Source organism: Protopterus annectens, chromosome 4.part0 (genome assembly GCF_019279795.1).
Source record: "Protopterus annectens isolate FY-2018-M chromosome 4.part0, PAN1.0, whole genome shotgun sequence".
NCBI classification, from domain to species: Eukaryota; Metazoa; Chordata; order Ceratodontiformes; family Protopteridae; genus Protopterus; species Protopterus annectens.
Window position 1 is genome coordinate 1,943,475,329 of NC_056733.1, and position 72,089 is coordinate 1,943,547,417.

Sequence of the window (72,089 nt, forward strand, 5' to 3'; positions counted from 1 at the left end):
TCAGCTTTAGTTTTCCTTCCGTCTTTTCAATATACTTTATTGGCCAAGACAGCACAGTAATAACCATTTAGGAAATAACTCAATTAAGCCAGTGCCCCCAGAAGCTAGAGCATTTCCTAACCTTTTATTTCAAAAGTGGCTTAAAAAAATCGTGAGTAAGAAAAAAGAATTCCAGTCTTATTTTTTTCTTTCAATGAAGACAAGTTGTATCCAAGGGATAAAATTCAAAGCTGACAAAATAGTAGCTCAAAATAAATTAACAAGTCAATTGTTGTGAGGATACACAGAACATGTATGGGAATACTGCCTGTCTCCCTAATCCTCCCAAAAAAACAGTCACTGCCTATGCAACCCTCTGGTGTTAGACTGGGATGAAAGCAGAGATTCAAATGGCCAGTCATATATTTCAAGTGACTTCTGAAATATGTATACATAGCATGCCTACTTACTCTTCGATCCTAACCCCAAAGGCAACCAGCTGTATATGTGCCTGATGTTTGATCATGAGGAAAGTGAAAATAAATAATGATTGCAATAATGTATTCTACTTTGCTGCTACCAGGCAGTACACTGCCCCTACAGGAGCTAAAGTAACTTTCGTTGTATACCTCTGAGGTCTGTTAGAAAAGTTAACTACACAATTCCCAGCACCCTCATAACCTACGGTAAATTTCTGTACACAAGCATCTGAGCAGGGATGTTTTTGAATGTTTGTGGTTGAGGACAAAGGCTATTATCAGTTTTATCCTAACAGGGTCATATCACAACTCCATTCAGGCTAAAGAGTGCAATCAGAAAATGAAAGCATTTTTTTCTTGTCATTTTTCTTCAACCAAAAACAGCTTTTTTGGGGTCCCCACAGTCAAGGATGATTAAGGGAACCTCCTGTATCCATTTATACAGTTTAGGGAGTGGGGGCCACCAGATTCCTAGAAGATCTAAGTGTCTGAATGATGTGATATATTTTCTGCTTTACTTTTGAAATAAAATCACTTGTTAGTTACATTTTTATTGATACCCTGAAGAATAATGTGTGCGTTCTGGCATTATTGGATATGTGCATTGATAAAAATCTGTGATGTTTTTACACACACACACACACACACACACACACACACACACACACACACACACACACACACACACACACACACACACACACACACACACACACACACACACCACAGCAATGCTAATTTTGTACTTATTTCAGCAAGTACATTGTACAACACTAGTACTACTACACAAGATCAGTGACTGCATTTAGCAGTCATCAAACAGCAACAGGGATAAGTCACGTTTATTTACCTCAGTGAGGAGTAAATTAATACATATCACTATCTCTGATTTCACAGATATTCCTGATTTTGTCTCATAATTTTGCTCTGTCACAATAAATCCAGTCATCAGATTTTTATACTTATTGTCTAAAAATTCATGTTGATGCAAAATGTGTTATTATAGTAACTTTTTAAATTAATTAGAGTAATATATAAAATGTGTTTCTCATTTTGAGACTTTATTATGCTATTATTTTTATCACTGAACAGAATTCTTCAGCAAAGATTTTGAGAGTTACAGTATCAGTTGTTCTGCCAGTATGTATAAAAACCTTGAAGTAGAAACCATTTCTGAAGATTAGAAGCATCAGCTCTTCTTTAACTCCACAGTTTGCACTGAGATCGGTCACCCTGGGCTGCTGATCTCTGCAGTGCTTACTTTGCTTATGTTCATTACAGCTTTGTCCTAAAGGGTCATACCACAGTCCTGTTCAGGTTAAAGAGTATAATTGAAACTTAATAAATTTTTTTCTCCTCATTTTCCCCAACCAACAGCAGTTTTTGTGGGGCCCCACACAGTCATTGATGATTAAGGGGCCCCCCTCCGGCCACAGTTATTGCAGGTACCTAAAACTGGCTATGTTGTTAATTTTAGTGAAGAGGATGTCCATCATCAGGTCTTAACTTAGGCCGGGGCATTATGTCATTGGTAAAATATTTAATGAAATTGTAAAGCTTGTTACTTGACAAAATGCTGTTACTATAACTAAAGATGTTTGAATTTTGAAGGAGATAAATATGAGTTATTATTACTTACCTGCTTTATTAAGTATACAAGATTGCTGTACTAGCTTTTGTTGGTTTGACAGACGTTACAAAATATCAAGATAAGATAACTTGCTGTGGTTGGGGGCCCCCCCCAGGACCAGGGGGCCCCCAGCAACCGCAGGGTTCGCTGCTGCCTAAAACCGGCTATGGGCACAGTTATCCTTATTTGTCTGTGACTGTGTGCTTAGAGAAGCCACTAAGGCAAAGGGGTGATGGAAGGCCACCCCAAAGGAACAGGAAGCTTGTCTGGTCTCTCCCACCCTATTTTTGCTGGGAGAATGGAGGCATGATAAGGATTTATAGACTAGAATAAATGAGATGTAGTGCTTTAATCACACTTAGGAATACCCAACTCACATTCCATAGGAACAAATAGGTTAAATGGGTGAAGGTAAAGGCACCATTGTGTAAGATGGGTGTGTGTGTGTGTGTGTGTGTGTGTGTGTGTGTGTGTGTGTGTGTGTGTGAGTGTGTGAGGGGGAGGGGTGCAAAAAACCTGGATGTGATCAAAAATAGCTGATTGAATGCAGAATTCAGTGGTGTGTCTGACACAGGATGCAAACTCCTCTATACTCCCACCCTAGGATAGTCTCATTCTGTACCCACTTTACTTGCATAATTAAATCCAGGTTTGTTGCTTCTTGAGAAAAGGGTTGAAAAAAGAGTAATTGTGCAGATAGTTACAACTGTACAGCTGAAACTAACTTTGCCTTATTTCTAACACAAGTAGTAAATTGCTTTCTGCCACCCCCCCCCCCCCATGTATTACCTGCCTGCCATAACACCTGCTCTCATTTCAGAGTACTTCACAAGATGATTTGACAGACTATTTTTAATATCAACCAAGGCTATTTTGCATTTTCAAAGTTGTTTTCTTTCTTGAAATGTTTATTATTTCCTTTAGTACTGCATCTGTTTGTTAAAAAAGAAAACAACAACAACATCAGCAGGCGAAAGCCCTGGGCTTAATTCCCAGGGACAATATCCCTCATTCTTCCAAATGCAGTTCAGCTAAACTATAAGTCTAACTCATGAAGAATTTCTAATTGTACAGCTGTCAAACTTATATCACAGATCTCATTTATGTCATAGTACTTACCAAGAAACCAGTAATTTCTCTCTCAGATAAACAATTACTTAATCAATCAAGTCTTTATAGATGGTTTGCTAATATTTGCTATTTCTGGTAACTAGCTTTGAGGACTGAACTCCAGCGCTATGTTCTGCTTGATCTTCATTACAAAACATTTAGGACAAAGACTCAAAGAACTATAGAGAAGTAAATTAAATGGCAATGCTTTTTTATCTGTTAATATGTCCAACAATTTAATCTGATTGATTATTGTTGATTTATACATGGTTTTAAGATTCTTTATCAGATAAAACATATAGCAAAAGAAATAAAGTACATTCCAAGAAAGCAAAATAATGTGCTTTTCTGCATGCATTTTTATTCTTATAGAGGCGTTAGTACAAGAGAGTGAACATTAATTTTCTTTAAGTGAATCTAGTTCAGGTGTCTTTCACAGAGGATACTGAAGGTTTCATGTTATTTTTGAAGTGTGTCATTGCTATCAGACATCAGGAACACTTTTGAAGCTTCTGAGACAACTGCACTTCCGCTTTCCATGCTGATTATGTCACATTCAATTCTAGAATAGACTTAGATGCTTAGCTTGGTGAGTACATTGCTGACAACCTTAATTTCTTTAGGGCTCTACTGATGAAGATGAAACTGCCTTAACTTTGAATTGCTTATTTTCTCCAGAGATCACATGATTTGCTTGACACGGTTAGCTATAATATTGTATGTGTCATCAAATTCTGTACTACCCTGTGCATTTAAAATATATATATATATATATATATATATATATATATATATATATATATATATATATATTCAGCTACTTTGTATCAAGTAAGCATTTTTGAGATACTAGATTTAATTCAGAAGGCTTTGCTAAAGGGAAAGGCAATGTAAATTAGCTACATCCTAGTTAAGATGACATTTTCACACCTTAAAAGGTTGAACATGTTCTGCTATGCAAAATGTTGATGTGAAGTTAATAAAGAGCCATAACAGATGCAGATTAATAATTGTATAGTATTTTCATACAATAATCCGCTCGTTATTTTCTTTCTTTCTCTGAAACAGAGTACTACAGAGTTATACTTAATATCTAACCTATTTAGCAATTCATATTCTCTCTCTTCTAATATTTATCCCATAAAATCTATTAATTATGTTTTAATGTCTTTTGCCACACTTTTACAAAAACGAACAATATAGCATAATGAACGTTTACAGTGGTGAACAACCCTGAGAAATAATTAGAACTGGAACAGAATGAAAGATCTGCAATACTGTTGCATGCTATTCTTGAACTTTTTTTATTTATTTATTTCCTTTTTTACTCTTTCTGATCAAATTAGCCCCATGATTTGTTTTCATGTGAGACTTGTGGTATAATTTATACTGATAAGGGGGGACATTTGGCCATGAAACAGGGAAAATTCTAATACATTTATTAAACATCCCCGTCTCCTTCTTATGTATTTTATAAATAATTGCTTTCTAAGGATATTTCTGTTTTTCTCTGAACATATTTACTTAATTTATTTAATAAACCTTCCCTATCATTTTGATAACTATACTGTGGTCTTTTACATTTACTTGAGTTACCAAAATCTGAGGCAGATGAGCCATTCAAAGGTCAGCCCCTCTGAAGTGTCAGAACCTCACTCACTTTATGCCTTCTGACCTTCCAAAATAAAAGCTATGTGTGCTTTCTGCCAAGTCATTGACAGTAAAATGTGTAAAAGATATGCTAGAAACTGAGCAATATCCAAGTAATTCAGAGGTGTGTTCATTAAAAAGTAAACTGATCTTTTCTTTATGACTAGATGTGGTTAGATGAAAACTTCCGTGCTTAAGATACATTATTACTTGTATTAATATACCAATAAGAGTATAAACAGAATCAATGCTAATTGTAATTGAACTAGAATTAACAGCAAATTCAGAAACCTTGTCATACTTTTAAAGAATATTTACTGCTTCTTCCCTCATACCTGTGTAAAGCTACAAGCCATTCCCCAATAAAAATTCAGGCACTGCAGCACCTCTGAGAAGGAAACACTGAGGTGCCCCAAAGTTGGGGTTGGTACATATGTTGTATTTGCATTTCTTAACCAGGATAGGGCACGGATAAACTTGGAACTTATCATGAACCTTTTTCAGACACAGCCCAGGTGCACTGTTTGCTTAGCTGACTTGCTTACTCAAGCACTAGAAAAATGGAGGCTGGTGGAATCAAACCTTGGATCATATAAAATAGCGCATTAATTCCTCATAGCCTTAATTCCTGGCACTATCTGCCAGGCTAACTGGCAGACATATTATCCTATCTGCACTTTTTTTCCCCATTTCTGAGAATTGTAATTACTGCCCATAACATTATACAGGCTCTGGAATTTGTCTTTGAATCATAGCAGACATAAAAAGAACAAACATTTTTGAGCTTTAAACTGTTTCACTGCTAACATTTTGTACAGAAAATTCATAGCCAATGTAATTCTATGCATACTACAGAGAAGTAAAGAGAAAGATGTCTGGGTTTAGATATCACATCAAATGAATGTATTCCAACATTTTATATTATCTATATTAATGCTACATTTTTTGACAAATGATCCTGCTTAACCAGATTTAAAGGAAAGGTAAATGCTGAGAAAGTCATAGGTGAAGGAGGTTGTACATGAGAACAACAAATAGTCACTTCTTAGGCATGAATAGAGTATTTCATAGGGATCCTTTTCACTAAGAAAGGAAGAAGTCTAGGCTACTATTTTGAAATCAAATATGTGTTAATGAAAATTATATTACAGAAATCATCAGACATGGCAAATCAAGTGATCATTAAGGCATGAGACTGTACTGGTTGCTGTGTGACAACCACACATCAAGGTGCTTAGGAAAGCATATGTCCAATTTGAAAGTGTTTTTCTGCACTTAGGTAATCAGTTTTTTCTATCTATAGTATCTGAATGCACGTTTATAATGGATATATTCTGTCTTATCTGTTTGTAAAATGGTTTGTAAACAATATTATATGAGCTAAACCATATTAGCATTTTGTTACAATTTTGTTATGGAGATCTGTAGTCTAATGTAATATTAGCTTTTTTAATTGTTGAAAGGTAACTAACTTGTAAACAATTTTAAAATAAATAATATACCATTATAGAAAAGTAAATTGATGAGATATTTTCAGATAAATGACAACAAAAATATAAGGCAGTAGAAGATTCATTGTGATTTGTCGATATCACAGTTGTGCTTAACAAAATGCTTTACATGCTTCTTCAGTAGTGTGGAGATATAATTTCAATTATATTTGCTTAACTCTGTCCTTGGGATTCAAAAGCATGCCTTTCACTACTGTACAAATGCAAATGCAGGCATGCTTAGGTACAAGATGTGTCTTGAAGTTAATTGTCAATTAACTAGTAGGAATCTTACTTGCCAAACAGCCAGTATTTCAGAAACCTGCTCACAGAAATGTCAGTTTCCTGCGAGAGAATGTTCTTGCAATGACAATATGGAATGTTATGAAGACAATTAGTGAGCAAGTAGTATGTGCACTCCTAGTCGTGTGCACACATGCTAAATTACAATGCCATGGGAATAGCTGGAAGCCACGGCATGTGGTCCAAACCAATGTTTATGTATGGTTTATTACTTTTAATAGGAGGATATGGCCATGTAGCAGAGTAAGAATATTGGTAGCATAAGCAGAACACAAAAAAGGACACAGGGAAAGTAAGAGCATGAGAGGGAAGCAAGGGTATACCTTTTATAAGGGACAGGCACTCATATATAAGGGGAAGTTAGGGGGATGGAAAGAGGGTAGATGTATTGAAGCATAAGCACACAAACAAAAAAACAGGCAATGATGAATGGGAAGGGGCTGACAAAAATGGTGCGGGTGGGGTTGCCAGTGAAATTAGTGACATACACAGAAAGAGAGAGAGAGAGAGGGAACAGTTGCTGATGGAGAGGATTACATGACAAACAGGGAAGGGAGGTGACATGCAAGGAAAGAGATGGGTATCTTGTTCCTGTTATCATACTGCCTGGGATATTGCTCAGTAGAGGTCAGTCACCAGCCTGACTGACTGCTCCACTGAGCCATTCCAGCAGTTATATTGATGGCAAAGTCAGGCAGGCAGCAGTGTGACTCTTGAAGCTGCACAAAGATAGCCTCCACCTGCCCAATTCAGGCATTTAGCTACTAGCCTGCCAGCTCCCCTAGCACTTCTGCCAAACTTTTACAGATGATGAATTTTTAACCCCTAGCAGTTCCACTGGAAGGAACAACAGCACTTCCCTCCAGTGAGTTGGTTAGTGACAGCAATAGGCCTCCAGTGATGCCATTAGGCCACCCCCCATCACACCTGATATGGAGTCAAGTCTAGTGCCAGACAGAGTGCTGCCAAGAGAAAGCTAGAGTTGATGGTGGAGTGGGGACATGCACCACACCCACATGTATAGCGACATCAGATGCTCTAGAAAGTGGTAACATAAATGCAAATAAATAAAACAAAAAACATCAAAAATGGAAAGAGAAAAGATGAGACAAAAAATAGATGAACAGATAGATTAGACAAATAGATAGATAGATAGATAGATAGATAGATAGATAGATAGATAGATAGATAGATAGATAGATAGATAGATAGATAGATAGATAGATAGATAGATAGATAGATAGATAGATAGATTAACAGATAGATAGATAGATAGATAGATAGATAGATAGATAGATAGATAGGTAGATTTATAATACATAGCTTACATTAGTATTAGTGATACCTCAGATGACCACTCTAACTGCTATGTAATGCTATAGTACACAGGTGCTGTATATGATACTAATCCAGATCAGACAGTTCTGCCTGTATACAAATTCAAAAATCCCTTTTATAGTATGTGTGAGCATGTGTGGAGTATCACTGCCTCTATAGACAGGATTAGCTGAGGAGATGGGTAAACTACAGAAGTAAGATAGGGACATTAGATGTAACATGCCATAAGGGGTGTGTGGGGAATTGGGCCTGTGGACATGCTGGAAGGGGCATGTTCAATTGTATACCTTATTTACTTGCACAGTGGCAACACCTTTACAACCCCACATCACTGTGAGGGGAATGTGCTGTGCCACATACATAGGGCCCCCCTCCCATATCCATTGGTATGTAATAACTACCCTGTGTATCATGCATGTGGGGGCAGTATGTGCCCAGTGCTGAAAGACAGAGTTGGTAATCTGTTTACAAATAAGTATTGCATGTATACCATGAATGTTTGGAGTTTAAATCTGGGTGTGCAAAGCAGAATGTATTTAGATGGACTATTCTACAAGGCACGCAACTGTGACAGAGCTGTTTCACTGATGCCTATAATGACTATGGCAGTGGTCATAGCTAACCTGAAGTGCCATAACAAAATGCTACATAACAGGACATATAATCATGTTCATCCCTATGCTTGGAGACATTCTCCATTCTCATTTGGTATAAGACAGTATTCTCTACTATTTCCTCCTAATCTGAAAAACAAGAACAACAAATACACCAGAGATCAATTAAGTGTCCATTGTGGGTCTAATTAACTATACAGGAAAAAACAGGGAAGTAGTTAGTCCTGTATACATAAAATATATCTCAGGGACTATTCTCTGACCTTTTCTTCCAACTGGCACAGAAGCTGAGAATGGTGCTTACTCAGGTCCTTCGAGTGGTGCCGAGTGGTGCCCCCTCTGCATAACATAGATGGGTATGCCAGATCAATCAGCTACCACGCTGGCAAGATTGGAACAGGCATCTCCTTTGTACTCAAGATCCTCATAAGTGCAGCTCTCAGAACATTATACAGGTCATGCTCTGTGTGCAGTATAGCTCTCCAAATCACAGATATTGGGTTACTAGTCACTGGTCGTTGTGCTATTTTTCTGATCCTCATAAGAGTCACCATAAGAGATGTAGTAATGTCTGTATAGCTGGTTAAGCAATATCTTGCTTTCTTTTGAGTATTACCTGGGAGCTCTGCCACCATCAGTGCTCTTTGAAGCCATGGCCAACCTACAGATCACAATCCAGGGAACTATAGTAGTCTCCCAATGGACATGCTGGTTGATGTTGTCAACGTGCGATGTGCATATTTGGGCAGCAAGTTAGCAAGACCATTTACAGTGCTATCATTACATAACATGACACATGGCATGGCATCATGGTGTTAGAATGAGAGCAATGACATCAAAATGTTGTACAGCAATTTCAGTGCCTATATTGGTTAGTGTTTTTTTTAAACAAAAATCGCTAAACGACTCCAGTTAACAAAGTAAAAATGAAAAAGCAGCAAACCAAAGACCAGGAAGGAACCAGACCACGAAACTTATAATCTTTCATTCATTTAATAAAACACCACAAACTTCATCAGAATAAATACAAAAACTTGAAACCACCCTTTAAATACTTGTCATGTGCAAAAAATCATCCAATGACAAAATGGTTTTAATACATTATTTAAATAGCCACTGTGATATGAAAATTTAAAAATACACTACACATTTTTTAACATTGCATATGTATAAATACATGAAACTGTATGTATATAATAGTCAACAATAACAAACCACTACGCAGTGTTTCATCAAATAAAACCAATTTTGTGAACAGCTTGGCTCACTACATCAAAGCCTTTGTAACTGCAGAAAACACTCGTTGTTAATAGTTTCATTTAGTCCTGGAGGGTAGTCTGCCATTTAGTTTCCCTGCATTCTAATAAGGCTTTAAAGTCACCCACCAAAGGACCACAAACTACTTTGTCTAAAACAAAGAATGTAAATTTCTTAAAATTGTTACATAATAAAATGTGTCATGCCAGTGCATTATTCCTGTCTTTGTTTCTCACTGTCAACATATGTTCATAAATCCTTTTACTTAGTGACCTGATTGTCTTGTCAACATAAAAGCTGGTACAAGAATTACATACTGTGAGATAAACAATACCCACAGAATCACATGTAAACCTGTCCTTTGCCCAAATAACTTTCTTGAAATGTTTCAACTCAACAGACCCTGAAATGGCTATGCATCTACACTGCCTGCAAAGGAGAGGTTTACATGTGATTCTGTGGGCATTGTTTATCTCGCAGTACGTAATTCTTTTACCAGTTTTTATGTTGGCAAGAACATCTTATACCATGGATGATTTTTTTATGAAACTATTAACATCGAGTGTTTTCTTCAGTAGCAAATGCTTTGATGTAGTGAGCCAAGCTGTTCACAAAATGAGCTTTATTTGATGAAACACTGTGCAGTAGTTTGTTGACTATTATATACATAGAGTTTCATGTTTTTATACATATGCAATGTTAAAAAATTGTAGTCTATTTTTAAATTTTCATGACATCACAGTGGCTATTTAAATAATTTGTTAGAAGCATTTTGTCATTGGATGATTTTTTGCACATGAAAAGTATTTAAACGGTGGTTTCAAGTTTTTGTATTCATTCTGATGAGGTTCGTGATGTTTTATTAAACGAACGAAGGCTTATAAGTTTTGTGGTCTGGTTCCTTCCTGGTCTTTGGCTTGCTGCGTTTTCATTTTCGTTTTTTTAAACACTGAAAAAGTAAATTCTGTCATACAGAAAATGATATCCTGCTACATGCCCTCTGTCAACATGGTTAGTGATGCTCTGTCATTATGTATTTAATCAGGCCTTCCATTATCATGTCCGATTAGATGTTTTAGAATACATCAATACTTTCAGAAGTTAAAATCAGAGTTGCAAACTGCCCTTCAGGCACCATAGCAGTGAGCTAAGGGAGGGTTTCCACTGGCAGAACCACCTGTGACAAGATGGAGGAAATCCCAGCATATCTATATGATAATCCAGACAGTCCTGATATCCACAGTGTAATGGTAGTTATCTGTACCAAGGTGATGCAGTGGGTATTTATGTGTGAATATGGGCTACTATCTAAACTTTTAGTGCAATGGAAGGCAATAGAATATGCAATCATGATTTTTTTCTTTAAAGGAACATTGGGTGTGCAGTTCCAAAAGCCATATGCTCAGGTTGTAGTGACCATTACTTTTCTTTCCCATTCTATTAAGTAGGAGGAGTGGCTCTAGGAGTTGGTGAAGGTTTCATTCCTATTTTCAGTAATGTATCATTGTTTTCAGAGGTGTTGTGTTAACAGAGTACTCCAGTGGAAATATGTAGGCCTGCTTGATGTCAGAGATCTGTCTGGTTCTGACAATGACCACAGCCAGATCCTGGCATAGTCAAGGGTCACTGTGTCAGTTATAGACTGGGTAATGGGATGGTCACATCCTCACATCATTCCATGAATGCAGCTGCTTTGGGCTTGTGTCATCCTACCCATCCCCACAAGCCTAGGATGACACCCATAGACAGAAATATGCTGAAACATCTGCCCAGGGAGTGGCCTCATTACATACACCCCTCTTGATTTCCACCAGCTTCACTGAGTGACATGATGATCTCAGGGGTTATGTGGCTTTGAATGAACATACCACAAGTACAATCTACCTCATAAGCTGATCATTTGTGCAAGACCATAAGACAAAGACAGGCAGACAACAATACTGCCATAGCTGTGCAGATCAGGGTAATAAGTGGCTGTGCACAGGAGAGATGTGTAACATTCTGGACATATAACAACTGGAGTCTGCATAGACCAGGTGCTTCTGTGCAGCCACACTTTATAGACAATGACTTTCCATTGGCTGGTCCATCTCGGTCTCTGACTGGGAGACCCACTATGGTTGTGGGACGGCACTGGTCTGGGATCCAGACTGTCACCACAACTGCATCATCTTTTAATGTTAAGAGCACAATGGTGTGATATAGACACCTGTGGACAGGCATGTACATTTTCGGGACAACTATCTGCAGTGGGAATACTGGACATGTCCACCAAACCTCTGCTTAGTGCTGCATCATCTTCTGGAACTGTGCCCTAGCCTGCATGTACATACAGAGACACATGCACGCACACTTGCACACATGCACACACATGTAAAAGTGCACATACAAGTTGCATTAATCTTCAGTCCCCCCTCCACACATTGCCCAGTTTTGACACTTATCACTGTGGCCTTCCACATTTTTGCATATAATGACAACTGTGCTCTGCCAACTGTACTCTGTTACCTGTGTAGCCTATGTCTGGTGAACAGTTTGGTCAGTCCATGCAAGTTATAGTACAGCATGGGATTAGGTTTGCATTCATCATTTTTTATTGTATATATACATTATTCAGGCCCATAGTTTGCCTCTTACTCAGTGCCACAGTGCACTTCACTTACATTCATCTGACATTGAAATTCCCTGCAGTTGGATCCTCCACAGACTCCTCATCAAGCACTTCACCTTCATAGGTTCATAGGTTCATAGGTAGGTACTAGGCTATCGGCCCTAGGGCCTATATAAGCCTAGCCAAAAAGGTACCCTGGCTTTTGCCACCCAGAAAAAATATTTTCCTGTGCCCCTGTCGAGCAGAGCTACAGAGGTGATCCGCGGGGTGAATTTCCTATTTCCCATCCAATCATCAAGATTTTTCTTGAAGAGTGCTAATGAACAGCTCTGTTTGATATAGATAGGTAGTTTATTCCAGAGTATGGTTAGTCTCTGGGAAAGGAATCTAACAATCCAGCATGTTCTGTTTATTGTGACGACAAGGTTTAGGTCCCTAGTGCATGTAGCTCAGAGGGATTGGGATTTCTTTAAGTGGAGCATGTCCAACAGCTCTAGGTTTGACATAGCTTTGTATGTTAGGCAGAGATCGCCTCTGAGTAGGTGATATGTGACAGAGTAAAGCTGGAGTTTTTTTAGATAGTCTGCATAGGGCATCTGTTTGAGGCTGGTAATCCTCTTTGTGAGGTATTTCTGCGGCCTTTCCAGTTGTTGTAGATGTCTTGCAAAGCACATACCAAAAGGGGCATTGTACTCTATGATGGGTCTAATGAGTGATGAGTAGAGGGGAACAATGACCTCTTTTTTCCTGGAAGAGGAACCTTTTGTGATGAGGTGTGCCCTGGAGAAAGATTTCCTGACAACTGTGGTGATGTGATTATCAAAGGAGAGACTACTGTCCACCTGTGTCTCAAGGTCTCTTATCACACTTTCAGTGTTAAGTAGACTACCACCTATGTGGTAGCTCATGGGTACAGAGTTTTATCAAAGGGGGTGATAATGCACTTTATAGCATTAAGCTTGAGGCCATGGCTTTGACACCAGGCATTTGTCTCAGTGAAGCCCTTTTGTAGGATCTCCACATCATTAGGAGTTTCAATTATGGCTCCTAGTTTGCAGGCATCTGCAAACTTCATTAGCCAAAGACCTTCTGTGTTAGCCTGTATTTCAGAAAAGTAGATACCAAACAGGAGAGGAACCAGGACTGAACCCTATGGTACTCCACGTGTCACTGGTCTGAAGTCAGATTTGGAGTCTGCTACTTTCACAGTGTGGGTTCTGTCTGTGACCCACTTGGCAACCCATCTTGTGACATAGGGATTTATACCTCATTTAGTGAGTTTATCAGGTTTAGGAGACATGATCTGGCTTTTACAAACCCGAACCGGGTAGAGTCCAGAGTTTGGAGATTACCAATATCTTTGTTTATAAGTTCCATGATGATACATTCCATGGCCTTGCAGAGCAGGCTTGTTAGGCTAATGGGGTGGTAGTTCCCGGGGTCTGTGGTGGCTCTCCTTTGTGTAGTGGGATAACTGTGGCTGTGTGCCATTCAGTGGACACAAAGCCTGAGGCGATGCTATGATTAAACATGATGCTTAAATGGGGTGCCAGTCCATTCTGTAGTTCATGTAGAATGCAGCCTGGGATGTTGTCAGGTCATACTGTGACATGGATGTTGTGTTCTTGGCTTTGGAGAATGTGTTTTTTACCTGTGCAGCTGTGATTACAGGAACTTTGCATTCTTCCAGTATAGAGATGGGCCCTTTAGGGGGTGAGAGGGGGGTAAAATTAGAAGTGAACCTATCTCCCAGGATGTTGGCAATATCAGTTGGTTCTGTATATTTAGTGCCATTGTGCTGTAACTCAGAGCAGATCTGAGAGTTGCCATGGAGATTCTTGACATAGCTATAGAATGCTTTGTGGTTGTCTTTAGAATCAGTGGAGATTTTGTTTTCGAAACTAGCTTTGGAGGATTTTATGAGGGATTTCAGCTTCTTACTGAGGCTGACCAGGGAGTTCCTCCAATCATGGTATTTTACTATTTCTTGCAACAGTTTCTTTCTTCTGTTGTAGAGTTTGTTTATGGCAGGGGACCACCAGATTGGCTTTATTTTTTTTGGAGGATAGCATCGTGGTTCTGTTAGGGATAGTACGATCCATGCACTCGTGTAAGTGCTTATAAACTGCATTTGTGTAGGATTCATCAGTTGTACCTCTATTGTCTGCATGGGTGTCGTAAAGTTTGCCACTTCTGTGTTGAGAAGTGTGAAGTTGGCTTTGGAGACATTTTTTATGGTGGTTTCCCTAATGGGGGATTGGGGTGGGATGTGGATGTCTAGGGTGATTAGCTTGTCATCATGTCTGACCAATGAGGAATTGACCTCTAGTATAGAACATCAGTTGCCCATGTTGGTAATGACCAAGTCTAAGATATTGCTGCCCCTGGTGGGGTGTGGATAAGTTGATCCAAGGCATTGGAATTTATGAATTCCAGAAAACGCTGAGCAAAAGAGTTGGTACATGAGTAGTTTTCCCAGTTAATGGTAGGGTAGTTGAAATTGCCCATTATTAGGGTGTTGGGTTGTACCCTAATATTTTCCAGTGTATCAAGAAATGAGGAGTGGGAATCCTGGGGCATGGTGGGGGATCTGTAGCAAGTTACAGTTTGGATTGTGGTCTTGCCCAGAGTTAGTTGCACTTGGATAATCTTGGATGCATTATGCTGAGCAACTAGCCTGGAGGTGTGGATATCCATAATGAATATGGACATGCCTCTGCCTTTAGTGTTTTGGTCCAGGTTAGGTGGCCAAAAGGTGTGTTATGAATTATATCCTGGTAATGCAGGGGTGCTCCCTGGAGCCTTGAACCAGGTCTCTGTCACTGCACAGATGTTGATACTGCTGCTAATTTTGAAAATTCATCTCCTGAATGTCTCTGCCCTACTTGTTTATTAACGTGTTGTATAATACCGCATGTACTGCAAAGATTTTACTACATGCTGCAGATTTATTTTGCAGTACACTGTCAGTTACATTAAGATAGCAGAAGTAGACCTTTACCAGGCCAAATTTTCTATTTCGTCTCATACATTACAGACCACCTGGCAGTTGATGGAGTGGATTCCTTTACAGTTGATACTGCATTGTCTCTGCTCCTTAGGTGTGGCCTTTACTGTAGTGAAAGGGCAGTCTATCATTTCAAGTACACCAAGAAACAAGGCTATATTATAAAATACCTGCAGAGTATTGCTTCTCTTCTCTGTGGTATGTGGAAAACAAATATTCTTTCACTGATTGACTCCAGGAAATCTTTTACTTACCTGCTCCAACCCGCTCCATTCGCCCTTCGGGCTCACTCCGCTCACCTACCCTACCCCCATTTCCCACCCACCCTCACTGGTCCTAACTATATACTTCTATTACCACACCCCCTCCATATTCTTCCCCCTATCACAATCTCCTGCCACTTTACAACCACACCCTCACCTCTACTACTTCCTACTTTAATTTATCTCAGGTTTAGCTCCACCCCCTTCCCCTTCCACACTCTACCTTGTACCACTACATAGCATAGCTGTATCTCTACAACCTCCTTTTACTTATTTTATTAACTCAAATCTCCCTCCAACCTACCACACTTAACATTTACTCCCTCCTCCTCCTTCCCTTATACTTCCATATTACTTTACACCTTCTTCCCTCATACCTCCATATTCAGTCTTTCCCTCCACTGACTTATACTGCTTCCATTTACAACCTAATGGACCCAACACACAAATCAATTTATGCATACTTTCTTCTCCTAACTACATCTCTTGCAGCTCTTGCTATACCTTATACACTAACCTCCTTTGAACATTTCTCTTTTCTAGAACACTTTCCCAACCAACAAACTCTCCCTACATTCCTTAGACATACACTCCAACATAGTAATATAACCTGTACTTCTACATACCTACTTCCAAAGTACCATAGATCAATCCATATAACCTACTTCTTTGTCAAACGATCCACTCTCAATATCTACAAAATTCTAAAGTGTATTCAATATCCTCAAAAACACCCTCTATCAGCCGGCGATATTCATCTTAACCTTTGTCCCTATACTCATACACTCAACCTCCCAAATAACTCAACAACACCCATCAGCACTACCCCAAATAGGCCATCAAACTCCCTGCTGATAGCACACCTTAACATCCGTAGCATTAACAGTAAAATTACCTGCCTTCACGCACTCTTACAAGTGCATTCCTTTGACATTCTCTGCATCACAGAGACATGGTTAAAATCCACTACCCTTGACCAGGAAATCATCCCTCCAGGGTTCAATATCCTAAGAAATGACAGGAAAACCAAAAAAGGTGGTGGAGTAACCATTTTGTACAAATCAGGACTCCAAGTTAGCACCTTCGACTTGCCCCTACCAACAGCTAATAATGCTGAAACACTTACTGCCAAGCTTCAAATTAACAACTCCAAATCTATCTATGTTATTTGCATATATCTCCCCCCAGGAAATAATATTAATATACTTGAAAACAAACTTAATCACCTCTCTACACACCTCCCTCAGGAAACCATTGTCCTAGGAGACTTTAATATAGATGGGATAACCTGTTCTTTGCCCAATCCCACCAATCACATAAATCTTCATGGTTTCTCTCAAATAATTACCACTCCTACCAGAATTCCTAAACCAAGTAATAACGCAACCACCTTAGACTGGATCCTTCTCAATAGCCATTATAATACTTATAAACCAGGAACCCTTCCAGACGATATTAGTGACCACATGATTACCTATATTATTAAGCAAAAAATTCATTGTCCTAATTATAATAATGTTACAACCTTCCGCTCCAAAAGATTCTTCAATCCTCAGTCCTTCCAAAATGAACTCAAAGCATGTGTTGGTCTCCCATGTTACACCTTAAACTAGATGAAGCAGTAACCTACTTCAATACAAAATTCCTTCATATCCTCAACTCCCATGCCCCACTTCGTTCCTCCCGCATAAGGACCAAAATTGCCCCCTGGCTTACCAAACAAACTAGGCAAAAGATCCTCCTCAGAAACAAATTTGGAACAAATGGAGAGCCTCTAAAAGTCCATCAGATAATCTTTACTTCAAACAGTTAAGAAATGCCACTAAGAAAGACATTCTCAGGGACAAAAAAGACTATTACTTTCAACTCCTACAAACCCATAAAGAACAACCTCAGAAATTCTGGTCAGGCATTAACAAACTTCTTCAACCAGGTCACTCTAAAACTCCTTCACCTTCCGGATTCAACCAAAATAACTCTGACCAGATTTCAGATGCTTTCAATAAATATTTTACTGAAGCCATTCTAACCCTTGCCAATGCTATACCACCAAGCACATCTTCACCTCTAAACACCCCTAATACTACAACTCCTACCTTTCACATACAACCTGTCCCTACATCCCAAATTTCCAAACTCCTCCAAAAACTTAAACCCTGCACCCATTCTGCTGACTGCCTTCCAGCAGAATACCTGCAAATAGCAGCTAAAGCCATTCCCTACCCCATCTCCATCCTTATAAACAGAACAATCTCAGAAAGTAAAATCCCCTCCATATGGAAAGTATCCCACATCACCCTCCTACACAAAGGTGGTACATCTACTGAGCTCTCAAATTTTAGGCCCATAGCCTTACTCTTACCAATTGCCAAAATAATGGAAAAATGCATACACAGACAACTAGTTGACCACCTTATCCATAATAACATACTTGCCAACTGCCAGCATGGCTATAGACCATTCCATAGCACAACTACCGCTCTACTATCCTTTACTGACTCTATAAACAAAAATCGTAACAACAATACTTTCTCTTCTGCTCTATTTATTGACCTTTCAAAGGCCTTCAACATGGTGAAAAACAACTTACTCATTGAAATCCTAAAAGCCCAATCACTTGACTCACAATCTCTACTATGGTTTAAATCCTATCTTGAAAACAGATATCGGGCAGTCCTTCAGAATAATACCCTTTCTTCTTCCCTCCCTGTGATCATCGGAGTACCTCAAGGCTCCATTTTAGGTCCTCTTCTCTTTTCATTATTTATTAACAATCTACATACCAAAATTCCTCAAGCCACTTGCATTCAATATGCTGATGACTCAACATTAATTTGCTCTGCCAAATCCATAAACTCTCTCCAATTCCAGACCCAAACAGTATTAAACAGTGTTGAAAATTGGTTCATGCCACACTGCCTCCTTCTGAACCCTAAAAAAACAAAACTGCTACTCTTTGCTCCTACTCTTAAGTCACCTCTACCAAATTTCATAATAACCTCTAACAATGGCACAAATATAGTCCCTGACACCACAACCCATTTACTGGGTGTTACAATTGACAACACCCTTAGCTTTGATGACCATATTAACTCAACAATAAAAACTGTCAACAAAAAAATAGGCTCCCTCTACAGATTCAAACCCTTTCTTACCCCCCCCAGCGAGAATTACTATTGCTCAGACCCACCTATCCTCTACCCTGTTCTATGCTTCTGCAATTTATACTAATCTGTCTAGAAAAAACATTACTAAACGTTCCACCTGTTATAATAATATAGCTAGATTTGCTACCAGTTCCCCTATAGAACACACCATTGTCACAACCTCAAACAACTGGGATGGCTACAACTGGATAACAAATTACTCTATCAGCAACTTGTTATCACCCAAAAAATACTCTATCGCCCTAATAATACCCCAATCCTTACTAATCTAATCACCCCCTACAAAAATCTCCCTACACTTCGCTCAGCTAACAAATTTCTAGTTTCTTCTGTCAACTCTAACAAAGCAGGGGACTCACTCTTCACCAACACAGTGGGAAAAAGTTGGAATCAACTCCCTAATGAAATTTCCTCTCTTGCTTCCACTCAACTATATAAAAAGCATCTTAAAGAATATCTAAAGAATCATTGGCTTTGTCCCTGCTCCAACCCTGATTGATTAGACCCAATATACAAGAATTACACCAGAACCAGGTTCCTATTGTTCTTTCCTTTCTTGCATCTACTCCCACCCGATAAGATTTAACTTTAACCATCATCTGATAACTCACTGCTCTCTCCCTTATATAACCCTCTCTGACCTCTAAACCTCTTTTCTACTCTCTCAACTCTTCTCTTCTCCACTGCTTTATAAAAAAAAAAAAAAAAAAAAACACCATGTTATATTTTTTGGAATTCTTTTTTTTATAAGTATCTCATCCTCAAATTAAACAATGTGTTTTTAAATAGATATAATTTTTTACTGTATATTATAAACTTGTCTCTGCTACTGGTTGGAGCTTTTCTCCCTGGGCCTCTACTGAAAATGAACATATATCCAGTTAGACTAGCCCAGTCAACAAATGTACATAAATAAATAAATAAATATTGTAGTAAGGCATTCAGAAATTTGTGGGGGGGGGGCCCCTTGATGATGTTTGTGACGCACCTATCTTATCCTCTGTGGAATCACTGAAAAATTTTTCTAGCCAGTATTCACAAAGATGTACATGGCTTGGTGTCCATAGGAATAGATGCTCTCTACATTTAGTGGGGCTGTGTTTGAGTGTGACACATCTGGACCAAATCCTTCATGGTGCTTCCATCCACACACTTGTGGTCCACTATATCTGTGTTGTTGAGGCATATCTTTCAATTGATCCAGAATGTTCATAAGTTCATAGGTGAAATCAACCATGTGGAGTTATACTTAGAGTAAACAAACTAATTGGCAGTTATTACTAATTGACCAGAAGTCACTTTTGGTTCTGAGAAAGAAAAATCGAAAAAAAATACTTGATAATAGCAGGATTGGATCTGATTGTCAGGTTGACTCTGAACAGAGCACCAAACAAAGGACTGATTGATCTCACTTTTGTAACTTTTCTTTGGGAAATAAATCTTCGTGCAGAATTTCGAAATGTCAAAGGAGGACAAAAATATGGAAACTACAACTTCCAAAACCAAGCTGTCAGCTTTGCAATCACCGGAGAAAGAATCTTTAATCAAGAGACAGAAAACTATCAAACAGCAAGAGACTGCAAAAACAGGGCCATCAACAAAATCTGATCAACAGGTCACAATGGAAGAAATCAAATCAGCATTGCTACCTATACAGGATGCCTTAAAAGAGCTAACATCTCAAACACTTTCATTTAGTGACACATGTAATCGGATTCTCGAAAGAATGGAGAAAGCAGAGACTAGAATTGCTACCAATGAAGACAATATATTAATGCTCACTAAAAGAACAGAGACACATGGAACTGACATTCAAATGATGCAAAATAAAATTCTGGACTTGGAAGCAAGATCCAGGCGTAACAATATAATCATTAGAGGGATCCCAGAATCTATTCAATATAATGACCTGATCACTTCTATTACACAAATATTCGAAATACTGCTCAAGGACTATGAGGTTGTTAAGCAGATGGTCATAGAAAGGGCGCATAGAGCATACAGAGAATCTCAAGCTTCAAATATACCCAGACCTGTTTATGTTAAAATATTGAACTACCAAGATGTGAGCAAAGTACTGTTAACTATTAAAAAATCTGGTGGATCTATAATGTGGCAAAATAATAAAATTTCTATAGCACAGGATTTACCAACACAAATAAGGCAATCTAGACAAATGCTGGCTCCATATTGTAAGTTTCTGATTGACAAAAATATCAGATTTCAAATGAAATATCCTAATAACCTAATTTTTACTGTGGATGGCATTAAATACTCTGTAAGCACAAGGAAAGAAGCAAGACCTACTTTTTTGAAGATTTTTAAGGCTCTCCCATCTTCAGAAATGTGAACAGTCCATTTTGGCTTTCTGCAGCACCAGGGAGAATGGGATGTGTCATTTATGACAATCTGAGGCTTTAAAATCCTTTGTCTGTTCTGTTTCTTGTAGCAGGCCTGGAATTTTATTTTCTTATCTTCTTATCTCGTAGTTCCAGTTGATTGAAATGCCTTTACAGTTTAAATAGATGAGAAGAAAGAGGAACTGCTGGTGGAGTAAAAAGAAACCTTTGCAGGAAAAGGACTGTAAGATAGTGTGTGAAGTCAAAGTGATGCAGGTAAACACTGTGGAAATGCATTGTGTATTAAAAAAGGAGATGGTTATGTGTAGTGGCAGAATAAGGTACTGTAGTTTTTTTTTTATATTTGTTTTCTCTTTTTTTTCCTATATCTCTCTTCTCTTTACTCCTTTCCTTTATTCCTGTAGATAGGTGGTATTATTTCTAACTGATAAATGATGTAAAAATGGTTAGTTGATCAGATTTAAACAATGTGCATATAATAATAAAAGAACATAAAAGAAGTTATTTTTTATGTGTAATTTAAGGCATTTTTTCTTATTTCTTCTCCTTTTGCTGTGCTCCCTTCATGCTTTTTTTTTTCTCTTTTTTTATTTTAACCCCTTGGTTCCTCTCTTATTCACATATGGTTATTATAAATGAAAGTGCCAGTATAGTTTTATTTTGAACTGCATTGGTTTTCAATATTAATATGTTAGTAGGTAAGCTGTAGGGGAAGAACAAAGCAGATTAAAGTAGTTAGATCATTTTATTCAGTAGATACAGGATGTTGGGAAATGTTAAATAACTGTCTGCTTTCTATGTCAACTAATATTTAATACTGTATAGAACAACAAATTAGAATGTTATTTGCTATTGCTGAATATAAAGCTGAAGTGAATTGAAGTACATTAGAATCTCAGGGTACAATTAGTTTATTTGTATATCCATAAATATGTACAGAGCTGTAGTTACCTATAAGTAGTGTTTAGTAGGGAATGTCAGAATTAGGCTTTGTAGACGTAGAAGTAGTTGTTGTAGGTTTTTGCATGGGGTTTCATTGTTAAATAATAGAATTAGTAGATTAGTTACTCAGATGGTTTCCAGTAATGTAAAACCTATGTTCATCCTGGTCCAGAGGAATAGTGGGTAGGCACTGGGTAGGGATAGGATGGCAGTTTTGCTTCCATACAATTGATGATACGCCAACTTATGTTATTCTAAGGTTGCTCAAAGAGATTAGATATCGAGTTATATTTCTAATGAACGTTAAATGTGGATAATAGAATCTTGGAATGTCAAGGACTCCAGAACATGAAAAAAGAAAGCTGTTTTTTCATTTGTTTCTGAAATCATCAGCATGTTTTATTTTATTACAAGAAACGCATATGACTAATGATCAGTGGGAGTCAGTGAAGGATAAGAAATGGGTTAGGAAGATTGTGACGGCGGAAGGAACAACAAATAGTGCAGGGGTGGCAATTTTAGTTAAGAATCACTTTCAGGGAGATATTAGGGATGTGAAAATGGATCAGGAGGGTAGATGGTGTTTGGTCCTTCTCACATCCAAATGTTATGATAAACCTATAGTACTAATATGTGTATATGCCCCTAATGTTAATCAGCATCATTTCATAGCTTCAATCTATTCCATTTTACAGTCATACAATAATTGCTATATAGTGTTGGGAGGTGACTGGAACTCTTATCAAGATCCTAAATTAGACAAGTTGGGTGCTTCTTCAGCATTCAATAAACAGGCAATGGTAGCATTGAAAGAATTGAAAATGGATTTCAAACTCTATGACCCTTTTAAACACATACACTCACAAGGGAAAGCAGAGAATTTTACTTATTATTCAACCTGCCATAAAATGTGGTCGAGAACTGACTTTTTCTTAATTTCAGAGGTATTGATCTCAGCTGACCCTAGTGTTTCTAATCAAGTCAGACAACTCTCAGACCATTCAAAGATAACTTTAACCTTAAACAGTAGTAATATGGATACTAAGAGGCTTCGAGGGTATAATTGGTCCTTGAACCCATATTTACTAACCAAGGAAGATATATTAATGGAAGTCAAGGAGATACTTAAACAGTCATTAAATAATATTTCCCAAAATAGACACCCAATAGATATAGAATGGGCTACAACAAAAACGCAGCTAAGAGGACTATTTATACAAAAAGCTACATATTATAAAAAATTACAAAAGAAGACTCAATTGGATTTAGAAACTAAAATTCAATTACTGGACCAAGATTTGATGAGGAACTATAATGAACAGACAGAAACTGGTGAGAAGCAGACACTCTTGCAAGATAAAGACAGAAAAGATTTTTTACAGAGAATCACTTTCCCTAATATTGACAAGGAATTTCATAGAGATTTAATCAAACCGATTACAGTTGAGGAGGTGTCCGAAACAATCAAGAAACTGAAGCCTCACAAAGCCCCAGGCCCAGATGGTTTGACCTCGGAATTCTACAAATCTTTTAGTGAGATTTTGAGCAGTGTATTGTCACAGACTTTTAATTATATCACTCTAAATAGAATTAATGATCCTCATTTTAATGCCTCAAGGACAGTTCTGATATTAAAAGACAAAGGTGATTCCAAAAATCCTGATAATTGCAGGCCTATATCACTTTTGAATATGGACATGAAAATCATGACATCCATTCTGGCGAGTAGGCTGAAAAAGGTAATAAACCCAATAATATCAGAGGAACAGGTGGGGTTTATGGATGGTAGGCAGACCACGGATAATACCTTAACGCTCCATACCTTAATCTCCTATGCGAAATATAAAAACCTGAATTTATATGCCCTAATTATTGATGCTTAGAAAGCATTTGATAGGGTTAATTTGGATTATTTATTTGATACATTACCTTATTTTAATATACCGCAGGAGTTTATCTCAATGTTAAGGATACTATACAGAAATGCATACACAAATTTATTTATAAATCACGAATGCTCGAATAAGATAAAAATCATAAATGGTACCTGACAAGGCTGCCCATTATCTCCCATCTTATTTAATCTTTACTTGGAGCCTTTATTTTTACACCTTAAGCAAAATGTTTTTTATAATTCTCCTGTACTGTATGGAATAAAGGTTAGGATGGCTGCCTATGCAGATGATTTAAACATATATTGTACCACACCTGTTTCCGATACTGAAAAAATATTAGCTGCAATAGAAATCTTTGAGAGAATTTCCAATTACAAGCTAAATTTTAAAAAATCTAAAATATTCCCATTAAAGACACCCACACCTTTTTCAATGCTACCATTAATAGGACAAGCATTGACGGAAGAAAAGATAAAATATCTGGGAATTGTCTTCTCAACTGAAAATAGAGATTTTTTTATTAACAATGTAAAGTCAACTACAGATCAAATAACATTGGATCTTGAAAGATGGAGTAGATTGAAGTTACCGATGATGGCAAGAGCAGCTATCATAAGAATGAATGTTCTTCCTAGAATGTTATATATTTTTAGAGCTGCACAACTCAGAATTACCAAAACATTCTTTAAACAGCTTCATATAAGATTGGGAAGATTTCTTTAGGAACCTAGGAAGACGAGAATTTCATATGAAAAATTGATGGCTCCAAAAAAATAAGGGGGGGCTGGAATTACCGGATTTCGAAATGTACTATTTAGTGATTCAGGCCAATAGGATTTTAAAGACGTCTTACTTCGATAGTGATAATAGAAAATGGACACCCAAATGGGTGCTCTTAACGTACAAGCATATAAATGAAGTGGGAGTCAACGCTAAAGCATTACCCTTTTTAAATAATTGGACAATGAGTAAATATAAGCTAATGGAGCACATCAAAAGTTATGTAACGGCAATTCAAACTCTTTTCGCTTCCTTAAATTTACTAAACTATATGATGGTTTTCCAACCGTTTCATAGGAACCCAAATTTAACAATTGGTGGTCAATTGATTGATCTAAAGAAATTCCCTTTAATCATGGAGGTAACTGTACTCGATTTATATCCTTTTCTAGGAGTACCAGTACAGGATATTTTAAAAGAAATAGAACTCCCTATTTCCTATTTAATTATAGTAAGACAGCTAAAAGACTTGGTTATAAACTATTTTAACAACTTTGAAATGAAAGGGGAAGATTTAATCATTTCAAGTAATCTATGGGAAGCGCTGTTGCAGGATAGAAAATATATAACGCAGCATATAAATTGATAAAAGAGAGGAAGTATAATAATTATATTCTTTTATCGAGTTACTGGAGAGAGAAATTGATATTCCCAGACGACAATAAGATATTGGAGGCATTTAAATTAACATTAAAGTCCGTATCCCTTCAGAAATTGGTATTTACGCAGCTGATGATATTTAACAATGCATACTATACTGTCTCACTTTGCACAAATTTGATGCGAAGAATTCACCCATATGCCCACATTGCTTTGATCAGACAGCAGATTTGCTTCACATGTTCTGGAGTTGTAAGTGCATTTATAAATTGTGGAATTCATTAAAATTGCAGTTACAAAAATGGGTTACCAAAATTCAACACTCTCTTGGGAGTTTATGATTCTTCATATTCCCCGGAGAATCTAAATAAATCAAAACGATTGTAATTATGAATATTTGCCTATTAATGAAATTATATATAGCCACAAATTGGTTGAACCCAGCCCAGACATCGTGGAAAAATTTCAGATTGTTGGCAATAAAACACATCTTAGCGCATAAACTGTTAATTAGTGATCACAAGAAAAATATCAACAACATAAAAATCTGGGAGCAAATTTTTAATATTATTTTGGCTTAAGAGGTTACTATCCACTTTTTCTCAGGAACCAGAATATAGTCTAAATCAACCTTAGATTAGATAGAAAATGTACAGAAAAGACAGATTGTTGGCTTGGATTTGTTAATGTTGAATTTTTTTTTTTTTTTTAATTATTTTCCTTTTGATTGTTAGTGCTGTACTTTTGATCAATACATGAGGTTGATATATATGTGAAATTAACCAATGAAAGCATTTTGTATATATTGTATATAATGTGTGAATTTGTAATATGGTTGTGAAAAATAATAAAAAATGATTATTGAAAAAACAAAATAAGTTCATAGGTGTGTACTAAGCTAATGGCCCTGGACACTTTTCAAACCTAGCCCATAGGATTACCCTGATATCATGCTACCCGACCTTAGTTCCCAATGCCTCTGTCAAGTAGAGCCACTGGAGTGATCCCCAGTGTGAATTTTCTATTTCCCATCCACTCATCAAGGTTTCTCTTGAAGATGGCCAGTGAGGTGCTCTGCTTGACATGTATGGGAAGTCTATTCCATAGCAAGGGCAGTCTCTGCATTATGAACCTGTCCCTCTAGCACATTCTGTTGATTGTGGTAATGAGGTTGAGGTCACTGGAGCGTGTGGTGTGGAGGGATTGGAATTTCGTTAGATGTAGCATTTCTAACAAAGCTGGATCAGACATGGCTTTGTATGTCAAGCAGAGATCGCCTCTAAGTAAGCAATATAAGACAGATAATAGCTGAAGTTTATTGAGTCTGTCCATGTAGGACAAGTGTTTAAGGCCTAGGATCCTCTTTGTGAGGTACTTTTGTGGCCTCTCCAGTTGTTGCAGGTGTCTAGTAAGGTACATGCCAAATGGGGCATTGTACTCGATGATTGGCCTAATGAGAGAAGAGTAGAGGGAGACAATGACCTCTTTCTTCCTGGATGCAAAACCCTTAGTAATGAGATGTGCCACATAGAAGGACTTTCTGAACACAGTGCCAATGTTGTGGTCAAAAGAGAGGCTGCTGTCAAGCTGTGTTCCCAGATCTCATATAACACCTTCTGTGTTCAGTGGACTACCATCAATGTGGTTATTCATGAGAACTGGGTTTTTCCCAAAGGGGATGATGACACATTTTTTGGCATTGAGCTTAAGGCCATGGTTCTGACACCAGTCATTGGTCTCAGTGAGGCCTTTCTGTAGGATGTCAACATCACTTGGGGAGTTAATAATAGCTCCTGACTGGCAATCATCTGCAAACTTTGTCATCCAGAGACCCTTTGTGTTGGCCTGGACTTCACAGAATTTTATTTATTTTATTTATTTTACATTTGTTGACCGGGCTAGTCTAGCTGGATCAAAGTCCATTTTCAGTAGAGGCCCGGGGAGAAAAGCTCCACAGATAAAAGCAAGGAAATTTAAAAACAAGTACAATACACTTATGAGACAGGCAATGAGCAAAATACAATGATATTAGTCCAGGTATGGTTGTACAAATCTAAGAAAAAACAAATAATACCAACTATGCATTGAATACTTTCCAACTACTTACTGAAGTTCAAATGTAATGGATACTTATAAAAACATTAATTGTAAAAATAATTTTTTTTTTTTTAATTCATGTTTGAGAATGGTAGTAACAATGTAATCATTAAGTCATTATGTGATCAGAGAGAAACATTACAGAGTTGATTAAAGAAATATGAAAGTAGAAAGATGAGAGCAGGTTAGTCTGGATTGGTGCAAGAGCATAGCCAGAAATTGTTTAGATGTAAAAGAAGGTGTTTTTAAAGAGAGGAAGAGTGGGTAGAGAGGAGATATGTGTGGGGAGGTTATTCCATATTTTACCAACTGAGTTTGAGAAAAGGCAGTTTCCTGCAGAATTTGTAATTCTAGTAGTGTTGACTTGTAGCTTTTCGGAGGAGTGTAGTTGTTTCAGGTTACTGTAAGGAGTCAAGAGGTTGCTAAGGGCTGGTGTTTTTGATGGTTGATAAAGAATTTTGTGTGCTATTAGAAGTTGTTGATAGATAAGCTTGTTAGGAAGTTCCAACCAGTGTAGTACTTTTAGGTTTAGACAGTGGTGGGTTCTATACTTAGATGCTGTGGCAAATCGAGCTATATTGTGGTAAGATGTAGTTAGTTTCCTAAGGTTACCTTTAGAGAGATTAGTGTAAATAGGGAAGCATACAGCAGGGTAGAGATAAGATGGGATTGTGCTAAGGTGGACCGTGCTTTGGGTGTAAGGAAGGGTTTGATTCTATACAGTGAGCCAATCTTTTATTCACTGCTTTTATTGTGTTATTGATGTGATAATCAAAATTAAGATTATTATCAATAGTAACACCTAGCAGCTTTGTAGTAGAGTCAGGGGAAATGTGGGAATTGTCGCTTGCAGTAATAGTGAAGTTTAGTTGAGTAGATTTGTGGGTAGGTGAGAATAGTAATAGCTTAGTTTTTTGGGGTTCAGGAGAAGACATCTTTTTGAGAACCATTGTTCAACGGTTGAAAAGGTTGATTGGGTCAGAGACTGGAGTTCTATTTGAGAGGAAGCTGTACAAATTATGGTAGAATCGTCTGCATATTGTATGCAGGTAGTGTTTTGGATAGATGATTGGAGATCATTAATAAAGACAGAAAATAAAAGTGGGCCTAGCATAGATCCTTGGGGTACTCCTAGAGAGGTGGGTAGTAGAGTGGATAGAGAGTTTTTCCAGAGTACTGCTTGTTGCCGGTTTTCAAGATAGGATGAAAACCAGGTTATAGAAGAGTAATCCATGGCAAGGGATTTAAGTATGTGTAGAAGAAGTATATGGTTTACCATATCGAAGGCTTTTGATAGGTCTAGGAAAAGTGAAGAGGTTAGTTTGTTGTTGTTACGGTTGCAGTTGATAGTATTGGTAAAAGAAAGTAGAGCTGTGGTAGTACTGTGTGAGGGTCTGAATCCATGTTGAGTGTTAGCTAGTAGGTTGTTATGGAGGAGATGGTTGAGTAGTTGTTTGTGTATACATTTTTCCATGATTTTGGCTAGAGGAGATAATAGTGCAATGGGGCGAAAGTTAGAAAGGTCAGTAGATTTACCTCCTTTGTGTAAGGGTATGATGTATGATATTTTCCAAATAGCTGGGAAAGTACTTTCTTTTATGGATCTGTTTATTAGGATAGAGACAGGGTAGGCAATAGATTTAGCTGCTAATTGCAGGAATTCAGCAGGAAGCTTATCTGCTGAGGGGGTAGTGGGTTTCAGTTTTTGTAAAAGTGATTGTATATAGGAGGTGGATATGGGTTGAAGTTGAAGGGGAGGGAGAGAGTCGTCAATCCTACTGAGAAGTGTCAGGAGTTAGGTGGTCAGCTAGACTCTGTATGGAAGTGGTAAAGAAAGTATTGAAGTTGTTGGCTATTAAAGAGGGATCATCAGGGTCAGAGTCCTGTGGGTTGGATGTAACTGTTTTGCCTGGGGTAAGTAAATTGTTAATCGTTGACCAGAACTTTTTTGGTTCTTTTGTAGTGGATTGCTGAAGTTTACAGTAATAATTCTTTTTATCTGAAAGGATGGCGCTTTTGGTACTGTTTGTAAGCTCTCTAAAGGTTTGATGATCTGTTGGGTTTCTAGAGGAACGCCATTTGCTCCAAGATTTATTTCTGAGTTTTATTTTATGTTTAGTATTAGAGGTTAGCCAGGGTGCTGTTTTAGTTTTTATTCTAATGGTGCGACTTGGGGCATGTTGGTTTAGGATTGCAAGGAATGCTGAGTTGAAGTGCTCAACAGCCTTGTCTAGTGTGAGGTGTTTTAGAGGGGTCCAGTTGTATTGTGAAAGTTCTGTTTGAAATAGCTCGGGATTAAATTGTTTTTTGGAGTGTAGTGTTTTGTGAGAGGAAGGTAAGTTTAGGTTAGTTTTAGCTATAATGGTGTAGGTGAGGGAATGATCACTTAGGTCATCTGGAAGGATGCCAGTTTGGTAGGTTTGCAGGGGGGAGTTAGTAAGGATCCAGTCTAGGGTAGTTTCTTTGTTGCTTTTTTTATTGATTCTAGTGGGACTATTAATGAGTTGTTTGAAACCATGAAGGTTTATATGGGAAGTAGGGTTAGTATTGTTACATGGTTTCCAATCAATGTTAAAGTCCCCAAGGAATAGTGTTTCTTGAGGGAGTTTATCAGAGAGTTGTTCTAGAATTTGTTCTAAGGTGGGGATATTATTTCCTGGGGGTAGATAAGCACAAATTATGTTTATTGCTTTAGAAGTGTTGATTTGTATTTTGGAGCAGATTATTTCGGCATTGTTGTCTTGGGTGAGGGTAAGATCAAGAAGAGTAAGGTTTAGGTTTGTTTTATATATGATTGCTACTCCCCCACCCTTCCTGGTGGTGCGATCAAGTCTAACAATGTTATAGCCTGGTGGGGTAATTTCTATGTCTTTGATTGAAGGCTTTAGCCAAGTTTCTGATAAGCATAAAATATTAAAGTTGCATGTCTCTAGTAGGGCATGGAGCTGACTAGTTTTATTACAGATGCTTCGTATATTGAGATGGGCCACGGATAGTAGGTTCGAGGGTTTAGAGGGTAAGGTAGAGAATGGTTTGGTATGGTTTCTATGTGTTATGGTTTTATTATCTAGTGGGCCTGGGTTGGGGTGTATGTCACCATCTTGTAGTAGATGGAGTAGTGTAAAATTTCTTTCTAGTCTGAGTATTTGGAAAGCATCAAGTATTTTCTTACTTTTAGATTTTAGTAGTTTGCAGTGTAGTAGTCTGTGGTATTTGGCAAGAAGGTAGATGGATTGTGAGGAGGTATGTAAGAAGGATGGGGATGGAGAAGTTTCTGGTGTGCATGTGTGTTTTGATGGAAGTGAGAGAGTAACTTATTCATATGAGGTTAGGAAATAAGTAGCAATAAGAGAGGAAAATAGTAAAAAGGAGATAGGTATATTTCGTTTTGACTGGAGGAAACTTATAGTCATGGTAATGTAGTTGGAGGTTAGTTGAGAAGATGGATGTAGTGAAATGGTGTGTTGTAAGGTTAGAGTATTTAGGAGGGAAGGACAAATGATAAGGACTGTGATGTATTACATGTATTAGTAAGAGAGGGGTGGGGCTAGTTATTGTAAGTAAGTGGGTGTATCCAGTTACAGGAGTACAGCCCAGTTTGGGTAGCTTTGAATATGATTGGGGAGAGGAGTAAAGGGGCGTGATTATAGGTAAGATAAAGGTAGGACCCCTGGGGGTGAGTGGGAATTGGGGGTAGGGAGAGGAGCGGAGTGAGCCAAGAGGCTAACGGAGCGGGAAGAGCCAAAGAAGAGAGGTTGAGGGGAAAACAATCAGTGGAGTGCTTATAGAGAAGGTAAGTAATCCAAGGGGATGGAAGAATGCTTGGTGTGTAAGGACTAAGTGAGGTAGGCTGGAAATAAGAGAGACAGAAGCTGAGAGGAGAATGTACAGAGGTTAACAGATAGTAGGACACGTAGGAAATTATTAGGGAGAAAGAGGTTTGCAGGGATAAGCAATACTAGGAGTAGGGAGCCACCTAGTGGCCTCAGCAGGTATTTGCTACGAGGACTCCTTACAAGGCTTGTGGCTAGGAAGTGGGGCAGGTAGCTAGAGATACTAATGGGTGTTGGTGGGTCAAGTGGATGGGAAAAACTAGGGTAGGCTGCTAGCTGATCTTGCTTTGAGAATAACAATTTTGCAGGATGTGAGAAGCTTACAAGAAGTAGATACAAAACAGGAGAGGACCCAGGACCGAACCCTGTGGGACTCCACTCATGACTGGTCAGCAGTCTGACTTGGAGTCTGCTACTTTCACACTGTGGGCTCTATCTGTGAGCCAGTTTACAACCCACCTAGTGATATAGGGGTTGATGTCTAGCTTAGTGAGTTTTTGTATGATTCCTGAATGGGGAATGGTATCAAACGACTTGGCCAGATCAAGGTAGGCTGTATGAAACACCTTGCCTTCATCCACAGCTCTGGTGACTGACTCAAAGAAGTCAACCAAGTTGAGCAGGCATGATCTTCCCCTCACAAAACCAAACTGTGTGGGATCCAGAGTTTGGAGATTCCCTATATCCTTGTTCATTAGGTCAATGATGATGTGTTCCATAGTATTGCATATCAGACTCGTCAGGCAAATGGGGCAATAGTTCCCAGGGTCTATAGTCACTCCTACTTTGTGGAGAGGGATGACTGTAGCAGTGCACCAATGGTAGGAACAAAGCCTGAGGTGAGGCTGTGATTGAACAGGGCACACAGGTGAGGTGCCAGTTCACTCTGTAGTTCATGTAGAACACAGCCAGGGATATTGTCAGGTCCCATGGAAGCTGTATTCTTGGTCTTGGACAGTGCTGTTTTAACCTGTGCAGCAGTGATACTGGGTGCCTGGCAATCTACTGGTATTGTGATTGGTCCTTTGTGGGGGGAGAGATGGGTAAAGTTGGTGCTGAATCTGTCGGCCAGTATATTGGCATTATCTGTTGGCTCGGTATAGGAGGTACCATTGTGCAGTAGCTCAGAGCAAATCTGGGTATTGCCATGGAGATTCTTTACATAACTATAGAAGGCCTTGTGGTTGTCTTTACTATCTGCTGCAATTCTGTTTTCATAGCTAGCTTTAGAGGATTTGATGAGGGATCTCAACTTTTTGTTGAAGCTGATAAGAGAGTTTTCCAGTCTTGGGACTTCACCTTATTCCACATCAGTTTCCTCCTTCTGTTTTAGAGTTTGTTTATGGCAGGGAACCGCCAGATTGCCTTCCTTTTTTTTGGAGGAGAACATCTTGGTTCTATTGGGTATGGCAAGATCCATACATTTGTGTACGTGTTTGTACAGTGCATTGGTGTATGATTCAGCGGTCATGCAACTATTCTCCATTTGCATGGGTGCCATGAAGTTAGCCACCTCTGTTTTAAGGATCCCAAAGTTAGCTTTGGAGAAGTTTTTTCATAGTGGTTACCTTTACGGGAGGGGGGGGGTAGGGGGGTGGGAGGAATGTGGATTTCCAGGGTGATTAGTTTGTTGTCAGATCTAACCAGGGAGGAGTTAACTACTGGTATAACGCAACGATCGCCCGTGTTAATAATGACCAGGTCAAGTATGTTCCAGATTTTTGTTTCATATTTTTGCCCCATCCTTCATAAACATTTTTAGTTTCCACTAAATCCCTGAAGATTACAGTCAATAAGGTCAGATATTATGGTCTCATACTTCTTATAGTTAAGAAAATGCCTATTGATTTAAAACCTGTTATTCTTTTAACAGTTTAAGTAAATTAGTGTAATATTTGAGAATTGTTCTTACCTTTAGTTTCTACACTCCCCCCTATTATTTTTAGCTCTGTCCAGAATTCTTGAGCAAGGAAGTTGAGAGGTATGTGTAGAGGGCATGGTCTGTTAAGTGCAGAAAAGTGACTAGGCACAACTTAGGATGACGACACACGCATTTATGATTGCTGACATTGACATCTGGCATATAGATATTAACTAATGTGGTGGCTGATATGTGTGTATTTTCATAGCCTGTCTTTTCCTTCTCCAAGATTTTAATGTGGTCAGCAACCTTGGAAGTAAAGTACTTCCATATAAGATATATGTTTCTGAATCATTCCGCCATATTACTTAACCTAATTTGCATCTGTCATTAGCCCAGTTTTAATGCTGCTATTCCTTTCCATGTTATAATAATGACATTCCGATTCTAAACATGTGGGATTTCACAACTTTTTGCAGTCATGCTAAGTGTTTCTTTGAATGGCTCCCACCTGACACATGTCCATTCAGTTTATTAAATCAGTTACCACAACATGAAAACCATTGCTGAATCCTAGCCTGTATGTAAGTTTTATATTATTTTGGTTAAAATGGTGCCTGAACAACTTTGGGATCTGAAGCATCTCAAATGTCAGTAATAATCTGAGTTCATAATATTATAGGCTATCCTGCCATTCTGTTTTACATGATGGGAGCCTCTAGCAATTAAATGACTGAAGGAAAGGCAAGGCAGGGAAAGGAAAGGAAAAGGAAAGGAAAGGAAAGGAAAGGAAAAGAAAGGAAAGGAAAGGAAAATAAAGGAAATGAAGGAAAGGAAAGGAAAGGAAAAGAAAGGAAAGGAAGGAAAGGAAAGGAAAAGAAAGGAAAGGAAAGGAAAGGAAAGGAAGGAAAGGAAAGGAAAGGAAAGGAAAGGAAAAGAAAGGAAAGGAAGGAAAGGAAAGGAAAAGAAAGGAAAGGAAAGGAAAGGAGGTGATGTGAAGAAAGCAATATAGATTCCATTTGTGGTGTAACTGTCTAAGCGGCACACATCTAGTTGCTCTTCAAGGTTCCTTGCCAGTATCATAAAATGGGGCCAGAGCTCATTTAAATTTTCTTACTGATGGATTGCATGTAATTCTCAGTACACCCAAGTGACTATTCCATAATGCCTGCAACTCTTTCTCATCATAGTGAGTCATATTTGATGTGTATCTATAGTTTTAGTGAAAATAAATCATTTGCAACTAAAAACACATATATATATATATATAATATATATATATATAAAGAGAGAGAGAGAGAGAGAAAGAGAGAGAGAGAGAGAAATATATGGAATATGTGGAATTATGACATTAAATCATCAGTGCAATGCACTGAGGCAGAAATCTTCAATCTTTTTAGATTGAAATTGATCCCAAGAAACAACAAATACATAAAACACTTATTTGCAGAGGGCAAGCCACCTTCACCCCCTATGTGGACAGCTCCTCATCCCATCCCCAAGCTTATTATATATACCAATTCTGAGATTGCAATACAATGGGGAAACTACATAATCTGGTGAAATTATCACTCTATGAAACTTAGTTATCCCATGTGTTGTATATGTGTGTGCATGTGATTATGTGTGTGTGTGTGTGTGTGTGTGTGTGTGTGTGTGTGTGTATAAATATATATATATATATATATATATATATATATATATAGTAAGTGCCTTCAAGTCGAAATCAACTCTTGGCAGTTCTGTGGGTAGACCCCATAGGGTTCTTGTGGCAAATATTATGGAAGAACATTGCCTGGCCTTTCTTCTGTGCAGATACTGCTGTTTCACATTTGTGCGCCATTCAGGGTTTGAACCCATGTCTAGCAGTTGGTAATCCTACATACACACACACACACACACACACACACACACACACACACACACACACACACACACACACACACACACACACACACACTCACACACATACATACACACACACACACACACACACACACACACACACATACACACACACACACACTCTTATATATAAGTTTACAGTTAATAAAGTTAAAAGCAGCAAAAAGATGAAAGAAGCATGCAGAACAGGCCTCCAGCAAAATCCTAGTTTATTTAAGTGCTTTTCGTCAAGTTTCAGAGTTCATCAGAATAAAGTCACATGATCAAAGCAACCATAAGTACACCACCCCAGCTAACCATTGGTCCATGTAATTACATCATTTCCTTAAAAACAAGCATTATACAAAGCTTAATACATGTTGTTGAAATTAAATATTCTTCACAAAAAAATAAAACATAATGAATAAAAAATAAAAATAGAACAAATACACCTATAGAAAATACATAGATTTTAATTTTAAAACAGAATTCGAAGAAATTCTATCATTGAGACCTGGTATTTGGCAGGCATTAGTTTTAATCTGCCATGTCAATTCCTTAAATTCAAGCCATTCGCCCATTTGTCCCCCTCTTGTTCCAAGGTCCACATGGTCTTTGGCTCCAAACTTAAAGGTGTGTGTAGGACATGCACAAATGTGCTTATACAAAGCACTGTTTATATTTTTATTCTTGATGTCATACAGGTGTTGAAACATCCTTTGCCTCAGTGCTCTTTTGGTGTTACCAATATAGAAACTGTCCCATAGATCACAAACTGTGACATACACCGGGTCTAAATTATAACATCGAAATCTACAAAGATTGAAAGTTATAATATCGAACCCTAAACACCGAAATCCACAAACATCAAACAGTCAGAATAGCGATTTTTTTCCCAAGGAAAAAAATTGCTATCCCGAGAAACATACACAGAACACAAACACACACAAAAAACAGCAATCCACACACATACACTTATAATCCTACACCTAAACCTAAACTAAACTTTACATACACTACTAGCTATCAACTTACCTTAACCCGACCCTAACCATAAGGCCCGTCACTATCGCACACTCACCTCACCTCAGTGCTTTATAAAAGTTGATGTTATAATATAGACCCGACATACACCACCCCCTTTGAGTAACAAAAATATTTCTTCCTAGGTTTTACCATTCCATAACCTGTGATTTATATGACCTCACATTGAAACATGACTGGACACTGACTACATCTCCTGCATTTATAGCTCCCACCCAGTGTAGGTGCACTAGAGTCTCTTTCTAATACACCCTTCAGACAGACTTCCTTTTTGTACTTGTTTCCCACTACTGAGTGAACCTCCTTATCAATAGTGAGCATGTCCCATAATCTGCATATAATTTTCTTAATGCCATAAACGTCAGTACTAAAAAGAAGAATGAAAGCTCTTGAGAAATGGTCCAACAGTCAAACGGAGTAACCCAGTCTGGGTTATTCCAGTGGGGTCATTCTTGTTGGACAATAAGCAAAATATTTACCAGTTTCCCTTTTCCAAATCACCTCATTCGCAATATCCTGAACAAACTTGCCAGGGTAACCGCTTCCAGTCAACATGTCTTTTAACTTTACACACTCACTCAAAAAATCATCCAGTCCTGACACCATTCTAGCTAGCCTAATGTACTGGCCCTTAACTAGGGCTGTTTTTTGGTGCACTGAGTGCCAGCTGTCAAAATGCAACAATGAGTTTGAATATGTCGGCTTTCTATACAAATGAGAAGTGAAAGCCTTGTTTGCATAATCTTTTTTAACTGTTACATCAAGAAAATTCAGTTGGTCGTTCTCTCTAGCCATGGTGAATTTAAGGAAGGAGGTGGTTAATATAAGTTAATATAATGTAAGTGAAGAACCTATCCAATTCCTTTTCACTTCCCTTCCAAAAAAATCACCAGGTCATCAAGGTACCACCCATATAGTGCCCAAGAGTCTTTGTAAGTTGAATTTAGAATAAATAAATCCTCCCAATGTGCCAGCACAAAGTTGGCAAACTGGGGGCACAACAGGCGCCCATTGCCACTCCTTGATTTTGTTTGAAAAGCTGGCCCTCAAAACAAATTAAATTGTTTTCGAGCACAAGCTACATACATGTACATATGGTCAGGGTGGTGTTATGTGCTAGGTTGGAGTTGAAACACAAATATTCATTAAACCACTCCAGGCCCTCATGGTGTGGGATAACTGAGAATAAATCTTTAATATCGATGGTCTCCATTATGAGACCATCGTCAAACATCTCAGGTTTTATTTTGGTGAAAAAGTCTCAAGAGTCCCTAATAATAGTGCCTCTTCCATCAAGTAATCCCTTTACCTTGCAATCAACACATTTTTCTAGGGCAAATGTCTTGCAGGTTTTGGCATCTACTATTGGACACAGGGGTGGGTTGCTAATGCACTTGTGAATCTTCGGGATCCCGAAGATAGTTGGGATCCTTGTTTCCCTAGTGTCTAAAAAATCGTGTTCACTCAGTTCCAACTGACCATTCAATAGTAATTCATACAAGATAAGATCAATATTTCTGTAAGCAGTGTTCATCTCACTGCATGAGACTTCAGTATAAGTGTCACTAAACAACAATTCAAACATTTTACTATTTTATTCAGAGACGTCCATCAGAACCAACCTACCACCCTTGTCCGGTTTCATAATACAGACATCCTTCTTAGCCAATATCTCATTAAGCAGTTTTCTCTCACTGTTATACAAATTATGAGCTTCAGTAATACCTTTATACCTTAGTTCCCTGATTTCTTTCTCACAAAGAGTTTCAACTAAGTGAACCAGTGGATGGGAGGGGGGTATGAAGGTACTAGGTCTAGTGAAACAAGAATCCGATACTGCTAGATTTTGATTGTCTACAAAATGAAGGGGCAAATTCAATTTCCTGTTAAACAATTTCAGCTGTACAATAGTTTCAGCCAGGTTGGCCCTTTTTGCTGGTACAAAGTTCAAGCCTTTAGAAAAGAGTTCGGCCCATTCCCCATCAATCACGAGGTGACTAAGATTGTAGATACTAAAGTCACCTTGTATGTTATTAATAATTTTACATACATTAAAATCATGTTCATAACAAGTCAAAACATTACTCATCTCCAATGTTGGGTTTGGGCACCCCCCTCACTTTAGGAGTTACTGCCAGGATAAATGGAGCAGTTGGACTTCAGTTCTTCATGTTACTCTTAATCTGAATCAGAATATGACAGCAAATTAATTAATTTAGATATTATAAATAAATAATAATCTCTTCAGTATAAAACAGGTTTTGTGTCTTCAAAATTATATCTATTATATTAAACAAAATTTTAGGTTATCTAATGAATCAAGTCATAGGTTTATAAAAGAAAGAGGGCAAATGAGTCATAAAACCATTTAAGCCTTGTCAATACCTATCCCAATGTTTATCCCATTTCTCCATATATACATAGCTGGTTAATCCTTCAGCAAACTAAGGGGTAGCCAATCATCCATGTTTAATTTGAAAGGTGCTAGAGTGCCACATTGTGTAACTTGCAGAGTAAGTCTGTTTTAGTCATGGGGCATATGCTGGTCATTAATTGGTCTCTCCATCACGTTTTATTTATGTGCTGGGGGAATTTAAGTCCTTGATCCAAGTATTGGTGGTGCTATCTGACTTGCAAAGATGCAGGAGATCAAGGATGACAGAGCCATTAAAGGCAGACAAAAGAAGGCAGGAATTACACTGTAATTGCCAGTAAGAAATCAAGTAAAGGTATCAGGCTACAAGTATTTCTTATTAGCATCAGCAACTTTAAGACAATGATGTTCTTGGTTAGGAACGTCTGGGGCATTTTCAGTTCCTTAATATGTCTAGGAAGGTTAATAACAAAAGAAGCATTCTAAACAATAATCTGTGTAATTATGGCTGTGCACAGAAGGATAACATCTTTTGTCCTGGATAATACACCTTTAGGTATTAGTTGTGCTAAATAGAAGTGCTTTCTGACTATCATTTCTACATGGTGGCTGTTGAAGAGGGAATTATTCAACCAGGTTCTAAGACCACAATTTTGGGGTGGAATATCTGCTATATTGTACACTGAGGCATAAGGTTGTTTACCAAATAAGTCAATACTACATGTATTCTCATATAATATTTTCCCTTTTTCTGTACTTGTTTAAGAGGGCTAGGTTTTGCTGTGATGAATAGTTATGAGAGGGAGGTTTGACTGTAACACCCTGTTTGTAATTTTCTGCATACATAGTTAACCAAAAGACCAGTTCTGTAGGTCAGAGAAGTAGATGCCACAAAGTAAGAGTCCCAGTAGTGAGCCATGGGGTACATCACTAGTTGCTTTCATACTTTCTGAGGCAATGCGTCTCACCATAGCTATATGATTCTGTCTTTCAGGCAGTTGTCTATCCACCACACTATGTATGGACCTAGTTTTAAGGCACTTTATTTTCATTACACTTGACACCATTAGGAATAGATCTAGGTAGTTTTATATGTGGGACTAGAACTTCATTGTATATAGTGCCTTTTTTAGGCAAGGTTCAAATGACAAATTCACCACCATAACAGGTACAAGCAAACAAAATCCAAGGGTAATGCTACTCAGTGCTAGAAGTCTAAACCTCAAAATGCACTCAGTTGAGGCACTCTTTAAAATGAAGAACTTCGACATCTGTGCAGTGACAGAGACCTGTTTCAATGCTCCAGAGAGCACCCCTGTATTACCAGGCTATAATTCATAATACACCTTTCGGCCAGATAGCCTGGACCGAAACACTAAAGGCAGAGGCATGTCCATATTCATTAAGGATATCCACACCTCCAGGCTAGTTGCTCAGCATAATGCATCCGAGATTGTCCAAGTGCAACTAACTCTGGGCAAGACTACAATCCAAATTGTAACTTGCTACTGATCCACCACCATACCCCAGGATCCCCACTCCTCATTTCTTGATACAATGGAAAATATTAGGGTGCAACCCAACACCTAATAATGGGCAGTTTCAACTACCCCACCAATAACTGGGAAAACTACTCATGTACTCATATATTGTCTGCCTTTAAGTATAGTCTTGATGACTGGTTGGGTAGACATAAATTTACAACAGGGCTATTATGTATGGTCCTGCTTGAACTGGGTGGTAGGCAATATTAATTATTTGTAAGGCATGGCAATAACTTTTAAATGCGTCTGTGGCTAGGACTCTTATGATCATTGTGATCACAGTATTATTTTAATGTTACTAAGATATGCAGTAGTTGGGGGTTTTGTACTTTTTGTGTTTCGGACTGGCATTTCAGGTATTTGGCTCACTATTTGATAAAAAGTCTTAATTATTAAATTTCCTTTTTTCTTTTCTGTACTTAAATGATAATGTCTATCTAAAATTATTTCATGTCATATTAACACTTGTTCCCTTCCATTAAGAGGATGACTGTATAACATTATTTTTATCAAAAGTAAGAATCAAGGTTATGGTTACAAGAAAATGATTTTCCAGATAAGGAATTAAAGCTGAACACTACTCTTAAATTACATATTGTAATTTAAATTGTGATCTTGTTAATGCCTTAAAGTGACTATTATCATTTAAAAATATACTGAGGTCAGTCAGAATCTCAGGATTCCTATTATATGAAAAGTCAAGGTATATTTTTTGTCTTCTTGTTCTGTTTAAAGTAGAGTAGCATTTTTTATTACACCTCATCAAAGAAAGTAGCAAATGTGGACAGAACTATCACTCACCATAGGTAGCTTTATATAGGTATGATGTTTTTCTTTTTTTTCCCAAAATATTTATAAGTGGATAACTGGACTATATACCAGCCCAATTATTTTGTTAGGGGGTGCTCATATTTTTGTAAACAAAAGTTTGGATATCACACATCATAAGATTCACACTTGGCTATTAACAAATTTTTAATTAGTAATTCACAAAGACTGATGTAAAGGAAAAATCTGTGTTCTTCATATTGCTATGTTCAACATAAATATTTAATTCCCCAGATGTGTTTCTGTAAATCTTTTTTTTTTCAGTGAATAACACAAACAAAGTTTCTGAAAAAAAAAAAAAACTACTCTGGTCATAATTTGATATAAATTAATTTTCAGCACACATCATCAACAGGATAAACAGCTAGGTTGACTTATACCTAACATCCTTTAAGTCTCCCAATAGACTGAGAAATTTTCAAATTCTTTTAAGTGCATTTCTGACATATTTTATTTAATAATGACAATGTTCAGTTGGTTTAATTTTGTTTTAGATAAAAAATCATTTAAAAATTGTATTTCTATGTCAGAAATAGACATTCACATGCATGTATCATTAAATATGTATGACACAAGCAAATCTGATCTCTCAGAAAACAAATATAACTGCAGAAAAATTCCAAAATGAAATGGCTGAGGAACACAATGTCTATAAAAAAAACATTTAAAGTATGTCAATGTGTATATATTCAAGTTAGTATTATAAGCTTCATATTCTGGCTAAGAAAAAAATCAAACATTTTAATATTACTCAAAATAAAAATTTAGTTATATATTAAAACAAATCTTAAATCCTGTTTTAATGCTGAAAACCAGGCAAGTGATGAATCAAATCCATCTTTAAAATAGACCTTAGTTGAGTCACCATTCTAACCTAGGCTGCCATTTCCTGCACATCCTCTGCCTATGTGACTTGTTACCAGTATCATGATCATTATACTGTGATTTGTCAGCTCTCTTTCAATTTAATGATATCATTTATCTATTCTGCAGTCTTCTTGTACAATATTCTCTCCAACATACTAAACTGCCATTTCTAATGTCTTGAAAACGTAACCCCCATCATAATCATTTGCCTCATTATGCTTTCCCTTAGGAGCTCATGACAGTCATTATACAATTCACTCTTACAAAATAATTTATCCTTACTCAACTGTAATGCTAAATTAAAATATCACAGATATGACAGTATGTCTTAATTCATCTTATTAGTATTTTCTATAAATTATTATAGTGTTTTTTCTGATCATTTTAAGTCATAGAACCATCCTTTTATGAAATAGTTGCAGTCAGAAATGCGCATGAGAAATATGGCATAATGTTCCCTCTACTTGTCTACAGAGTTATGTTACTTTTTGATAAACAAAAAGGTGGACAACTGATTCATTTTAGAATATAGCCTCTTTTTTATTTCCTGCCTGGACAGTATTGATGAATGTTGAACTTTCTAATTCAATACACCATTGAGGCATGACTCATATGGAAACCATGGGTGGTGTGGCAATGCATCTGAATGGTAACAAGGCTATTCAGCCAGATCTGTTCAGAAGAATCATGGTTATGATTCAACACATTCTTGAAAATACTGCACACATCAAGCAGGTTAGCAATCAGCATCAGAAGGAGATTAAGTCACACAGAAACTCCATAACTTCACATTCCTAGCATATCACAACTGAACAACATACAGTACAACATCTGGGCTTAACATCAGACGATTTGGAAAATCAGAGCAGGAGGAATAATTTGAGATTCATCAGTGGAAGGAGCTAATCCTACAGCTTTCAAAAAGCAGGAGATTTTGAACATATCCATTCTACCCATGGTGGAAAGGGATCATTGTTTCAGTTCTAAAATCATTTCTACTAGTAACCTACAGATTTAATTTGTTTCTGGATTACAGTGAAAGAGAATTATTGCTTCAAAGAGCAACACCTATTGACCACATAATTTATCCTGGCAGGGGCTCATGTTTGGGTTTCCCCTGACTACAATAACACTCTCTCCAGGGAAAATAAGGCCATTGTTCTACTTATCAGGCATTTAAGAGAGGCTGGTCTATTATGCCAACTATGTTTTCCTATCCTACTTCATATAGTGTGTATACAGGCAACCATTACTGAAACTCATAGCAATGTGGACAGCCTACAAAAGGTGTTCAAAAATGATGACCAAATGCAGCAAGCTAAAAGAATGTCCTTTATTCCGACAAGTAGCACAAGTACTGAGTACTTTCACAGAATGTATCAGCTTCTTCAGGTGATAGCATTTGTACTTTTCACCCAACTGTTTTTATACTTACTGATTAGTACATTAATTGAATAATCATCTAGTTGAAATCATTAACTTTTAAAGTTGTATTTCTTAATAAGCTTCACATATACATACTCATACAGACATAAGCATAAAAACAAAACACATTAAAAAACTAATAAAATATTTAGTATATTCACTTAATACAATTATGTAAGTGATTTAATTCAGGATTAAGGGAAAATATTTCATTCAGACCGGGGGGGGGGGGGTGTGCATGTATTAAAGTGCAGTATCTACTTATTTTCCTTTCTTTCGGTATAATTTTTGAAGTCCCCACCTCTCTTTGAGATACATTTTCTAAAATTAAAAATTTAAATACATGCTGCTCATTTGTATTCAGTATATGTTTATACAGAGTTAGTAATGACCTGTCTCCTTATTTCAGGCATGTGACTGCTTATATTCTGTTTAAACGTTTGGTTTGTTTTTCCTCTATAGAATGCTGTGCGTAGCATGCATCTTGCCATATAAATAATGTTGCTAGTGTTGCAGTTTCCATAGGCTTTAGTAAAGAATTCTGTCTGTCTCAAGGAATCTATAAAACTCTTGCTAGTATATATATGTTCACAGCATGCACACTTCCCACATCTATATGTTTCTACATATTTCCTCTTAAGTGAACTACTGCTTTGTTGTTCTTTGTAACATAACATTTTTTATAGTGTTGCATTTCCTATATATAAAAGTGGGATTTGCACCTATGCTGTTCATTTCTGGTATCAGAGACAACATAGGCCAATGTTTGTATATAATGTGCCTTATATTTCTAATATTTTGGTCATAGTTCATGACGTAATTACATTCCTTATGTATATTTGATTTCTCTTTCATTTTACTGACTACACTTTTATGAGTGAAGATTGGTGCATAAATATTATTATGCTTAGACATGACTTCATCCTTTATTTCTAGTTGTTGTTGTTTATTATACCCTTTTGTTTAAATTCATCGGCTAGTACATCTAGTTGTCTATTACAAGTAATGTCTATAGTACTAAGCCTACTGACTCTAGCCATTTGATTTCTCATGATGTTTCTAAAAATGTGTGGGGGATGCATGCTATCTGCTGCTAAATGTGCGTTCTTTTTTACTTGCTTCTTATATAAGGAGGTTTATAATCTACCTCCATTGTTCTTTTCTATATGAACATCTAGGAAATCTATGGCTTTATAGTCAACTTGTTCTTTAAATGTCAAAAATGTGGTGCTTCTCTGTATTTCTTCTATAAATTCATTTAATCGATACAATGGACCATCCCAAATGAGAAAAATGTCATCCACAAAATGCTTGTAGAATGACAAATTCTTATTGATGTATTTATTGGTTACACCCATAATGTTGTCCTTTACCCACAGACTCATGACTATATTTGCATACGTGTTAGCTACCGATGTTCCCATAGCTACTCCTGACATTTGTTTATAGTATTTATTTCCAAACATGAACACATTATGTTCTAATATTAGTTGCAATAAGTCACATATTAAATCTAATTTTAGATGTTTCAATTCACTATGAATTTCTATATATTTCCTAATCATCTCTATTCCTAAGTCATTGGGAATGCAAGTAAGTAAGGAGTTGACATCAAGTGTAACCAGGTAGCAAGTAGCTGCTAAATTATTTTCATTCCATTCAAATAATTCCTTTAGAAACTCTGTGCTATCCTTGATAATGGTGACAGATGTATTTAATACACATTTCAGTTCTGATTCTAAGTATTTAGATATCGCTTCTGTTACCCAGCCCCTTGCTGAAACTATTGGGTGTAATGGTGGTCTTAACATATCTTTGTGAATTGTTGGGACTCCATAAATATTTGGAATCACTGGTTTCTCTATGTATAAATATCTATACTGTTGTTCTCTCAGCAAGTTATTTTCAAATAGTTCCTTTAGTTTATTAGCAACTATCTGTTGGATATATATGACATCAATTCTTCTTATGCATTCATAGTCATTAGTGTTTAACATAGCTAGCATTGTATTTTCATAACGATCTTTATCAAGTACAACTATCCCCCCTCCCTTGTTAGCTGGTTTTATAATAATTTGGTCATTCTATTATAAAGATTCTATAGCTCAATATTCCATTTTATTCAAGATATAGAAGCATTTTTTGTTTCTCATGGAAAAGTGTGTATATATATATATATATATATATATATATATCCTTTTCAACCATTTTTTTTCAAACATGTTAATAACTGGGTTTTGTAGGGGTACAAAGGTGCTACTTCTATAATGCTTGCTACTTATAACATTAGATTCGAAAGAATGTTGTTCTCCATTCATGAGGCATGAAGCCTGTTTGGAGGCTAGGGCCTAATAGGTCTTGTTTCATGCTATTTAGAAGACATCTTGGGATATTATCTGGGCCCACTAATGCAGTGGCCTTGGTTTTAGAGACAGCATTATTGACCACTTCCCTAGTGACTGCAAGGGGAGTTACATTTAATGATGGGTAATAGGAAATTCACCCCGGGGATCACTTCTGTGGTTCTGCTTGACAGGGGCACAGGAAAATAATTTTCTTGGGTGGCGAAAGCCAGGGTACATTTTTGGCTAGACTGGTATAGGCCCTAGGGCCAATAGCCTAGTACCTACCTACCTACCTAGCTATGTTATGTCCTAAGGGTAGCTTGAGGTGGAGAGAGAGGTAAAGTTAGAGCTCAATTTGCCCTCCAGTAGGTTTGCTATATTTTTTGGCTTCTCCCATTTAATTTCTCCAAGTCCTTTGGGTTTCTAATACCATGATGGGAATGGATCCCATTCCTAAGTCAAAGTATGATTAAAGTCCATGAAATCAGTATTGTTTCAGTCTTTGATGTTAGCCAGAAGTGCCCATTGCAACACCTGTTCCCACTAATGACTCTTTCTGCAATTCATAGGGAGTTACATGTATTGGTAAAATAGCTAAGTGTGATTGTAAATTCTTTTTTAAAAGACCGATTGGTCCTACTACTATTAGAACTGTCTGGGTATCCTTCTTCCACACTGTCCTCATTTGTGCCTGTAAATCCTGGTATTTTATGACATTGTGACTCTCATGCATAACACACTGTATTTACTGGATGTAGCAATTTCAATGATCAATGCTACTTTTGTCTTCTTTTCCTGGACTACTATATCTGGTTTTCTCACATCTATTTTTTGGACCCTTAGGTATGGGTGATCCCATATGATATTAATGGGATTCACTATATAATTCTGAAATACTGAAATCCCAAATTTCAGTATTTCAAAATTACATAGCCAAAGACCCCAAACACCGAAACCATAAAACCGTGAAATTCAAAATCCCGACACTACACTACAGATACAGCACACACAAACACATACATATTACTTCCCCAACTCAAATATAATATCCTACACTACAGATAAGCATGTGGGGGCTGCGCCCCACCCCCCCTACTTATATATACTAATTCCGAGATCGCACAATCAGGCACACATAAGCAACTCACTCTCACACATTATATACACCCTCGCACACACACATCACAGTTAAAACAGACATTAAAGCCCCTAACTAACAGACATACACATACCTACATACCCAAACTCACATCTTACCATTCACACACCACAACACCAGAAGCGCTAATTCAAAATCTCCGTACTTCGGTTTTACTGGTATTTCAAGACTTCAGTATTTTAATTTCGAAATACTGAAATTTGGGATTTCAGTATTTCAAAATTAAAAAGGGAGCCCGATATAAACATCATCATTTTTTTACAATGCTTTGTAGCTTATGTTTCCATGTTTCACTTCAGTATTATAATGTTTGCATAATCCCCAGTACAACAGTCTTACCACATTATTATGCCTTTCAGTATACAGTCCTTCTGCCATTAATGTGTCACACCCAGCAACAAGATGTGCAACTGTTTCCAATTCTGTTTTACAAAACCTGCATTCATCTGTTTCCTTCACATGCTCAATGGACTTTGTAAACCAGTGTTTATGTAGTCCACTGTCCAGGGCCATCAATATTAACCTTTTGTCTTTTGGTTTAAATTCATGTCTCCTTAACCATTCCTGTGTTCGGTCCTGATCGACATGAGGTTGTTCCAAGAGTTTTCTGTACTTGCAACTATGTTTATGCATTTTCCACTTTTCCTGACTTCTCATCTGATCTTTCACCTTATATTCTTTATTTTGTTTTTTTGCCACATTAATTTGATGCCTGATTTTTATCTACTTCTGGTTTGATTTCTGTTCTTGCTTGACACCGATAAGCGTCTGCTAAACTAAGCAGGGCAGTCATCTTTGACTTATTCTCCTCATGTTTTAAAACTTTCACTATGTTTGGATCTTGGGAGTTCAGCAGATATGCATGTATTCCTATGATTGTGGATCTATACACGTAATCAATTTTGAGGAGGCCCATACCTCCTTCTGAATGAGGATATATAATCTTGGTATACATATGGAGCAATGGATTATTTGTTGTTACATAAAGTCATAAATCATTTGATAAGCATGATGCATTTTTCTGTTTTCCTGTCCAACTGATCCAATACCTTTGGGAGCCAGTCAATCACTCCAAAACTGTAAGATAAGACAGGAAGAGCAAATTGGTTCATAGCCTGGATTTTGTTCCTAGATATCTTGTTTTCAATAATAGTTTTAGTCTTCTAACATATTCCTTACTAAATTTTATTCACATTTGTTCATATTTTATTATCGATCCTTCATCAATTCCCAAATATTTGTGCACTCTCTCTTGCTCAAGTTATTTTATATCATATTCCTGCCCAGACTAACATTTTCTTGGTTCTGCATTTTTCCTGCTTTACAGGTTGCTTTTGCATATTTATAAAGACCAAATGACATTCTTATATCATCTGAAAATGTTTATAACACTTATAGTTGTACTTTCAGTTCTTCATCTGATGAACTATATAGTTTTAAATCGTGCACAAAAAGGAGATGAGAAGCCTTTATACTTTATTTTTTTCTGGGAGCCAAATTGTAGCCGTTACCTAATCTGCTAACTGGATTGCTTAATGTGCTAACGGCAAGACAAAAGAGCAGTGGTGACAAAGAGTGACCATGGAATATCCCAGTTGAATTTTTATCCCTGGAATAATAATTTGTCTTAACTGCAAAGTGGTTTGCCACTGGTTACTGTTTGCTGTAATATAATTGCTCAGTGTAGGGTGTATATTATACATTTATAAGCATTGTTTTATCCATGAATGTGGGATGCTGTCAAATGCTTTTTTGTAATCTATCCATGCCATACATAGATTCTTCCCCTTTTCACAGTTCTCCATTATGACTTTATTTAACAACAAATGATCCATATGACTTTCTTTTGTTACCCTTTTGTTCAATTGCCATGATCGAGTTTTCTTCTAAATGACTATAAATTCTATCGGCATCAATTCCAGTATATAGTCTACACAACATTGGACAGCAAGTTATTGGTCTATAGTTTTTAGGATAACTTGAAGGTTTACTGTTAAGGAGGATTATTTTTCTTGTTATTAACCAGGTTGACATCTGTTTGGGTGTGCATTTAAATACTTATTATTCATGGCCAAATCTTCATGTAAAGATGTTAATATTTTTAGCCAGAAGTTAGGTACTGCATCTATGCCTGTGGTTTTCAAATTAGGACCTTTTCTTAATGTAGTTTCAATTTCTCTGGTTGTTACTTCATTCCATTTCATGTTCTGTACATTTGAACTTCTTATTCTTTCTTTTACTTCTTCTATCCTATCAACATCTTTGTTATGTTTCTCAGGATCTTTGTAGATATTTCTCCAAAATGTGTCTATTTCTACTTTTTTGGTGGTGTTTCAATTTCCTTTGCCTTGTTTCCTAATTCTGTATAAAACTTTTTTGTGTCATCAATAAATTGCTTACTTTATACTTTTCCTTTATATTTACCTGCATATCATCTAAGTTTTTCTGCCAGTGCTGATATCTTTAGTTTATTTGCAATAGTGTACAATAAATCCTGATAAGGCGGCCATGGTGGTGCAGCAGTTAGCATTGCTGCCTCACAGCAAGATGTTCTCCGGTTCGATCCTTGACTGGGGTGCCTTCTGTGCAGAGTCTGCATGCCCTCTCTGTGGTCGTGTGGGTTTCCTCCGGGTGCTCCGGTTTCCTCCCACTTCCCAAAGACATGCTGTAGGTGGACTGGACGCACTAAATTGGCCCTAGGCATGAGTGGGTGCATGTGTGTGCCTTCTGTGGAAGGTTGGGTGTCGGGCTGGCAACTCGACACTGTAAATCTCCATTGCTAATCATGAGCGGATGGTGATCCGCTGTGGCAACCCCTAACCGGGAAAAGCCAAAAGAAGAAGAAGAAGTACAATAGAGCCTGATCTGTTCTGATATCATGCATTGCTTTTATCACATCTATCTTTCTGAGTTATTTTGTTGATTTACTCTCTCTTCTGTAGTCTTCTAACAGTGACACTTCTTGTCTTATTTGCTTTATAGATTTCGCTATTTGATACTTCCACAATGAAATTTGATTTCTCCCTTTCCTTTCCCTTAATGCCCTGTGTTTTTGTTTTATCTGTTATTAATTTAACTGCACAATAAAATATCCTATTTACAGCCCCAAAGATATTCAAAGAGAAATACATACCGTTCTCTTTTAATATCTTTGGGGCTGTTTTTTGTATTGATTAATTTGGCTTTCTCCTTTGCACCATATTGGATATCTCTTTCTTTCCCATGTCCATATTTCTTTTTTATACTTTTCAAAAATCTCTAGATTTTGTTCTGTATATTTTTATACTTCTTCAGTCATATCTTTTTCCTAACAACACATACCCTCAGATTTTCAAAAGCTTGCACAGAGTGCAGGATTGGTGCAGGAGCCCATGCAGGCAATATGTCTGCCATGCGATCCAGGAGCAGCCTGCAGGGGCGTGCATGAGCGCTCCTGCACTAATCTTGCACGGACTAAGCCCTAGTATGCAAATCACCCCATTTGCAAGTGAATTCCATGCAAATGAGGTGATTTTGCAATCCAGGAAGCTTGCAACAGTCTGTGCAAGACTAGTGCTATCTGCAGAAATGTACTCGGTTAGTAACCGAGTACATTTCTGCAAATTCCAAAACGGAGCTATGACAGCTCCAAATAAAGGCTGCATATCATTGAGGAAGCATGCCAATGGCCAAGTATAAGGCCATTGGCATTGCAAACAATACAAAAAAATTTAAAGAATCAACTTTTATTTTTTTTTAGCCGATCTCCGCTGTTTAAGCATAGGGCAGCTGTGCGCAAACAGGATCGGGAGGAAAATAAGAAAATAAACCTAAAATAAGCATTCTAACTAAAATCAGTATTCTGCCATACAAGTCAATGGCAGGCAGAAGACAACCTGGCCAGTGAGTAGTGGTTGCTAAGGGGGGAAGCTCAGTGTGACGCAAGTAACTATGTATTAGCAGGCAATCTTATGCAAATGAGGGGAAGGATAGTAAAACCCAGTTTTCCCCAGCATGTGAGTCAGGTCTCAACAGTGTAAGAGTATGAATAGCTGGGTACACGTCTTGGAGGTATGTGCCATCATGGGGGGGGGGGTGTCAGGCATACTGTAAGCAGATTGGAGCCCTGTGGCTCGGGTTTGCTCCTAGCTTAGCATAGCTAAGCTGGGGGGGGGTCTAAACCTGCCTAGCACTCTTTATAAAGTGTAAGCAGGTATGCACCCCACACACCTGGTTTTACAGGAAGAAAAAAGAAGTTAAACCAGGAAATAGCAGCAATATGCACATTTGAGCACTCTGTGCAGCGTGCACATTGGCTTAAACAGGGAGGCAATGCGATGGGACAACAGCAGTAGGAAGGTATTCAAGGAGAACTAGCACAGCTGGCAGGAGAAATGTATCAGAATCAGCCAGTTACACAGGCAGCAGACCAGTCCAGCCCAGAACACTACTATAAACTAAGCAAACACCTTCCCCTCTGGTTTTTCCCACACTCTACACCACCGGTGTATACAAGTGGGGACATTTTAACAAACAAACCTACAAAATGAGAAGGGCTGCAGCAGGCAACATAGAACAACATGTGCAAGAGGCTGAGGGTGGTGAGGATGTGAATGCTGCCGAACAACCCACAGTGAGGAGATGGAGCAGAGTGTACAGACCCAGGGTAACTTACCAGGGGCTACATGAGCTGGAGATAGTGGAGCACTATAGGGTAGACAGAGACCTCCTACAGCAAATTGTTGAACTGTGCCGGCCACACCTGACACACAAAACTGACTAAGGGGAACCCATCTCAGTGGATACCAAGTTATGTGTAGGCCTAGGTATACTAGCCACAGGTACCACCCAAAGCACAACTTGGATATCATGGGGATCTCACAGGCATCATCATCCAGAGTATTCCACCAGTTCCTGGATGCCATGTCAGCACATGCCAGTGAGCACGTATATTTCCTCAACACCTGTGAGGTGTTGACCAGCAATATGCACCTCTTCCACCAAATAGCAGAATACCCTGGGGTAGTGGGTGCTATAGACTGCATGCACATATGCATCAAAGCACCACCCAGTGAGCAGAGTAGAGACTACATCAACCACAGGGGCATCCCCTCCATCAACTACCAGGTCATTTGTGATGCCCAGGGCATTATAATGAATGTGTGTTCTGGATGTCCTGGAAGCTATGATGATTTCCACATATGGCATCTGACGCAGCTGTACCAGAGATTTGCCAATGGAGACATCCCCTATGGTCACCTAGTGGGTGATGTTGGGCACACACTGGATCCATGGCTTGTGACACCCATCAGAAATGCACACACACCTGAACAATAATGCCATAATGAGGCACATGCACAGGCCAGACATATAATAGAGCATGTGTTTGGGATGCTCAGTTCATGGTTCCGGTGACTGGACACATCCAGTGGAGCCTTGCAGTATTTACCAGCTACATGTACCCAAGTTGTTATGGTATGTGCTATGCTACACAGTATGATCCTGTGGAAACAGCTGCAGCAGGAACAGCATGGGGCAGGGCCACACAGCCCCCCACCAATGCCAAGGCCTGCACAGGCACAGAGTGACCTGGAGGAGGAACAACCTGAGCCTGGCTCAGTAGGCAGAAGGAGGCATGCCCAGTATGACCTGGTCTTGCCACATCTCTTGCAACACATAGCACATGCACTGACACAGTAGGGACCCAGGGAATGACACCTCTCTCTGACTCACAGATACAGTAAAAGGGATGCCAAATTTGACACTACCTGTGCGCAACCATGTATAAGGAGTGTACTATGTGCATCCGACATAGGCAGCCCACCAGCACCATCCGCAAGTCTGGCACACCCTCAAGGTAAGTCAATCAACCTACCAATTGCCAAATGGAGTAGAATGTGTTGTACTAATTAGGTAGGGGTTCTACTCCCAAATATGTCAGGTGAGTGTGCGTGTGTGTTTGTGACACATATCCTGTGTGGATGTGGTTGTGATTGTGTGACACCTGTGGCCAACGTGGATTGGCTTTTGCATATTTCTTATATGGTGGCTCTACTATATATCACATTGTCCACTGTACAGGGATAACAGATATGAAATAGCTGAGAAGTTGGGGTGCAAAGCCATACCTAGATATGACATCAAGGCCAGGCAATCTCAGTTAGCAACCCCAGTATTACCCAGAGCACACTCTCAACCCATGTCTCATACACACACACACACACACACATGCCTAGGCAACAGCCAATATGTGGATAGTACACTACATATTGGCCACTGATAGTAACTATGGGGTGATAACTTTGGGCTACAGAGGGCATGGCGCCCTGACCATCTGTCCAATATGCACGTACATGCAGACAGTGCACCTTCCCCATGTTCCCCAATGGACACCTAAAACACCTGTAGTGCCATCACATGTGACCCACAAAGGACATGCCATGCCTTACAGCATGCCCTGTATTGACAGATGCCACTGACACCAGGGAATGCCATTAGCATGTTATCAGTTTAGGTGCAGGGTAAACCTGCTGCCCATTACCAGTTCCCACCATAAGTGGGCAAGACTGGAACATCTGATGATAATCTGTGTTCACAATATGGGCCAAACACCCCAGGTACAGTTCCACATGTCACTGTACATGCATGTGGGAGTTGTGCACATCCCAGACACTGTCCATGTCATGGATTAAGGAACACATACATGGCAAGCGATGTACAGCATTGGCCACACACAATAGTCACCCAGGTGACTGGATGAGGGATACAATACCCACCTGTGTGGGCAAATGCAGACACTACAACCTGAGCCATGATGCAGACCATCGTCATGTGGCCTGATGCCAAGGTATACCCACCACCTTGATTTGTACAGCGTCTGGCACAGTCGATCACCACACACCTGTGCAGACATGCACCCATGCATGTCAGTACTGGCACCCTGTGTGTTTGTGTGTGTGTTGTATGGCATGTATGTTCACATACACACTCTCTACAACCTCCATGGGCATACTGAAGCATGCTGTCTGATGTCAGACACCTCCCCATACCATTTGCCCATACAACCCCAATATGACCTTGTGGTGCATGTGATACCTGCACAGTGATGTGTTGTGGCAATACCACTACTGATGAGTTGTGATCCTGGCCCTGCCAAGTGTGTCAATGTGTGTGCATCCCTGTGAGAGTGTGGCTGTGTTGATGCTGGCACCTGTTCATGCGGACAGGCACGTGTACATCACCTAACTTATAGCTACCATATCCCTGTTGCAGATGTCAGTCACCATCACATATATGTTCTGAGGACTCCAAAACAGGTAACCCATGTGGCGCTTCCAATAACTGCATTTTACTGTGATAGCACTACATAGTCGTCAGGGGTTTGATACCTGTTCTGGTAGGTGTGTGACAAAACATGCTTAATTTTTACTCTCCCACCACTCCCTGACTTGTCTTTGCCTTTATCTGCCTCTCCCACTCCCTCTCTGGTGGATGTGGAGCCCTACTCATGCTTTGCTTGGCAGCATGTGTATTTTAAGTGATGCCCATGATCAGCTGATGGCCTCCCTTGGCTGATTGCATGTGGAACAGCTGTGGTAACATTCCCATAGCCAATTGCATGGAAAACACACACCAATATCTATGAACATCATGTTGGTGTTGGCCCTTTTTATTCACTATGAGCAAGAACTAGATCTGTTGTTTGGAAAACAGCATCTCAGATGGATTGGAGAGTTACCTCTAACAACATACACTGTAGAAATAGGGCAATACACAGGAGGGGGATGTGTCTGACCTGACTACAGACTGTAAGTGCTGCTATACTGCATTTGGAGTACTGTTGGTTTAACAGTGTGTGCGTGGATATGACTGTCCTACATGTCTCAATACCTGCCATGTCAGTTCCATGTTTATGAGGAATCCCCATCTGCAGTGTCATCTGCAGACAGGGCAGTGTGTTGTGCCTTTGATTTCAAGTGTCACCAACAGAGCATCTATCTGTGGACTGCAGAAGGTAGTGTGAGGATTGCAGTCTGTAGATGGTGAAAGCCATGACAGTTACTGGCTTCTTATCCCTCATAGGACATATGTTGTAACAAACCGTGTTATGACAGGAAATGTATAAGGTTATCACACAACATGTCATTATTGGCCCTGTGTATGTGCTTCCAGCCACAACTCTGTCAACCTGTGTACATATGTTGTGCATGAAATGGTGCATATGAGCTGTATGACATAATTAGTGTCATCATATCTGTTAACAAGCCAGTGAGATATCAGACTGCTACACATATTATGTACAGTAGGGTTTATATTCGATGACATAACCTGGACATTCTGCGGATGTTTGTACAGTGCTGAGGTCTGTGTACTTATGGTGAATGTTGACAGTGTGCGTATTGTTAATATGTACTTTAGCCTGTGTACAGACTGTGGTAGATGTCATTGTTCTAAGTCCCGTCCTATCCGATGTTACATGCTGCTCCACTGTATGGTACCATATTGGCATACATGTTTGTAGGGCCATACACACACATGTCTCATACCACAGACAGCTATCAGACCAAACTGTGTAGCAGCCCAGTATATGTAGGGTCAGTTTGTGAGTGGCACATATGAGGATGGTGTCAAAAAGATAGTCCATATACTGTAATATTATGCTAGCTTAACATATGTGGCTGTGGCTGTGTTCACCTTGGTTGTGGTTATGCACTTTCACACAGGTGTATCTTACCCTGTGGTGTAACATGCATGTAGAGCCTGCTATATATACAGGTACATGTGCATTCCCTCATAGTAAATGTAGGTCAGTGTTGAGCCAGTCTGCCTGTAGCCTGCACAGTGCATTGTTACATGCCTAGCAGCTTAGTGTACTTACCCAGTGAGATGTCATGTGCAGATACTTGCCAAATCTACTGCTGCCGGGCCTCCCTTAACAATCATGTATGTCAGAGAGAGCATTGGGATGCTGTACAGATATATGTCAATATCTAGTGGGTAGTATGTGGCCATGGCACCTCTGTACCAGTGGTTATTATGTGTCAAGCCAGACAGGGGTGTGTGAATGCATAACCTATGTTGGAAAATGTATTCCAGTTGTTGTGTTATGCCCATCTACATGGCTGTCTATATCCATATTGTCAGGCATGGTACACATGTTTAACACTAAGGGGTTATGTGTATACCTCTGGACTGTACAGAGTGTGTCAGAATGTCCACATATATTGGCCAATATCTCTGCTGAAGTCCACAGGGGAATTACGTGCTAGCAGCGGTACTTTACTATGATGTCCTTAGGATGTCTGTCAGTAGACAATGGCACACATGTTATAAGCAGATGTGACCTCCAACACACACCATGTCTGTGAAGTTAATCCCAATGACAGTAGCAATAGTCTACTAATATACTTGCTATACATACCTGACATCCCCTTGCACTACGACTGTGGGACTATAGAGGCTGGGGTAGGGCTACACACTCCATATCCAGGACATATGGTGGAAATATATGTACATATTATTAGCCAGATAGCCATATATATATATATATATATATATATATATATATATATATATATATATATATATATATATATATATATATATATATATATATATATATATATATATGTATATATAAAATTGCACATGTGTAGTACTTCCAATCACCACTGTAATAGCAACCACCTACTCTAACCCCCTACATCATGTGGGAGTGGTCCCTTTACATTGCTTGTATGATGGACATCCTTCTCGTGTGTGGGCATCAGTATTAGAGACAGCAGGTAGCAATACCTCTTATATGAGAACTGGCACACTCAGGGCAGCTACATAATTGTAGGAGGTTCAGGAACTACAGACAGAGTATGCATAGAGTTGTGCTATGCTCTGTATAGTACTGGTGTTACAGGTTGTGTGGGTACATACTACTTTACCTTGGAATGAAGTCTGTCTGCATAGCTCTCACCTGTGGGCCTATTCTCTTGGCAGCCAGAGGTATGCTTGTCATGTGTTGTCTGTCCACCACACAGGTCCTGTGTCAGATATTTCACTGGCAGTGTGTGTGTGTTGAGTGCTAACAGTACATGGCTACATCCATTTCTGTTTCTAACCTCAATTCCCTGACTAAGGGTATGTTGCAGGCTATCCTGTAACACCAGCAACTTGCTTAGTGTATGGCAACAGTTTTCCACATTTGTGCCTGTGTTCCAGCCTCTGTCCTCCACCTACATACCAAGCTTTGCAAAATGACATGTTGTCAGGGGTTGTTCCATGGTGGGCTGTGAGTATATCACACTGCCATTGCTGCCATCAGTCTACCGCTGTTGTATCCCCCACACATAGGGTGGGGCTGGGGCCATATATGTGTGGGCATCACCTACACAATACATGTGGGCTCTTATGCACTCCAGAGGCCAGTGTATGTAACAGTGGTATATGGCCCTGTATTATTGAGTCTGGAGGGGGGGCACCATAAATGACCTAGGCTGTTAAAAAGTGTGGGGGTATCAGGGTTGAGCTGCCTTAAGGTATCTGGATGTACAGTACTGTATTCTTCACCTATATTTACATTACTTACATAAATTGGGTTAATGCAAGCCTATTGCCTCCTGCCATACAGATTGTTCTATTTGTCAGTGTGCATGTGATGGTGTCAGTTATGCCTTGTTATGTAACAGTTACAATCCATTTGGTCACATGATGTCTTTACCACCAAGTGATTTTGTACAGAGTGTGTGTGGTGTCTTCCCTATGACCTCTCTGTGGGTATATGTTGCAGGCAACGATTGTCATTTGTATGGGTGGCCCATACAGTGTCCAGTTGTTCTGATGTTAACTGTAGGCATAGTGGCTGTGCCATATTGTGTGCACCTTCTACATATGTATCTTACTATACATATATCTGATTGTGTATGTGTAGTCACATGTATATCTACATATATATGTATACACACACACACACACATATATATATATATATATATATATATATATATATATATATATATATATATCTGTATCCTGGGGATGTTGATGGCTTCCACATTTTACATTTCCTATTGGAGACAGACTGTACTGCATGATATGATACCAATACCAGCCTGACATCATACAGTTGGGATGTAGTACTGTTAACATCTTGTGCCCATGTCATGTCAGGTCCTGGTTATGGGATCTGCAACACATGGTCGTGTATTGCATGGCGGACATGTTTGGCTGTGGGGGGGATGCCTATTCGGACAGGACGTATAGTGTGTGGGGTCTCTCAACCACATTAATGGTGCATGTGGTCTTATGAGTTTTTGTTAATCTGCCATTGCTATCTACAGATGTATGGCCATATATACCTATATAGATATATATGTCTGCTTACATATATATACCTATGTCTGTATATACCTACATAGATATGTATCTGTGTACACATATGTAACTTGCTGTGTATATGTAGACATATAGGTGTAGACACATATATGTGTCGATGTAGGCATTAGTATGTATATATGTTCATATATATTAATATATATGTATATAGTTTTAGAAATATATATATATATATATATATATACATATATATATATATATATATATATATATATATATATATATATATATGTAGTATCTGTTTAGATATTAATATATTTACACACACATACATCTAGATGCTGGTATACATTCTCTGTACTGTTGCATGAATGGACTGGATGATATGTTTCTGAAAACATTGGACTTATTTGTGTCTGGCATGTCTTAGTGGTAAATAACTCTGTCTATGGTGTGCAGGGTCCTGCGTTTGAGCCTTGCAGGAGCTGGTTATTTTGTTGCTGTGCAGAACACAGCCCGTTGGATACAGAGTGATGAAGGCACTTTTGAGCAGTTGTAAGAAGGTTTAAGCCTATCTGCGCAGGGGTAAACACTGCCCACACAGGTTAAGCAATTTAGAAGCTAACAGAGTGTGCAAAACTGTGACCGGAAGTCAGCAGTGCTTACCTCTGCACAAAGCCATGCAAACCCGCTTACAACTGCTTAAAATTGCCTTAATCATTCTGTATCCAATGGCCTGTGTTCTGCTTAACAACAAAATAAACAGCCGCTGCAAGCCTCGAATCCAGGACCCTGCAAACCATAAACAAAGTGATGTACCACTAGGCCAAGATAGATGTACATAAACCTGATGTTATCACAAACATATCATCCAGCACAATCATTCAACAGTACAGGAAATGTAGTGATATCATACCACACAACCTGTTAATGCAAGAATTCTGGACAACGTGTGCCAAAATGTGGGTACAAATAGGAATATATGTCAGTTATTGTTCTCCTACACTTAAAATGTTGCTAGTTAAACAGTTATATGTATTAAAACACATAGTTTGAAGGAGATGAAGTCTGAAACATAAAGGTGTTGTCAGTAGTTACTGACTTCAATCCTGAAATCATCCATGTCAAGAGAATGAGGTACAGGCCAAAATTATGAGCCAAACATGCATGGACATATGGACAAATATATATCTGTAAATGTAGACAGATAGACAGCTATATATATATATATATATATATATATATATATATATATATATATATATATATAACTCACAAATAATCATATAACATGAATTGTATATAGATAGATAAATATGTTCATATGTATGTATATATATATATATATATATATATATATATATATATATATAGGGGGTTTACATATATAATTATGTAGATACACACACACACACACACACACACACACACACACACACACACATATATATATATATATATATATATATATATATATATATATATATATATATATATATATATATATATATATATATATATATATATATATATATATATATATATATATATATATATATATATATATATATATTTATATATACAGACAGAAATGTATATAGCATGTCCACATGGGAACAACATCCTGAACCACTCATTATAAAATAACAGACCATATGCACTGTTAATGAGGGTGGGGGCCCAAATGAGGGACACCTGGTAATTACTGCTATGTTGCCCCCCTTCACAGCCCTAACAAATATGCTGTGCAATCCAATATCCAGCACATGCAGTTCCTGACTCCTGGACCCTCCACAACACAGCTACAATGCTTTAACAGTAAACATAATTCACCTGTAAACTGCAGGGCAATATCTGTAACATATCATGCAGACATGTCATTCTACCATAGGGAATGTACAATGTGGAAAGACTACACATTACAATGGTGCACATATGCACACACATCTATACATTGACAAATATATTCAGGTATATATACACATATATATATATATATATATATATATATATATATATATATATATATATGTACAGATATATGTAATGAGGGATGAGTACAGTGGGACAATTACCCCCTTTCTTCTGGATTAAAAGCCCTCAGTGATGAGGTGTGCCACATAGCCTGGTATTACAGGTGTGATCTCTTGAGCATTGAACCAGGTCCCATTTACTGCACAGATATAGATGTTCCCCTTTTGTAGGTGTGCCTCAAGAGAGTGCCTTTTTAGGTGTGGACATCTAGCATTGAGTAGCCTTACCTTCAGTTCTGCATGCTTGTACCTGTTATGGTGATGGTTTTGTCCTTTGACCCTTGCCTACATAAGGCACTATAGGGATGCCAAGAGTTGTAGCCAGTAAACTTAATCCCAGGGGCAACAGGTGCAGACCAACTCTGGCAAAGCATCATGGTTTGTCAATCATCTCATCCCAGGCAGACAGATACTGGATCCCCTTTGAATGATATCAGAAGCTTAACCACTTGTTGGAGCCATTGCTGTGTATATGTATATGGGTGAGTGTTAATATGTATATATATATATATATATATATATATATATTTACATATATATATCTCCATATGTATGTGGGGTTCCCCTTCACAAGATCGAATTACTGAAAGCTCGAAACTCATAAGATCGAGTTCAAAATCTCGAGTTTCAGTAAATCGAAATTGTGAATGGGAAGTGTAAAAAATTAAGGGTTTTACTTACCTTTTTGTATGGGGCTGGGTCCTCCTGTACTGTTCCTTCCTTAATGTGCAGGTTTCATGACCGCACTTCAGTGGAGGAATGGAAAGTATCCCATTGTGCGCTTATGCATATAGAGCGTAATGGTACGTTTTCATCTCCTTTGCTGTAGTGTGATCTTAGAGTTTGTATTTTTAAGTAGGGGGTGTGGGGGTGCAGGAGGGCACAGCCCCCCTGCAAAAACATTAGAAAAATGTTTTTTTTCTTACCTTTTGTGCCCCTTCACAATTTCGAGTATATGAATAATCGAGATTTTGGACTCGGGCTTATGCATTTCAAGTATTCATATATTCGATCTTGTGAAGGGGAACCGTATGTGGATATGTATATGTCCATATATGTATGTGGATATGTATATGTGTATATATTTATATAGATATGTGGATATACATGTACCCATATATGTTTACCATATGTCCAGAACATGGAGTGGAGTCCTACCTCAGCACCAATAGTCCTAACACCTTAGTGCAAGGGGATGTCATGGATGTATTGCAGGTATACATGTAGATTGTTGCTACTGTCATAGGGGTGTCTTAACAGACATGTTGGGTGTGGGAGGTCACATTTTCTGTAGACATGTGCACCATTGTCTACTGACAGACATCCTGAGGGTATCATAGTACAGTACCACTGGTAGCACAGTAATAATCCTGTGGACTACATCAGGGATATGACCAATATATGTGGACAGTCTGGCACTCTGTGGTCAGTCCAGAAATGTACACATGTCCCCTTCATGCGAGACATATGAACCATGCCTCCTAATGTGGATGTTACTAGCCATGTATGTGGTTATATCATGACAGTACTGGAGTATATATTCCCACACAGTGTATGCATGCACACATGCCAGTCTTTCCTGACACATAACAGCTGGTGGTGCTGAGTACACATAGCCACATACTACCCAGTAGATAGTGACATACATCTGTACAGCATACCACTGTTTTGTCAGAAATACACACCAGTTATGCTGGCCTGGCTGCAGTATGCCTTGCAAGTAACTGGACATAACAGCACACTGGATAATTACAGTAGGCTGCTAGGCATGTCACAAAGCACTGGCCAAACCACACGGAGACTGCCAAAACACTGGAATACATATTGTATGGGGGAATACACATGTACCTCAATTATAGTGGGCTCGACACACAGGTCACAGCACAGCATAGCGGAAACCTGTGAGAAAATGCATACCCACATCCAATGTTAACCCAGCCACAGGCACATATGATACACAAGCTTAACACTGGAGCAGCATGTAACATCAGATAGAACAGGACAGAGAACAATGGCATCTACCACAGTCTGTACAGAGCCCATGGTTCGTAAGCGCAATACACATACAGTCGTCAATCTTCCTAACTCAGGGGTCTGCAACCTGCGGCTCTGGAGCCACATGTGTCTCTTCAACCCTGCTGTAGTGGCTCCTTGTACCTCTGAGGATTAATGGACACTCTACCACACAAAACACACACACACACACACACACACACACACACACACACACACACACACACACACACACACACACACACACACACACACATCAAGCAATCATAACACAGGGACACGATTATGGGCATATGTTAAGTATTGTTCTTATACGCTTAATTATATTTTATTTAGTATAACTATATATGAAACCGTATATGCTCTGCTATCTTCATTGTAGGAGTCAGATAGCTGTTGTGCCTCCTGATGAATTTAGTTTGGTGGGTGAGGGGTCAGGAATGGCTCTTTGTATAGTGAAGGCTCCAGACCCCTGCCCTACATACTTAGACCACAGTACTGTACACAAAAAGACAGAATGTCCAAGTAATGTCCTCAGAAACAGCCCCTACTACACACAACATGTCCAGCAGTCTGTTATCTGACTGGCTTGTTATCTGGTATGATGTCAATAAATAAAGGTCTACAGACCAAATGCACCATATATATGTGGCCTTCATTTGCACATAACATGTGTGCACATCTGCAATCTAGAGGTCAGTGTATGTAACACTGTGCTACGCCCCTGTATGTCAGTGTACGGGGCGTATGCACCATAAGTATCCTAGGGTGTTACAACATGTGAGGAATACCAGTAGTAAGCTGCCTTAAGGTATGCGGATGTACATTACCAAACATTTCACCTTGTGAACATTGTTGGCCTACTGCTTACTGCCATCAGTGTGATTGTGATGATTTCCATTATGCATTGTTATGTGACAGATACTACCCATAGTGTCAACCCAGGTCTTTCCCCCCTAGGGATTGCATACAGAGTGTATTCAGAGGTCGCTGGGATATACATCTGCATTACATACTGTTGATTGCTTGTTATGTGGTGGCCAAGTCTGTCTTTCCTATTGTACTACTTGAAGGCCTTGGCATGGACACCAAGAGATGTGATATTTTTGGATTACTGTAATAAATTATCTGTTTGAGTGTTGCATTACTCTGTTTGTATGTATGTCAAAGCATAATCAGCTGTATACAATGGCATATACAACTGTAATTGTACAGAACTGAACCTTTCCTATGTATACAAACCTGTGTGTTGTAACTGCGGTGGTGGTGCTGCGGTAGCATTGTCGCCTCACAGTAAGATGTTGTCCTGTTCGATTCTCAGCTAGAGCATCTTCTGTGTGGAGACATGCTTGAATAGGCATAACTTCATTGAAGGTTGTGCATCAGGGCCGGCAACTTGGCACATAAAAATCTACTGCCAATCATTAGCGGACGGAGTTCCGCTGTTGCGACCCCTAACCGGGAAAAGCTGAAAGACACAACAACAACAACAAACCTGTGTGTTGTGTTACATCCTTTGACTTCTCTGTAGGTATATGTGCCAGGCAACAATTATCTGTGGTATGGGTGACTCATTCACTGACCATCAGATAAGGTTGCAACTGTAGGGATACTGGCTGTTCAGTATGGTGTGCACCCTCTGATTATGTATCTTCCTAGACATACCTCTGTGTGTGTATGTGTAGTTACATATATATATATATATATATATATATATATATATATATATATATATTTTTTTTATTTATTTTTTATTTTACATTTGTTAACCGGGGGTGTCTGACTGAGCCAAAAAGGCCCTTTTTCAGCAGATGCCCGGGGAGAAAAGCTCCACAAAGAAAAATTGCAGACACATTTAGTTATTTAGACATGATCAGTATACACACAAATTACAAGAGACATGTTTTTACAGTGGTATGCGGCACAAACAGTTACAGTGGAGAGAACAATCAAAAAAATATTAATTTAAAAAATAAAGGTAAGTAATAGATTTGTGGTGTATGGCTGAACTTTGGAACGTAGGTAGAATACATACATAGTCACAGGTACAGTACATACAGTGTAGATTAGCCAGTGTTTGTGAGTAAGATTGAAAAACTATTATCAATTGCTCTAGATTTAGTATGTATATGTTATCTGCTTTCACTAGCCTGGGGAGCAATCATGGCACTGCCAACTTTGCTTGAGATGTTGCCTGATGAGGTCTTTAAAGGAGGCTTTGGATGATGTGTTTTGAATGCTAGTAGGGACAGAGTTCCATTTTTTAGCCACCAAACTACTATATAGTGCATCTCCAAAGCCATTGTAGCTGTTGGTGACTTCTAGCAGTAGTTTGCTTGATGATCTAAGAGGCCTTTTGGCTGAGTGATGTTGTACTAGGTTTTTGAGGGCAGGACACTTATTGGGGAGGTAATAGATAGAATGACAGAGGCAGAGCTGATTGTAGGTTAGGAGGTTGGGCAGTTCAAGCCAGTGGAGCTGTCTCAAAGCAGTACAGTGATGAGTTTTATATGAGCAATTTGCAGCAAAGCGGGCAATTCTGTTATAGCAAGCTTCCATTTTGCTTAGTTCAGTTTTGTTGAGATTAGTCAGAATGGGAGATGCATAGAGTAGGGTGGATAGAAGTTGGGAGCGAGCAATGGCTGATCTTGTGTTGTTGGTAAGAAATGTTTTGATACAGTAGAGTGACCCCAGTTTGGCATGTACTTTTTTAATAGTTAAGTTCAGATGACTATCAAATTTTAGGTGGGAGTCTATGGTTATTCCCAATAGCTTAGCCTGTGCCACTGGAGCAATTGGAGTAGCATTTGTGGAGTAGATAGTGAATTGACTGTTAGTGTTTTTGTTAGAACTGGTTATAATCATAGGCTGAGTTTTCTTTGGATTGAGGATAAGTTGGGCTTTGGTAAGGTAGTTTTCAACGTCAGAGAATGCTAGTTGAGTTGTTTGCAGGAGGATGTGAATGTTTTGTGCAGCACAGATTAAGGTAGTGTCATCTGCATACTGAATTATAGATGCATGCTGTGTGGAGGTGTGGAGGTCATTTGTGAAGACTGTGAATAGTAGTGGTCCTAAGATAGAACTCTGTGGGACTCCTATAGTTATGGGCAGCTGAGGAGAGAGAGAATGTTCCCATTTCACAGCTTGGTACCTATCAGTTAAGTAGCTTTGGAACCAGGTAAGAGTGGAATTACATAGATGATATTGGTTTAGTTTGTTTAGCAGGATTTGGTGTGAGACTGTGTCAAATGCTTTGGACATATCCAAAAAAAGAGTTGACACTTGCAGGCCTTCAATTTTGAGATGGTTTACTGTGTCTGTGAAGCAGAGGAGAGCTGTAGTGGTACTATGGGCAGGTCTGAAACCATGCTGAGTAGGTGACAGGATGTTGCAGTCTAGGAGATAGTTTAGCATCTGGGTATGGATGCATTTTTCTAGGATTTTGGCCAGGGGGGAGAGTAAAGCAATGGATCTGTAGTTATTATGTTCAGTGGAGGTCCCGCCTTTATGTATGGGTGTAACATAGGATATTTTCCAGAGTTTGGGCACATAGTTTTCAACAACTGATCTGTTTATGAGAGTTGAGACTGGGATAGCAATAGCATCTGCTGTGAGCTTCAAGAAATAGCTGGGGAGTAGGTCGGCTGCTGTTGATGAGGTTTTTAGTTTGGAGAGCATGCTTTTGATTGAAGTGGTGGAAACTGTTTTGAGGGTAAAGCTAGTATTAGTGTTATTTGTGTTGGGGGGGATAGTGAGGAAGGAACTGTCCTGTGATACTAAGGATAGAATTGAGTTCACAAAGTGGGAGTTGAATTGTGTTTCAATGGGAACTTTAGTGTCAGGGGTGGTTGGTTTGGGGGTAGCCTTTTGGGTGGATTTTAGTAGCTGGTTTACATTTTTCCATAATTTTTGCGGGTTGCGTTGGTATTTAGTTTGTAATGTGTAGTAGGATTTTTTGTCCAGCCTAATGCATTTTTTTGCATGGTTGCGCAGTTCTTGGTACTTAGTTAGGCTTTGTGTTTCTTTATTTTTTTGATAGTAACGCCAGGCAGTGTCTCTGGACTTGAGGATTTGTTTGGTTTCTTTACTGAGCCAGGGGTTTGTAGAGGTTCTAACCTTGATTTTGCGCAATGGAGCGACAGTGTCTAGGTGTTGTAGAAATGTTTTGTTGAAATATGCTACAGCCTGGTCAAGTGGGAGGGTTTTTAGGGGGGTCCAGTCACAGTTACACAGTAAAGTGTTGAGGATCTCAGGAGAGAATTTTTTTGTGTTTCTAGTGGATATATAGTTAGTGGTTTTGCATATGCTTGTTCTACTATGTATAAAGTATATTATGTTGTGGTCACTTAAGGTGTCTTGGAGACTGCCTGTGTGAGGGTACAATGTGGGGTTGCTAGTTATGACCCAGTCAAGGATGGATTCCCTTTTAGATTTTTTATCACACCTAGTTGGAATTTGGACTAGCTGCTGGTAGCCATGGAGATTTATTAGATTACTTGGTGGTTCTGATATACAGGTGAACCAATCTAGGTTGAAGTCCCCCAGAATAAGGGTTTCTTGTGAGTATGTGGAAGAACACCAGGATAAGAAGTCTTCAAGGCTAGCAGGTGTATTACCAGGTGGAATATAGATCACAATTGTGGTGATGACCTTTTTAGGGTGAAGTTGAAGTTGTGAGATAAGTATGTCCCAATTATTGGGGAGGGGTAGGAGTTTGGTAATTGATGGACAGTTAAGTTGGACTTGTAGAGTAAGGCAGTTCCACCCCTTTACAAAGTGGTCTGTCTTGTCTAATGATATTGTAGCCGGTAGGGAGAACTTCTGAGTTAGCTATGTTTTTATTTAGCCAGGTTTCTGTTAAAGCAACTATGTCTGGGGAGTAGTGTGCTATTGTGGCCTGGAGTTCAGGTATTTTATTTTTGATACTTCTAATATTAATATTTAGCATTAAAAGATGGTTGGTTTTGCTGCTGTTGTTGATTTGCCCAGGGATGAAGAAAGTGGGGGTGTTATGTTCTGACATTTGTGTTGGAGCAGATTGTGTTGGACAGGATGGATTCGGGCCTAGGTTGGGGTGGATATCCCCACTTATGGTGAGCCTGGAGTTAAAATGGTTATACAGATGTTGGAGTTTGGTGAGGAGTGTGAGAAAGTATTGTGTTTTTTGGAGTAGGAATGAGAGCGTATGTGTTTAGTTCTGAATTGGTCCGTTATGTAGTTCTTGAATAAGTGTGGGCAGATATTATTATAATGTGTGGTGTCTGTGTATGAGAGTGCATAATGCAGTGTTGTGCTACTAAGTTTAGGGATATTGCTAGAGTGATAACTTGTGGTGTTGTAAAGAATTATGTGAAGACAGACTAGATTTAGTTGAGTGATAGTCATGGTTATAAAGTTTATGTTGTTTCTAGGTGGGGGGTCTGAATAGGAATTATAGGGTTGCACTATATGTGGATGGGGAAGTAGTGTGGGTGATGCAAAAAGTGCTTAGTGGGAATGAGAGTGATTGGGAGTATTTTGTGTGGAGCAAGTTGGTGTGGTTTAATGTGATATGACTTGAGGAGCTGTGATTGGTAGATGTGATGTGAGGGTGAGCTGTGGGTGTGGCTATGATTACTATAAATGTAGAGGTAGTGGGGGCGGGAGGGAATAGGGGGCAGGGCAGGGGAGTGGAGAGAGCCCGAGCGTTAGCGAGGGCGAACAGAGTGGGGCAGAGCCAGAGCCAACCAAGGCAAGAGCAAAAAGTAAGTATTACTTTACAAATCTGAACACTTTTAAAACAAATTCCTGAGGTCTAATGGCTTACCAGCTAGCAGAATGTAATTGCTGAAGAGCACTTGTGTCCTGGTGGGAGACTAGAAATTTAAAGATGGCTCCATGCTCAGCAGGATTCTAATATAGACTTTGTATTGGGGGAGGGAAATAGCACAAGGGGTGTAAACCAGGTGGAATGCAAAGAAACCAGAGAGGCAATCAGTGGAAATCAGTGAAGGCCTCAGAGAGGGTAAGTAATAATTCAAACTACCTGTAAAGTGAAGGAGAGAAGAGACAGCAGTTTATTAAGGTTGGGAGTGTGTCTTTACATTGACTTGCTGATTAGTAACCAGTTTGTGCACAGATTAGAGTAGGGAGATACATTAGCAATGATAGAGATGCAAATAACAGGTGATCCTCCACGTGATGCAAACTAAGGCAGAAAGAACTGAGAGGTCTGCTTGATGGTTAATTTAATTTAGTCACAGGGATGTGAATTAAATCTATACTGTCTATTGGACAGTTAGGATTACTGTACTATTGGGGGGGGGGGGACAAGGCTACAACAGTCAGTTTTATTAGCAAGCTGAGAACTACTAAGAAATACTGCTAATGTAATAGCTCCACTCTCATAAAACATACAAGTAGAATGCCTGGGTGAACTGACCCTGCTCTTGAGGCTCAAAATGTATATACTTGTTTAGTTTGCAATACTGATTCCTTCTTACACTGTATAGATGGAGTGGTAGCCAGATACTTACATATATATATATATATATATACATATGTAAGTATCTGCATACATGTGTCTGTGTATATGTATCATAGGAATGTTTATTGCTTACATATCTTACATTCACTATGGTTGCCAGAATGTACTGCATATGTTATCAATACCAGCAAGACATAATACAGGTGGGATGGCTTACTTTTAACATCTTGTGGCCATGTAGTGCCAGGTGCTGGTTATGGCATTTGTAACAGTTGGTAATGTATTGCAGGGCAGATCTGTTTTGCTGGGTGGGGGGATATCAATATGTGTAAGGCATATGTTGCTTGAGCCCCCTCACCCCCATTAACAGTGCCTGTGTTTATATATGTCTTTTTATGTTCTGTATTATATGTATAGATATATATCTGTATATATATATATATCTATATATATATATATATATATATATATATATATATATATATAAAACTATATAAAACTATATATATATATATATATATATATATATATATATATATATATATAAATATACACACACACACACACACACACACACACACACACACACACACACACACACACACACACACATATATATATATATATATTACTGTATATATATATATATATATATATATATATATATATATACAGCAATATATATATATATATATATATATATATATATATATATATATATATATATATATGATGAACAAAAAGAAACACCTTTGTAATATTGAAAAACTTCCCCAAACCAAAGGCAGCAGGCAGGATGCTGGTCTCAATCAATGTTCACTTCCAACAAAAATAATCCAACGACCAAACAATAAAAGCATATAGATTTATTAAGAATGTAAGCACTTTTGCGGATTCAGTGTTCTGCTTCATCAGACATAGTAAAATACAACAAGTTCAGTGTATTTAAACACCCAGCTTAATAATCAATTAAACAATTAGTGCATGAAAACGTTAAAATCTTTAAAGCTATATTAAATCACTACATTCTTATAGACATAGGTATAAAATATAAAAAATATATATAAATAGAACTCAATATTAAATTCCATTTATTATAAATCTATAAAAATTTTTATCTAATATTTAAGCTTCCTAGTCTTCAGTATGGGTCTCAGGGAGACGGTTGCATTCAGACCTCCACCCCGATGTGCACCTAGTCTCAGGATCCATTTTATTTCAGCTTTCTCAGTTTCAGTGGTAATGTCACCTAATCTAATATTTTCATATTGAACTTGTAAGATCTGAAATAGGAATACATGGTCCTCTCCATTAGTCAATGTGTGTTTTGCTATGGCGCTATAATCCTGGCCTCTATTGGTGCAGTATAAGTGGTCTCTAATTCTCTCCCTCAAGGACCTGTTTGTCTTGCCCACATAGTATCTAAAACATACCTGACAATGAGCTATATATACTACATTTCTGGTTTGGCAGTTACCAGTAGCTCTAAGTGGCCACAAATGTCCAGTATCTGGATGTCCAAAGAAACAGGATTGGTCAATATGTGGGCACTGAGCACAACTGCCACATTTCTTAGTGCCCATATTCATGATGTTGGTGTTATCAACTCTGGGTTTGTGATAGCACAACCGTTGTTTCAGACATTGTTTGTTACTATATACAGACTTAGGAATTGTGCCCAAAAGTTCCTTGGTATGCTGGTCCACTAAAAGTATGTGCCAATTACACAGAACAGCTTCTTCAACAATTCTTACATTTGTTGAATATGGAAGGACAATATTCAAACTATTATATTGTCTTTTCTTCCTTCCCAAATACTCAAGACCATTATTAGATGTAAAATAGGGCCTGGCCCTAGTAGACCGTAGGGCCAAAGCTTGTGAGCATGCTTCATTTACTTCCTGTTCATCATAACCTCTTGTAATAAACCCATGTTTAAGGGTTTTCATTTCTTCGGATAGCATGTCTTCCTCACAACACAACCTAGAGAGTCGCATCGCCTGTCCCTTGACAATGTTTCTAAAGAGCTTGGCATCATGCATACTATCCCTGTGTAAAAACGATGGCCTATAACAAGGTTTTCTATAAATTTGCGTTCCTCACTGGTCATTAGTTAAAGTTATGGCAACGTCCAAAACGTTTATGGATGTATAGGATATATCATAAGTAAATTTCTAAAATATACAGGAGGAATTGATGTATGTGAGAAATTGTTGGAGACCCTCCTTATTATCTTTCCATATCAAAAGAAGATCATCCACAAATCTCCTATAAAAGAGTACATCCAATTACTCCTGTTCCCAGGCTACCATGACCAAGTTGGCATAAGTGTTAGCACAACTGGTTCACATGGCAATTCCCTTCTTCTGCTTATATACATCTTTCATAAATGCAAACACATTATTTTCCAAAACTAATTCCAATAACAAACATAACAAATCTGCCTTAGTATAACATTGCATTTTCAGTAAGCAGACATTTAACCATCTTTATCCCTCTGTCAATAGGAATAGATGTAAATAATGAATTAACATCCATTGTTACCAGTATTATATTATTCAAGTCATCAAGCTAATTTCTTTAAAAGAAAAGAAAAAAGGTTTGATAGGAAAGTGGTGAAAAAGGGGCACAAAGAGGGAAGGACAGTAGGGAAAATAGGTAGGGATGTGCAGGATGGGTGTAGGGAAGGTCCATAGCCCATTTCTTCTACAGCAACAGTTGTGCATATACACTGAATCTGAAGATAGATTTGGACACTCGAACCACTGAAAGAGGGGTGAAGACAACAATTAGTTGTAATGCCAATTAGACCAGATTACATGTGTCCAGTGGACACGTGTGCGAAATGGACAGCTATGTATGGGGTGAGATTTATTTGTGGGAACAGATTGCACTTTTTTTTCAGGTGGGAGTGGAATGTTGGGGAGGGGTAGTATGTATATTTGGGGAGGTAGGTTTGGAAGGTTAACAGTCAAAACACAAAAGACGCATACAGGGGTGGTATGTGACACATGTGGGGGTAAACACCTTGATGGGGAGGGTTGTTGGGATATCGGAAGCCCACAAGCCTCCTAGTGGTAACAGTGGGACTGAGGTCCCCACCCTTGGGTAGTCACCACTGCACCTTCACAGCCCCGAAGGTGGCTGTGCTGGGGACAGAGACACACAGCCAGGCTGACTCTCTAATTGTGACACGTGGTCCTAAAGCTGGCATAGAAGATCACTGACCTGGTTGTTGATTGCTCATCACACCATGACCCCGACCTGGCGACTGGTGACAGGTGCCGGTCCACGCTCACTCCCAAGGGGGTAAGCCCCATCCCCTGAGTCGGTACCATCTGAAGGTGGTGCAGGACCAACGGACAGGGAGGTGCTGGGTTGGGCCCCAGACATGATGTTGCCCAGTGCCTAGGCCAGCTGAGGTGTGACAGGTGGGTCCGTTGGAAACGGCCTTCCCAAGTGTGCTATAGTGTTTAGATTTCAACATCATATATGGGTTAGTAATAGTCAGCACATTCCAGGGTTAGGTATAACAGC